Source organism: Betta splendens, chromosome 1, assembly GCF_900634795.4.
Source record: "Betta splendens chromosome 1, fBetSpl5.4, whole genome shotgun sequence".
Lineage (NCBI taxonomy): Eukaryota > Metazoa > Chordata > Actinopteri > Anabantiformes > Osphronemidae > Betta > Betta splendens.
Window position 1 is genome coordinate 18,235,514 of NC_040881.3, and position 67,867 is coordinate 18,303,380.

At 42.0% G+C, this 67,867-nt stretch overlaps 2 long non-coding RNA genes and 38 other non-coding genes across 44 annotated transcripts; all 40 read left to right on the top strand.

Annotated features, from left to right (window-relative positions):
* Positions 1–7,466: 7,466 nt before the first annotated feature.
* trnat-cgu (transfer RNA threonine (anticodon CGU)) lies at positions 7,467–7,538 on the top strand. The gene has a single exon. It is a non-coding gene; the product is annotated as a tRNA-Thr (tRNA).
* Positions 7,539–8,032: 494 nt separating this feature from the next.
* trnat-cgu (transfer RNA threonine (anticodon CGU)) lies at positions 8,033–8,104 on the top strand. The gene has a single exon. It is a non-coding gene; the product is annotated as a tRNA-Thr (tRNA).
* A 1,256-nt stretch (positions 8,105–9,360) lies between these two features.
* On the top strand, positions 9,361–9,432 carry trnat-cgu (transfer RNA threonine (anticodon CGU)). The gene has a single exon. It is a non-coding gene; the product is annotated as a tRNA-Thr (tRNA).
* Positions 9,433–10,458: 1,026 nt separating this feature from the next.
* trnat-cgu (transfer RNA threonine (anticodon CGU)) lies at positions 10,459–10,530 on the top strand. The gene has a single exon. It is a non-coding gene; the product is annotated as a tRNA-Thr (tRNA).
* A 273-nt stretch (positions 10,531–10,803) lies between these two features.
* trnac-gca (transfer RNA cysteine (anticodon GCA)) lies at positions 10,804–10,875 on the top strand. The gene has a single exon. It is a non-coding gene; the product is annotated as a tRNA-Cys (tRNA).
* A 511-nt stretch (positions 10,876–11,386) lies between these two features.
* trnat-cgu (transfer RNA threonine (anticodon CGU)) lies at positions 11,387–11,458 on the top strand. The gene has a single exon. It is a non-coding gene; the product is annotated as a tRNA-Thr (tRNA).
* A 540-nt stretch (positions 11,459–11,998) lies between these two features.
* trnat-cgu (transfer RNA threonine (anticodon CGU)) lies at positions 11,999–12,070 on the top strand. The gene has a single exon. It is a non-coding gene; the product is annotated as a tRNA-Thr (tRNA).
* Positions 12,071–13,288: 1,218 nt separating this feature from the next.
* trnat-cgu (transfer RNA threonine (anticodon CGU)) lies at positions 13,289–13,360 on the top strand. Its single transcript has one exon. It is a non-coding gene; the product is annotated as a tRNA-Thr (tRNA).
* Positions 13,361–14,216: 856 nt separating this feature from the next.
* On the top strand, positions 14,217–14,288 carry trnat-cgu (transfer RNA threonine (anticodon CGU)). Its single transcript has one exon. It is a non-coding gene; the product is annotated as a tRNA-Thr (tRNA).
* An 850-nt stretch (positions 14,289–15,138) lies between these two features.
* trnat-cgu (transfer RNA threonine (anticodon CGU)) lies at positions 15,139–15,210 on the top strand. Its single transcript has one exon. It is a non-coding gene; the product is annotated as a tRNA-Thr (tRNA).
* A 273-nt stretch (positions 15,211–15,483) lies between these two features.
* Positions 15,484–15,555, top strand: trnac-gca (transfer RNA cysteine (anticodon GCA)). Its single transcript has one exon. It is a non-coding gene; the product is annotated as a tRNA-Cys (tRNA).
* Positions 15,556–16,062: 507 nt separating this feature from the next.
* Positions 16,063–16,135, top strand: trnat-cgu (transfer RNA threonine (anticodon CGU)). The gene has a single exon. It is a non-coding gene; the product is annotated as a tRNA-Thr (tRNA).
* A 273-nt stretch (positions 16,136–16,408) lies between these two features.
* On the top strand, positions 16,409–16,480 carry trnac-gca (transfer RNA cysteine (anticodon GCA)). The gene has a single exon. It is a non-coding gene; the product is annotated as a tRNA-Cys (tRNA).
* Positions 16,481–16,986: 506 nt separating this feature from the next.
* trnat-cgu (transfer RNA threonine (anticodon CGU)) lies at positions 16,987–17,058 on the top strand. The gene has a single exon. It is a non-coding gene; the product is annotated as a tRNA-Thr (tRNA).
* Positions 17,059–17,331: 273 nt separating this feature from the next.
* trnac-gca (transfer RNA cysteine (anticodon GCA)) lies at positions 17,332–17,403 on the top strand. The gene has a single exon. It is a non-coding gene; the product is annotated as a tRNA-Cys (tRNA).
* A 506-nt stretch (positions 17,404–17,909) lies between these two features.
* Positions 17,910–17,982, top strand: trnat-cgu (transfer RNA threonine (anticodon CGU)). The gene has a single exon. It is a non-coding gene; the product is annotated as a tRNA-Thr (tRNA).
* Positions 17,983–18,255: 273 nt separating this feature from the next.
* On the top strand, positions 18,256–18,327 carry trnac-gca (transfer RNA cysteine (anticodon GCA)). The gene has a single exon. It is a non-coding gene; the product is annotated as a tRNA-Cys (tRNA).
* A 507-nt stretch (positions 18,328–18,834) lies between these two features.
* trnat-cgu (transfer RNA threonine (anticodon CGU)) lies at positions 18,835–18,907 on the top strand. Its single transcript has one exon. It is a non-coding gene; the product is annotated as a tRNA-Thr (tRNA).
* A 1,086-nt stretch (positions 18,908–19,993) lies between these two features.
* Positions 19,994–20,065, top strand: trnat-cgu (transfer RNA threonine (anticodon CGU)). The gene has a single exon. It is a non-coding gene; the product is annotated as a tRNA-Thr (tRNA).
* An 856-nt stretch (positions 20,066–20,921) lies between these two features.
* trnat-cgu (transfer RNA threonine (anticodon CGU)) lies at positions 20,922–20,993 on the top strand. Its single transcript has one exon. It is a non-coding gene; the product is annotated as a tRNA-Thr (tRNA).
* Positions 20,994–21,265: 272 nt separating this feature from the next.
* On the top strand, positions 21,266–21,337 carry trnac-gca (transfer RNA cysteine (anticodon GCA)). The gene has a single exon. It is a non-coding gene; the product is annotated as a tRNA-Cys (tRNA).
* Positions 21,338–21,848: 511 nt separating this feature from the next.
* On the top strand, positions 21,849–21,921 carry trnat-cgu (transfer RNA threonine (anticodon CGU)). Its single transcript has one exon. It is a non-coding gene; the product is annotated as a tRNA-Thr (tRNA).
* Positions 21,922–22,777: 856 nt separating this feature from the next.
* Positions 22,778–22,850, top strand: trnat-cgu (transfer RNA threonine (anticodon CGU)). Its single transcript has one exon. It is a non-coding gene; the product is annotated as a tRNA-Thr (tRNA).
* An 855-nt stretch (positions 22,851–23,705) lies between these two features.
* trnat-cgu (transfer RNA threonine (anticodon CGU)) lies at positions 23,706–23,778 on the top strand. The gene has a single exon. It is a non-coding gene; the product is annotated as a tRNA-Thr (tRNA).
* Positions 23,779–24,270: 492 nt separating this feature from the next.
* Positions 24,271–24,342, top strand: trnat-cgu (transfer RNA threonine (anticodon CGU)). The gene has a single exon. It is a non-coding gene; the product is annotated as a tRNA-Thr (tRNA).
* A 272-nt stretch (positions 24,343–24,614) lies between these two features.
* Positions 24,615–24,686, top strand: trnac-gca (transfer RNA cysteine (anticodon GCA)). Its single transcript has one exon. It is a non-coding gene; the product is annotated as a tRNA-Cys (tRNA).
* A 506-nt stretch (positions 24,687–25,192) lies between these two features.
* Positions 25,193–25,264, top strand: trnat-cgu (transfer RNA threonine (anticodon CGU)). Its single transcript has one exon. It is a non-coding gene; the product is annotated as a tRNA-Thr (tRNA).
* A 271-nt stretch (positions 25,265–25,535) lies between these two features.
* On the top strand, positions 25,536–25,607 carry trnac-gca (transfer RNA cysteine (anticodon GCA)). The gene has a single exon. It is a non-coding gene; the product is annotated as a tRNA-Cys (tRNA).
* A 511-nt stretch (positions 25,608–26,118) lies between these two features.
* Positions 26,119–26,190, top strand: trnat-cgu (transfer RNA threonine (anticodon CGU)). The gene has a single exon. It is a non-coding gene; the product is annotated as a tRNA-Thr (tRNA).
* An 854-nt stretch (positions 26,191–27,044) lies between these two features.
* On the top strand, positions 27,045–27,116 carry trnat-cgu (transfer RNA threonine (anticodon CGU)). The gene has a single exon. It is a non-coding gene; the product is annotated as a tRNA-Thr (tRNA).
* A 274-nt stretch (positions 27,117–27,390) lies between these two features.
* trnac-gca (transfer RNA cysteine (anticodon GCA)) lies at positions 27,391–27,462 on the top strand. Its single transcript has one exon. It is a non-coding gene; the product is annotated as a tRNA-Cys (tRNA).
* Positions 27,463–27,970: 508 nt separating this feature from the next.
* Positions 27,971–28,042, top strand: trnat-cgu (transfer RNA threonine (anticodon CGU)). The gene has a single exon. It is a non-coding gene; the product is annotated as a tRNA-Thr (tRNA).
* Positions 28,043–28,313: 271 nt separating this feature from the next.
* Positions 28,314–28,385, top strand: trnac-gca (transfer RNA cysteine (anticodon GCA)). Its single transcript has one exon. It is a non-coding gene; the product is annotated as a tRNA-Cys (tRNA).
* A 507-nt stretch (positions 28,386–28,892) lies between these two features.
* On the top strand, positions 28,893–28,964 carry trnat-cgu (transfer RNA threonine (anticodon CGU)). Its single transcript has one exon. It is a non-coding gene; the product is annotated as a tRNA-Thr (tRNA).
* A 906-nt stretch (positions 28,965–29,870) lies between these two features.
* Positions 29,871–29,943, top strand: trnat-cgu (transfer RNA threonine (anticodon CGU)). The gene has a single exon. It is a non-coding gene; the product is annotated as a tRNA-Thr (tRNA).
* A 272-nt stretch (positions 29,944–30,215) lies between these two features.
* On the top strand, positions 30,216–30,287 carry trnac-gca (transfer RNA cysteine (anticodon GCA)). Its single transcript has one exon. It is a non-coding gene; the product is annotated as a tRNA-Cys (tRNA).
* A 511-nt stretch (positions 30,288–30,798) lies between these two features.
* trnat-cgu (transfer RNA threonine (anticodon CGU)) lies at positions 30,799–30,870 on the top strand. The gene has a single exon. It is a non-coding gene; the product is annotated as a tRNA-Thr (tRNA).
* An 838-nt stretch (positions 30,871–31,708) lies between these two features.
* trnac-gca (transfer RNA cysteine (anticodon GCA)) lies at positions 31,709–31,780 on the top strand. The gene has a single exon. It is a non-coding gene; the product is annotated as a tRNA-Cys (tRNA).
* A 725-nt stretch (positions 31,781–32,505) lies between these two features.
* Positions 32,506–43,070, top strand: LOC114856056 (uncharacterized). 5 transcript variants are annotated; one of them, XR_008694402.1, is made up of 14 exons: positions 32,511–32,693; positions 32,869–33,566; positions 34,008–34,653; positions 34,758–34,912; positions 34,983–35,044; positions 39,389–39,502; positions 39,689–39,805; positions 39,945–40,112; positions 40,223–40,411; positions 40,789–40,896; positions 41,943–41,996; positions 42,088–42,189; positions 42,302–42,431; positions 42,713–43,070. It is a non-coding gene; the product is annotated as an uncharacterized LOC114856056 (long non-coding RNA). The 5 variants fall into 5 exon arrangements; XR_008694399.1 differs by having other exon boundaries at positions 32,506–32,693; positions 32,869–34,653; XR_008694403.1 differs by having other exon boundaries at positions 32,506–32,693; positions 32,869–34,653; positions 39,392–39,502.
* A 13,954-nt stretch (positions 43,071–57,024) lies between these two features.
* LOC129603958 (uncharacterized) lies at positions 57,025–58,332 on the top strand. The gene is made up of 4 exons (XR_008694408.1): positions 57,025–57,194; positions 57,369–57,796; positions 57,893–57,960; positions 58,045–58,332. It is a non-coding gene; the product is annotated as an uncharacterized LOC129603958 (long non-coding RNA).
* Positions 58,333–67,867: the final 9,535 nt, after the last annotated feature.

Here is a 67,867-nt window from a genome sequence, read left to right on the forward strand (position 1 = left end):
TTATTTCAAAAATCCTTGAAAAGGTTGTTGAAAGACTATGTAATCGTTAGCATAAGAGTAACCTGTATGAAGATTTTCAGTCAGCACATTACTGAGCATAATGTAATTGCTGTATTAGGTAAAGATATAGTTAATGTTAAGGACTGCAAACACATTTGTTTCTACAAGGTAACCTCAATATGTAGAAATGTTAGATATCTTAATTTCCAGAGCCATATATAAGCCTCTTAAACCATGGTGCGGCTAATTTTTACCATCTTACATGCTTCATGCTACCGTTTTTGCTACTGGTGTTAAGGTACAGCTCTTTTTTTAAGGGAGCACCCATATGTGATTGACTTGCTGACCACATCGAATGAACAGAGATAAAGAGCAAATCCTTCTTTATGCCTTAAAGGACCCTGATCATACAGCTTTTCACTTTAAAGAATATTGGACTTCAATGTCTCAATAAGGTGTCTGTTGAGTTCATTTTCTCCTCCATCTGTCATCTTTGCTCAATAAAGCACAAGTAGGATCTTGCTTAACTGTCTTTTATTTAACAAGTGCGCTGCATTGACATCTCTTGCACGTATTCCCGCTATTATTGTCCAGAAAAAAGAACAAGGGAAGTGACACCATTTTATCAAAAAACAGATTATTATGAAAATAAAGTGGCAATAGTTTCTGTCAGGCGGCACGGTAGTGCGGTGGGTAGCACCGTCGCCTCACAGCAAGAGAATGGGTTTGATTCCCGGAGGCGGCCCTGGTGCCTTTCTGTGTGGAGTTTGCACATTCTCCCCGTGCTTGCGTGGGTTCTCTCCGGGTTCTCCAGCTTCCTCCCACAGTCCAAAGACGTGCATTAATGTTAATTGGCCTCTCTCCATTGCCCGTAGGTGTGATTGTGTGTGTGAATGGTTGTATGTCTCTCTGTTGCCCTGCGATGGACTGGCAACCCATCCAGGGTGTACCCTGCCTCTCGCCCGTAGCCAGCTGGATTAGGCTCCAGCACCCCTGTGACCCTGCATATGGGAATAAGCGGCTTGGAAAATGGATGGATGGATAGTTTCTGTCAATTTCCGCATTCTAGCAGTCATAGTTACCTAGCCTTGTTACCAGTCTCGTTTGAGTCCAACCTTGTATCCGGCCTAGTTCTTGTCTGTACCTTTGCTGAGTTTGCCTGTTGCTGATTGCCGCCTGTTAAACCGATGCCGAGATTGTCTAGGCCTTGTATGTACTGTTGCCGAGTCTACATGTTGCTGACCACCGCCTGCCTATTGACACCGACCTGCCTGATCCCCCGGCACTGTACTCTGAGCTTTCTTTTGCCGATCCTCGCCTGTCTGACCACCGCCATCTGTCTGTTCCTCGTGTGGAGGATTGTGCTAGAGACTGAACCGTTTCCCATTCTGATACCTGCACAATAAAGACAGTTTGTATTAAAACCCAGTTTGACTCTAAGCTGTGCATGTGGGTCCACTTTGTCAAGACGTCTGCCGAACTTGACAGTTTCAATAAAATAGTGCAACAGAAAATGTCAACATAAAATAATAGTCAAATATTATAATAACACATATGAGAACACAAGTCTAACAGTGTCTGTAAGTTTTCATTCCATAAAATCCTATAGATTATCCACACAGCCCCTGTCAATGTGTGGTTTCCAGTTACACACTCATCATTCTTGCGCAAGATGTGTCACAATGATAATATCACATTTACAGATGCAGCGGTTCATTTTCGCTGATTCCAGTGACAAAGAGAGGCAAGGTAATCCACACAGGAGGGGTCTCACTCCCAGAAGGAACAATAGCAGACATTGAGGACAACTAAAAGTACCTTGGAATACCACAGGCGAACGGCAACCTTGAACAGGCAACAAGGAATGCGGCAACAGCCAAATACTTCCAACGTGTAAGGCAATTCCTAAGAAGCCAGCTCAATGGCAAAAACAAATCCCGGGCAATAAACAGCTACGCCCTGTCAGTGATCAGATACCCTGCGGGAATAATAAGGTGGCCAAAGGAAGAGATACAGACAACAGATGTTAAGACACAAAAGCTCCTCACCGTGCCTGGAGGGTTCCACCCTAATTCCAGCACCCTGAGACTGTACGCTAGCCGCAAGGAAAGAGGCCGAGGACTAGTGAGCGTGAGAGCCACTATCCAGGATGAAACGTCCAAGATCCATAACTACATCAAGGATAAGGCCCCGACAGATGACGTGCTGAATGAATGTCTCAGGCAGTGGGGAGAACAGAGGGTGAGATGCTGGAAGAGGGACCATCATGGGAGGACAAGCCCTTACACGGGATGCACCACGGGAACATAACCGAAGTGGCTAATCTTAACAAATCCTACCAATGGCATAAAAGAGATGGGCTGAAGGACAACACAGAGGCACTCATCCTGGCTGCACAGGAGCAGGCCCTGAGCACCAGAGCCATAGAGGCCCAGATCTACCATACCAGACAAGACCCAAGGTGTAGATTGTGCAAAGAGACCCCTGAGACGATCCAGCATAAAAAAAGCATACATGGAACGCCTTAACCAAGTGGCTGGCATAGTATACAGGAACATCTGCGCGGAGTATGGACTGGAAACCCCAAGGTCAAAATGGGAAACACCTCCCAAGGTGGTCGAGAATGAGCGAGCCAAGATTCTGTGGGACTTCCAGATACAGACAGACAGAATGGTAATGGTGAACCAACCAGACATTGTGGTGGTGGACAAAGAGCAGAGGAAAGCCATAGTGGTGGATGTGGCAATACCAAGCAATGGCAACATCAGGAAAAAGGAACACGAGAAACTAGAGAAATACCAAGGGCTCAGAGCAGAACTGGAGAAGGCTTGGAAGGTGAAAGCCACATTGGTGCCTGTGGTAATCGGAGCACTGGGGGCCGTGACCCCCAAACTGGAGGAGTGGCTACAACAGATCCCTGGAAAAACATCAGACATTTTGGTTTTTTTTGTTATTGACTTTGTGTTATGATATTTGAATGTGTACATTGTTTATTTAGCTAGCGATTAGCTTAGCATTTGTATTTCTTTGGCTCAAATCTCACCACATGTGATAGCTAGCATGCTTTGCATGTATATCCTTAGATTTCATTTGAGCCCTTGTTTATGTGTGTTGCATAAAGTATCTCAGCGGTAGACCCATAAGTGGGTTGCAAACTTGTTCAGGTCTGGCTATAATTCTAACTACATGCTAACGGTTTATTGTATTATATCTTTGTCTGTGTTTGATGTACATGAAGAACACTTATAAGTGTTGCAGCCCTCACTGTTGTGTTGATGTTAGGAATGTCTATATTTGTGCAATTGTTTATCCTGTAAAACACACCGCCCTCCATGCAGCGGTGAATGGGGCCTAAACTAACTTCACTGTTCTTTCTTTTGTAAGCTGCTTTACCTTTTACATTTTTTTCATTATTTGAGAATTAATGTATTTTACTACTTTCGAACAAAATTTACTTGATCATTTTTTCAACCAGCCAGAAATACCTAATAACTGACAAAGTCAGAGATCCTACAGTCTGAGGACAGTTTCACAAGTTAGATCAACTTCACCTGGAAAACTCTGGTTATTAGAAAACACTGCTTTAGCTTACATTTTACAAATAAATAAATGTTTGAGAACACAACTAAAATTATATAAATACATTTTGCACTGTCTTTGTTTTGCTTACTAATAAAAACTTTTCAAAAAATTGTCATAAGAGGGAACAAAGATTAAGTAAGACCACATATATTTCATTGGTTGTCTTGTGCAAACTTGTCCATTAAAGCTGATTCTGATTTTGACTCTGATAATTTTATAAAAAATTGTGCATTAATATTCAGAGCAATTACTGCATGACCTACCTGGGAACAAACAACGCACTGGTATTTTTACTACTTTTAGTAATGTTTTTAATGCGATACAATACGTATTGCCTATCATATTGCGTCACTCTCCGCTCAGGCCAATTAGCCAGGACCCTTTAGCCGGTGCTGAGCCTCCTAGTTTAGCTGCTACCAGTCCCTCGGCAGGCCCCAGGCAGCTGGGTCATAATTGCTTAGCTCGTAAGAAACGTAGCTTTAGGCGGGCGCCCACGGTTCACCACCAACCGCTTCACATTTCAAACAAATTTTCCCCTCTCAGCGACACACGCCGCCGAGAAACCCACTCTGATCATTGGTGACTCCATAGTCCGAAAAGTGAAATTAGAGAATCTACTGTAGCAGTCATATTTAAGTGTTTACCTGGGGCCAGAGCGGGTGACATTAAGTCTTATCTTAAGCTCCTGTCCAAGGATAAGAGTAAGTACAGATGGAGCGGTTCATTTTCGCTGATTTCATCCGACTGTCAGAGCACTTTCTGACGCTGATCACACACTTATCACACCCTCATGAGCCGACTGTCAGCAGCCCCCTTCCTTGGTCTGTCTGGGAAAGGTGTTAAAAATGTTAATGAGGCCACCCCCATTTTAGCAACAAAGACGCAATTCCAGGGTAAAACCAAAAGGTGGAGCTTTAGTATCTGACCTGTATATCTGTATATCTGACCTGGGTCAAATACCAAGTATAGGCACAGTTCTGAAAACAGGACATAGATCTGATAATGTCAGTTCTACACTGTTTGCTAGGGCAGACAGACAGACAGACAGACAGACAGACAGACAGACAGACAGACAGACAGACAGACAGACAGACAGACAGACAGACAGACAGACAGACAATAGTCTGTCTAAACAGTCAACTAAAAAGTTGAGAAAACTTGAAAAGTTGATTTCATGTCAGAATTGAATGTTGTACTTACTTTTTTTAATCATAGATAAGCATCAGCAGCTCACGCTGTCACAGCTGCTAAACTACCTTCTGGAGGTTTATCAGTTACTGGCTGTATTTGGTTGAATTGGACTTTACTAATGTATCCTATGAAATTCTTAAATTCTCATTCTATATATTTAGCCATATTCACTTTAAATCCTGAAATCCCATTAAATCCTGAAGCCATAAACTTAACACTTTCTTTTTAACTAGTTTTATGTGGATTTTATAAACATCCAGTTCATTTGACCATTTTCTAAACCAGGTTGTCTGAAAGTTGGGTCATTGCACCTACATTCTTTTAGATCAGAAATGTTTCTCAAGGAACTTCCACATTATATGTCCTTCATGGGGGACGTGGTCGTCACACCTTCTCACAGTCCTTTGTTCAACTGATGAGCCATTTCTTTACAGGTGTGAAGTGAAGCCTATTGTAATGGAGGATAATGTGTACTGTAAGAAAAGTCTGACTTAGCTTGAAAATTATTGAGCCGATTGTGGTAACATTTGGCAGTAAAGGTGATTGAAATGACATAGAACTGAAAGAATATCAGCTGGCGCAACTCATAACCCATATATGTATTCAGATGTCCTTTTATTACTGGATATGGTGGATGATGATGCTAAATTCTCATCCTTCTCGACTTGTCAACAGAAAATGGGGTGCACAGATCTCTGTAACATAAGACACCAGAGGCAAGTTTACACCAGGAGTCTCTAGCTGGAAGCTTCTGTGCCTTAACCACTAGTCTGTTGGTCGTCTGAGGGTGACCTACTATATGGACAGACACTAAATTCCTTCATACAGCATTACATTAACAAAGCCTTGATTTGAGCAGAACCTTTAAAGTTATGGATCCATAAAGAATTTTCTTCTTCATTCTTGTAAGCAGTTTACAAATATATCTGGTTTTCATGGCTCAGGTGAAGTTGTGTGGAAGTTGAGTCATGTCAACTCTTTCAGTCTGGTGTCCTTCTTGGGGGAGGGTTTATCACACCCACTCACTTTTGTGTCTTTTGTGTATTCTGCGAGGCAGCGGAAATTTGCCGCTCCATGTGTACGCTCAGATTGTAATACACGCAGGAGCTAATGACGCCCGGTTGCGCCAATTGGAAGTCACTAAAACTAACTTTGAGTCGGTGTGTTCGCTTGCCAAAACAATGTCGGACTCCATAGTTTTCTCTGGGCCCTTCCCTAATGTGACCAGCGATGACATGTACAGCATAAGCCAGCTGTCATTGCTGGTTGTCTAGATGGTGTCCTGCAAACAATGTGGGCTTTGTGGCTTATTGAAGCAGCAGTTTTGGGGAAAAACCTGGGCTGATTAAAAGAGACGGTGTCCATCCCACGTTGGGATGGACACCGTCTCTCTGCTCTCTAGTAACATGGCCATGGTGCTTAGTCCCCCTACTCTTTGACTGCTCAGAGTGGAGCCTAGGGCGCAGAGTCACAGTCTTACTCTCTGCATGTTCTCTACAGCCGACAACCCCTTTTAGTCTTGGTTATTGCATAGAGACTGTGTCTGCTCCCCGACCACCTAAACTATAGAAGTCACAAACAAATCAAAGAGGAGTGACTTACCAAAATTCAATAAACAAAAAAAACGGTTCCTCTTACAGAACAAAGTAACAGTAAGTTTATACAGTGTGGTTCATTAAATATCGTCTAAATCCTTTTTACTAAAGTTAGTTATTAAATCTGTTCTGTCTCACTGAAACATGTCTGCAGCAGGATGAATATTTTAGTGTAAATGTGTCGACTTCAATAAGTCAGTCAACTACCATGTTCCTAGAAGTACAGGTAGAGGTAAAGGAAGAGCAGCAATTTAAAACTCAAATTTACTAGTCACTCCTAAACCCAAACATAGTTATAACTCGTTTAAGAGCATCACTCTGAGCCTTTCTCACTCAGACTATAAAACTCAGAAGCCAGTTGTGTTTTGTATTACTTATTGTCCTCCTGCTCCATATTCAGAGTTTATAACTGAATCTTCTTACAATTTAATAGTTCTTCCCCAAAACCTTAATCCTAATGAACAGATTGACTGTTCAGGTTGACGATGCTGCAGCTTCGTACAATGTTAGACACAGCGGCGATTCTGAAAGAGAAGGCAGTGAATCAGAGGAGGTTAGCTCCGTGGTATAACTCAGAGATCCGCAGCCTAAAGCACAGGACAAAACAGGACCGACAACTAGAAAGGCAGTGGTGTTCTAACAAAATAAATGTAAACTGCATAGCATGAAAGGACAATCTAATGAAATATGTACTAATACTAATATATACTATACTATATACTAATAAATTTATCACTATTAGAGAAGACATTCATCAGCCATTTTCTTCAAATGACAGAAATCACAGTCTAGATCCAAGATCATCTATGGCTGTCAGGAATGTACACTATCTTTCTAAAAAGGGGGACATACATTTTTGTGATTTTCTACAGTTCTACAGGGTATAGCTCAGGGGTAGAGCACTTGCCTGCAGATCAAGAGGTCCCCAATTCAACTATGGGTGCTCCCTTTTGTAACGTTACTTCATCAAGTGTCATAAGAATGACATCCCTCCACCACTTGGAAAACCTTCTGCCTTGCTTTGTTCTGCATCACTCATCTTGAAACTGTATCACTTAATATTGTGACTTTCAAGAATGGTTTTATATTTCTAATAGTGGCGTGGTGGCCAAGTGGTAAGGCATTGGTCTCGTAAACCAAAGATCGTGGCATCAACCCCCATCCATGCCTTTTAGGAATGTACTCATTCTTTCTAAAAAAGGGGACATACAGTTTTGTCATTTTCTACAGTTCCCAGGGATCGTTCTGGGGTCCCATCTTAGAAAACTGTAGGGTACATTAAACCTAAGAGAAACCTTTAGTTCAGTAATGTCCAATCTTAAGGAAGAAATGTTTACTGATTTATTCTGTCTACAACAGGGGCTAGTAATATTCCATTACGCCACATTTTCATTGTTTACAACCTATGTCTGAATATATCTGAATCTATCCTATCATTACCTGGGGGGTGTAGCTCAGTGGCAGAGCATTTCACTGCAGATCAAGACATCCCCAGTTCAACTCTAGGTGCTCCCTTTTGTAAAGTTGCTTCCTCAAGTGTTATAAGAATGTAATCCCACCACCACTTGGAAAACCTTCTGCTTTGATTTTTTCTGCATCAGTCATATTGTAACTGTATCACTTATTAATGTGACTTTCAAGAATGGTTTTATAATAGTAATAGTGGCGTGGTGGCCAAGTGGTAAGGCGTTGGTCTCGTAAACCCAAGATCATGGGATCAACCCCCATCCATGCCTTTCAGGAATGTACTCAATCTTTCTAGAGAAGGAGACATACTGTTTTGTCATTTTCTACAGTTCCCAGGGATAGTACAAAGGTCCCATCTTAGAAAACTGTCAGGGACTTAAAATCTAGGAGAAACCTTTAGTTCAGTAATGTCCAATCTTAAACAAGAAATGTTTACTGATTTATTCTGTCTACAGCAGGGGCTAGTAATATTCCATTACGCCACATATTAATTGTTTACAACCACTTGGAAAACCTTCTGCTTTGCTTTGTTCTGCATCAGTCATCTTGTAACTGTATCACTTAATATTGTGACTTTCAAAAATGGTTTTATAATACTAATAGTGGTGTGGTGGCCAAGAGGTAAGGCGTTGGGCTCGTAAACCAAAGATCATCGGATCAACCCCCATCCGTCTCTTTCAGGAATGTACTCAATCTTACTAGAGAAGGGCACATACAGTTCTGTCATTTTCTACAGTTCCCAGGGATAGTACAAAGGTCCCATCTTAGAAACCTGCCAGGGACATTAAATCTAAGAGAAACCTTTAGTTCAGTAATGTCCAATCTTAAAGAAGAAATGTTTAACGATTTATTCTGTCTACAGCAGGGGCTAGTATTATTCCATTACGCCACATATTCATTGTTTACAACCTATGTCTGAATATATCTGAATCTATCCTATCATTGCGTAGGTGGTTTAGCTCAGAGGTAGAGCATTTGACTACAGATCAAGAGGTCCCCAGTTCAACTCTGGGTGCTCCCTTTAGTAAAGTTGCTTCTTCAAGTGTCATAAGAATGAAATCCCTCCACCACTTGGAAATCCTTTGCTTTCTTCTGCATCAGTCATCTTGTAAATAAAACACTAATCATTGCTTCCAAGAATGGTTTTACTTCACCTATCAGGGTGTGGTGGCCATGTCGTAAACTATCAATGTGTGGCATAATGGAATGCTACTAACCCCTGCTGTAGACAGAATAAATCAGTAAACATCTCCCTGTTAAAACTGGCCTTTACTGAACCATAGGTTTCTACCCCACCAAGTTGTGGGGGGTATAGCTCAGTGGTAGACCATTTGATTGCAGATCAAGAGGTCTCCAGTTCAACTCTGGGGTCTCTCTTTTGTAAAATTACTTCATCAAGTGTCATATAAATGACATAACTCAACAACTTGAAAACCTTCTGCCTTGCTTTGTACTGCATCAGTCATCTTGTAACTGTATCACTTAATATTGTGACTTTTAAGAATGGTTTTATAGTCCTAGTTGTGGCGTGGTGGCCAAGTGGTAAGGCGTTGGTCTCGTAAACCAAAGATCATGGGATCAACCCCCATCCATGCCTTTCAGGAATGTACTCAATCTTTCTAGAAAAAGGGACATAGAGATTTGTCATTTTCTACAGTTCCCAGGGATAATTCTGGATTTCCATCTTAGAAAACTGTCAGGTATGTTAAATCTAAGAGAAACCTTTAGTTCATTAAGGACCAATCTTAAAAGAGAAATGTTTACGGATTTTTTCTGTCTACAGCAGGCATTGGTAGTATTCCATTACGCCACACATTTATTGTTTACAACCTATGTCTGAATCTATCTGAATCTATCCTATCATTACCTGGGGGGTGTAGCTCAGTGGCAGAGCATTTCACTGCAGATCAAGACATCCCCAGTTGAACTCTGGGTGCTCCCTTTTGTAAAGTTGCTTCTTCAAGTGTCATTAAGAAAAAAAATCCCTCCACCACTTGGAAAACCTTCTGCTTTGCTTTGTTCTGCATCAGTCATCTTGTAACTGTATCACTTAATATCGTGACTTTAAAGAATGATTTTATAATAGAAATACTGGCGCCCAAGTGGTAAGGCATTGGTCTCGTAAACCCAAGATCATGGGATCAACCGCCATCCATGCCTTTCAGGATTGTACTCAATCTTTCTAGAGAAGGGGACATACTGTTTTGTCCTTTTCTACAGTTCTCAGGTATAGTACACAGGTCCCATCTTAGAAAACTGTCAGGTACATGAAATCTAAGAGAAACCTTTAGTACAGTAAGGACCAATCTTAAAGGAGAAATGTTTACTGATTTATTGTATTTACAGCAGGGGTTAGTAGTATTTCATTACGCCACATATTCTTTGTTTACAACCTATGTCTGAATATATCTGAATCTATCCTATCATTGCGTCGGAGGTGTAGCTCAGTGGTAGACCATTTGACTGCAGATCAAGAGGTCTCCAGTTCCACTCTGGGGTCTCTCTTTTGTAAAATTACATCATCAAGTGTCATATTAATGACATACCTCAACAACTTGACAACCTTCTGCATTGCTTTGTACAGCATCTGTCATCTTGAAACTGTATCACTTTATATAACAGTGGCGTGGGGGCCAAGTGGTAAGGCGTTGGTTTCGTAAACCAGAGATCATGGGATCAACCCCCATCCATGCCTTTCAGGAATGTACTCAATCTTTCTAGAGAAGGGGACATGCAGTTTTATCATTTTCTACAGTTTCCAGGGATAGTACAAAGGTCCCATCTTAGAAAACTGTCAGGGACATTAAATCTAAGAGAAACCTTTAGTTCAGTAATGTCCAGTCCTAAAGACGAAACGTTTAATGATTTATTCTGTCTACAGCAAGGGCTATTAGTATTCCATTACGCCTCATATTCATTGTTTACAACCTATGTCTGAATATATCTGAATCTATCCTGTCATTGCATGGGGAGTATAGCTCAAAGGTAGAGCATTTGACTGCAGATCAAGAGGTCCCCAGTTCAACTCTGGGTGATCCCTTTTGTAAAGTTACTTTATTAAGTGTCATAAGAATGAAATCCCTCCACCACTTGGAAATCCTTATGCTTTGCTTTCTTCTGCATCAGTCATCTTGTAACTAAAACACTAATCATTGCTTCCAAGAATGGTTTTACTTCACCTATTAGGATGTGGTGGCCATGTCGTAAACTATCAATGTGTGGCATAATGGAATGCTACTAACCCCTGCTGTAGACAGAATAAATCAGTAAACATCTCCCTGTTAAAACTGGCCTTTACTGAACCATAGGTTTCTACGCCACAAAGTTGTGGGGGGTATAGCTCAGTGGTAGATCACTTGATTGCAGCTCAAGAGGTCTCCAGTTCAACTCTCGGGTCTCTCTTTTGTAAAATTACTTCATCAAGTGTCATAAGAATGAAATCCCTCCACCACTAGGAAAACCTTCTGCTTTGCTTTGTTCTGCATCAGTCATCTTGTAAGTGTATCACTTAATATTGTGACTTTCAAGAATGGTTTTATAATACTAATAGTGGCGTGGTGGCCAAGTGGTAAGGCGTTGGTCTCGTAAACCAAAGATCATGGGATCAACCCCCATCTATGCCTTTCAGGAATGTACTCAATCTTTCTAGAAAGGGGGCATACAGTTTTGTCATTTTCTACAGTTCCCAGGGATAGTACAAAGGTCCCATCTTAGAAAACTGCCAGGGACATTAAATCTAAGAGAAACCTTTAGTTCAGTAATGTCCAATCTTAAAGAAGAAATGTTTAATGATTTATTCTGTCTACAGCAGGGGCTAGTAGTTTTCCATTACGCCACATATTCATTGTTTACAACCTATGTCTGAATATATCTGAACCTATCCTATCATTGTGTGGGGGGTATAACTCAGAGGTAGAGCATTTGACTGCAGATCAAGTTGTGGGGGGTATAGCTCAGTGGTAGATCACTTGATTGCAGCTCAAGAGGTCTCCAGTTCAACTCTGGGGTCTCTCTTTTGTAAAATTACTTCATCAAGTGTCATAAGAATGAAATCCCTCCACCACTTGGAAAACCTTCTGCTTTGCTTTGTTCTGCATCAGTCATCTTGTAACTGTATCACTTAATATTGTGACTTTCAAGAATGGTTTTATAATACTAATAGTGGCGTGGTGCCCAAGTGGTAAGGCGTTGGTCTCGTAAACCAAAGATCATGGGATCAACCCCCATCCATGCCTTTCAGGAATGTACTCAATCTTTCTAGAAAGGGGGCATACAGTTTTGTCATTTTCTACAGTTCCCAGGGATAGTAAAAAGGTCCCATCTTAGAAAACTGTCAGGGACATTAAATCTAAGAGAAACCTTTAGTTCAGTAATGTCCAATCTTAAAGAAGAAATGTTTAATGATTTATTCTGTCTACAGCAGGGGCTAGTAGTATTCCATTACGCCACATATTCATTGTTTACAACCTATGTCTGAATTTTCCTGAATCTATCCTATCATTGTGTGGGGGGTATAGCTCAGAGGTAGAGCATTTCACTGCAGATCAAGAGGTCCCCAGTTCAACTCTGGGTGCTCCCTTTAGTAAAGATACTTCATCAAGTGTCATAAGAATGAAATCCTTCCACCACTTGGAAATCCTTATGCTTTGCTTTCTTCTGCATCAGTCATCTTGTAACTAAAACACTAATCATTGCTTCCAAGAATGGTTTTACTTCACCTATCAGGGTGTGGTGGCCAAGTCGTAAACTATCAATGTGTGGCATAATGGAATGCTACTAACCCCTGCTGTAGACAGAATAAATCAGTAAACATCTCCCTGTTAAAACTGGCCTTTACTGAACCATAGGTTTCTAGCCCACCAAGTTGTGGGGGGTATAGCTCAGTGGTAGATCACTTGATTGCAGCTCAAGAGGTCTCCAGTTCAACTCTGGGGTCTCTCTTTTGTAAAATTACTTCATCAAGTGTCATAAGAATGAAATCCTTCCACCACTTGGAAATCCGTATGCTTTGCTTTCTTCTGCATCAGTCATCTTGTAACTAAAACACTAATCATTGCTTCCAAGAATGGTTTTACTTCACCTATCAGGGTGTGGTGGCCAAGTCGTAAACTATCAATGTGTGGCATAATGGAATGCTACTAACCCCTGCTGTAGACAGAATAAATCAGTAAACATCTCCCTGTTAAAACTGGCCTTTACTGAACCATAGGTTTCTACGCCACCAAGTTGTGGGGGGTATAGCTCAGTGGTAGATCACTTGATTGCAGCTCAAGAGGTCTCCAGTTCAACTCTGGGGTCTCTCTTTTGTAAAATTACTTCATCAAGTGTCATAAGAATGAAATCCCTCCACCACTTGGAAAACCTTCTGCTTTGCTTTGTTCTGCATCAGTCATCTTGTAACTGTATCACTTAATATTGTGACCATTCAAAAATGGTTTTATAATACTAATAGTGGCGTGGTGGCCAAGTGGTAAGGCGTTGGTCTCGTAAACCAAAGATCATGGGATCAACCCCCATCCATGCCTTTCAGGAATGTACTCAATCTTTCTAGAGGAGGGGGCATACAGTTTTGTCATTTTCTACAGTTCCCAGGGATAGTACAAAGGTCCCATCTTAGAAAACTGTCAGGGACATTAAATCTAAGAGAAACCTTTAGTTAAGTAATGTCCAATCTTAAAGAAGAAATGTTTAATGATTTATTCTGTCTACAGCAGGGGCTAGTAGTATTCCATTACGCCACATATTCATTGTTTACAACCTATGTCTGAATTTTCCTGAATCTATCCTATCATTGTGTGGGGGGTATAGCTCAGAGGTAGAGCATTTGAATGCAGATTAAGAGGTCCCCAGTTCAACTCTGGGTGCTCCCTTTAGTAAAGATACTTCGTCAGGTGTCATAAGAATGAAATCCCTCCACCACTTGGAAATCCTTATGCTTTGCTTTCTTCTGCATCAGTCATCTTGTAACTAAAACACTAATCATTGCTTCCAAGAATGGTTTTACTTTACCTATCAGGGTGTGGTGGCCATGTCGTAAACTATCAATGTGTGGCATAATGGAATGCTACTAACCCCTGCTGTAGACAGAATAAATCAGTAAACATCTCCCTGTTAAAACTGGCCTTTACTGAACCATAGGTTTCTACGCCACAAAGTTGTGGGGGGTATAGCTCAGTGGTAGATCACTTGATTGCAGCTCAAGAGGTCTCCAGTTCAACTCTGGGGTCTCTCTTTTGTAAAATTACTTCATCAAGTGTCATAAGAATGAAATCCCTCCACCACTAGGAAAACCTTCTGCTTTGCTTTATTCTGCATCAGTCATCTTGTAAGTGTATCACTTAATGTTGTGACTTTCAAGAATGGTCTTATAATACTAATAGTGGCGTGGTGGCCAAGTGGTAAGGCGTTGGTCTCGTAAACCAAAGATCATGGGATCAACCCCCATCTATGCCTTTCAGGAATGTACTCAATCTTTCTAGAAAGGGGGCATACAGTTTTGTCATTTTCTACAGTTCCCAGGGATAGTACAAAGGTCCCATCTTAGAAAACTGTCAGGGACATTAAATCTAAGAGAAACCTTTAGTTCAGTAATGTCCAATCTTAAAGAAGAAATGTTTAATGATTTATTCTGTCTACAGCAGGGGCTAGTAGTATTCCATTACGCCACATATTCATTGTTTACAACCTATGTCTGAATATATCTGAATCTATCCTATCATTGTGTGGGGGGTATAGCTCAGAGGTAGAGCATTTGACTGCAGATCAAGAGGTCCCCAGTTCAACTGTGGGTGCTCCCTTTAGTAAAGATACTTCATCAAGTGTCATAAGAATGAAATCCCTCCACCACTTGGAAATCCTTATGCTTTCTTTTGCATCAGTCATCTTGTAACTAAAACACTAATCATTGCTTCCAAGAATGGTTTTACTTCACCTATCAGGGTGTGGTGGCCAAGTCGTAAACTATCAATGTGTGGCATAATGGAATGCTACTAACCCCTGCTGTAGACAGAATAAATCAGTAAACATCTCCCTGTTAAAACTGGCCTTTACTGAACCATAGGTTTCTAGCCCACCAAGTTGTGGGGGGTATAGCTCAGTGGTAGATCACTTGATTGCAGCTCAAGAGGTCTCCAGTTCAACTCTGGGGTCTCTCTTTTGTAAAATTACTTCATCAAGTGTCATAAGAATGAAATCCCTCCACCACTTGGAAAACCTTCTGCTTTGCTTTGTTCTGCATCAGTCATCTTGTAACTGTATCACTTAATATTGTGACTTTCAAGAATGGTTTTATAATACTAATAGTGGCGTGGTGGCCAAGTGGTAAGGCGTTGGTCTCGTAAACCAAAGATCATGGGATCAACCCCCATCCATGCCTTTCAGGAATGTACTCAATCTTTCTAGAGAAGGGGGCATACAGTTTTGTCATTTTCTACAGTTCCCAGGGATAGTACAAAGGTCCCATCTTAGAAAACTGTCAGGGACATTAAATCTAAGAGAAACCTTTAGTTCAGTAATGTCCAATCTTAAAGAAGAAATGTTTAATGATTTATTCTGTCTACAGCAGGGGCTAGTAGTATTCCATTACGCCACATATTCATTGTTTACAACCTATGTCTGAATTTTCCTGAATCTATCCTATCATTGTGTGGGGGGTATAGCTCAGAGGTAGAGCATTTGACTGCAGATCAAGAGGTCCCCAGTTCAACTCTGGGTGCTCCCTTTAGTAAAGATACTTCATCAAGTGTCATAAGAATGAAATCCCTCCACCACTTGGAAATCCTTATGCTTTCTTTTGCATCAGTCATCTTGTAACTAAAACACTAATCATTGCTTCCAAGAATGGTTTTACTTCACCTATCAGGGTGTGGTGGCCAAGTCGTAAACTATCAATGTGTGGCATAATGGAATGCTACTAACCCCTGCTGTAGACAGAATAAATCAGTAAACATCTCCCTGTTAAAACTGGCCTTTACTGAACCATAGGTTTCTAGCCCACCAAGTTGTGGGGGGTATAGCTCAGTGGTAGATCACTTGATTGCAGCTCAAGAGGTCTCCAGTTCAACTCTGGGGTCTCTCTTTTGTAAAATTACTTCATCAAGTGTCATAAGAATGAAATCCCTCCACCACTTGGAAAACCTTCTGCTTTGCTTTGTTCTGCATCAGTCATCTTGTAAGTGTATCACTTAATATTGTGACTTTCAAGAATGGTTTTAAAAATACTAATAGTGGCGTGGTGGCCAAGTGGTAAGGCGTTGGTCTCGTAAACCAAAGATCATGGGATCAATCCCCCATCCATGCCTTTCAGGAATGTACTCAAACTTTCTAGAGAAGGGGGCATACAGTTTTGTCATTTTCTACAGTTCCCAGGGATAGTACAAAGGTCCCATCTTAGAAAACTGTCAGGGACATTAAATCTAAGAGAAACCTTTAGTTCAGTAATGTCCAATCTTAAAGAAGAAATGTTTAATGATTTATTCTGTCTACAGCAGGGGCTAGTAGTATTCCATTACGCCACATATTCATTGTTTACAACCTATGTCTGAATTTTCCTGAATCTATCCTATCATTGTGTGGGGGGTATAGCTCAGAGGTAGAGCATTTGACTGCAGATCAAGAGGTCCCCAGTTCAACTCTGGGTGCTCCCTTTAGTAAAGATACTTCATCAAGTGTCATAAGAATGAAATCCCTCCACCACTTGGAAATCCTTATGCTTTCTTTTGCATCAGTCATCTTGTAACTAAAACACTAATCATTGCTTCCAAGAATGGTTTTACTTCACCTATCAGGGTGTGGTGGCCATGTCGTAAACTATCAATGTGTGGCATAATGCAATGCTACTAACCCCTGCTGTAGACAGAATAAATCAGTAAACATCTCCCTGTTAAAACTGGCCTTTACTGAACCATAGGTTTCTACGCCACCAAGTTGTGGGGGGTATAGCTCAGTGGTAGATCACTTGATTGCAGCTCAAGAGGTCTCCAGTTCAACTCTGGGGTCTCTCTTTTGTAAAATTACTTCATCAAGTGTCATAAGAATGAAATCCCTCCACCACTTGGAAAACCTTCTGCTTTGCTTTGTTCTGCATCAGTCATCTTGTAACTGTATCACTTAATATTGTGACTTTCAAGAATGGTTTTATAATACTAATAGTGGCGTGGTGGCCAAGTGGTAAGGCGTTGGTCTCGTAAACCAAAGATCATGGGATCAACCCCCATCCATGCCTTTCAGGAATGTACTCAATCTTTCTAGAGAAGGGGACATACAGTTTTGTCATTTTCTACAGTTCCCAGGGATAGTACAAAGGTCCCATCTTAGAAAACTGTCAGGGACATTAAATCTAAGAGAAACCTTTAGTTCAGTAATGTCCAATCTTAAAGAAGAAATGTTTAATGATTTATTCTGTCTACAGCAGGGGCTAGTAGTATTCCATTACGCCACATATTCATTGTTTACAACCTATGTCTGAATTTTCCTGAATCTATCCTATCATTGTGTGGGGGGTATAGCTCAGAGGTAGAGCATTTGACTGCAGATCAAGAGGTCCCCAGTTCAACTCTGGGTGCTCCCTTTAGTAAAGATACTTCATCAAGTGTCATAAGAATGAAATCCCTCCACCACTTGGAAATCCTTATGCTTTCTTTTGCATCAGTCATCTTGTAACTAAAACACTAATCATTGCTTCCAAGAATGGTTTTACTTCACCTATCAGGGTGTGGTGGCCAAGTCGTAAACTATCAATGTGTGGCATAATGGAATGCTACTAACCCCTGCTGTAGACAGAATAAATCAGTAAACATCTCCCTGTTAAAACTGGCCTTTACTGAACCATAGGTTTCTAGCCCACCAAGTTGTGGGGGGTATAGCTCAGTGGTAGATCACTTGATTGCAGCTCAAGAGGTCTCCAGTTCAACTCTGGGGTCTCTCTTTTGTAAAATTACTTCATCAAGTGTCATAAGAATGAAATCCCTCCACCACTTGGAAAACCTTCTGCTTTGCTTTGTTCTGCATCAGTCATCTTGTAACTGTATCACTTAATATTGTGACTTTCAAGAATGGTTTTATAATACTAATAGTGGCGTGGTGGCCAAGTGGTAAGGCGTTGGTCTCGTAAACCAAAGATCATGGGATCAATCCCCCATCCATGCCTTTCAGGAATGTACTCAATCTTTCTAGAGAAGGGGGCATACAGTTTTGTCATTTTCTACAGTTCCCAGGGATAGTACAAAGGTCCCATCTTAGAAAACTGTCAGGGACATTAAATCTAAGAGAAACCTTTAGTTCAGTAATGTCCAATCTTAAAGAAGAAATGTTTAATGATTTATTCTGTCTACAGCAGGGGCTAGTAGTATTCCATTACGCCACATATTCATTGTTTACAACCTATGTCTGAATTTTCCTGAATCTATCCTATCATTGTGTGGGGGGTATAGCTCAGAGGTAGAGCATTTGACTGCAGATCAAGAGGTCCCCAGTTCAACTCTGGGTGCTCCCTTTAGTAAAGATACTTCATCAAGTGTCATAAGAATGAAATCCCTCCACCACTTGGAAATCCTTATGCTTTCTTTTGCATCAGTCATCTTGTAACTAAAACACTAATCATTGCTTCCAAGAATGGTTTTACTTCACCTATCAGGGTGTGGTGGCCATGTCGTAAACTATCAATGTGTGGCATAATGGCAATGCTACTAACCCCTGCTGTAGACAGAATAAATCAGTAAACATCTCCCTGTTAAAACTGGCCTTTACTGAACCATAGGTTTCTACGCCACCAAGTTGTGGGGGGTATAGCTCAGTGGTAGATCACTTGATTGCAGCTCAAGAGGTCTCCAGTTCAACTCTGGGGTCTCTCTTTTGTAAAATTACTTCATCAAGTGTCATAAGAATGAAATCCCTCCACCACTTGGAAAACCTTCTGCTTTGCTTTGTTCTGCATCAGTCATCTTGTAAGTGTATCACTTAATATTGTGACTTTCAAGAATGGTTTTATAATACTAATAGTGGCGTGGTGGCCAAGTGGTAAGGCGTTGGTCTCGTAAACCAAAGATCATGGGATCAATCCCCCATCCATGCCTTTCAGGAATGTACTCAATCTTTCTAGAGAAGGGGGCATACAGTTTTGTCATTTTCTACAGTTCCCAGGGATAGTACAAAGGTCCCATCTTAGAAAACTGTCAGGGACATTAAATCTAAGAGAAACCTTTAGTTCAGTAATGTCCAATCTTAAAGAAGAAATGTTTAATGATTTATTCTGTCTACAGCAGGGGCTAGTAGTATTCCATTACGCCACATATTCATTGTTTACAACCTATGTCTGAATTTTCCTGAATCTATCCTATCATTGTGTGGGGGGTATAGCTCAGAGGTAGAGCATTTGACTGCAGATCAAGAGGTCCCCAGTTCAACTGTGGGTGCTCCCTTTAGTAAAGATACTTCATCAAGTGTCATAAGAATGAAATCCCTCCACCACTTGGAAATCCTTATGCTTTCTTTTGCATCAGTCATCTTGTAACTAAAACACTAATCATTGCTTCCAAGAATGGTTTTACTTCACCTATCAGGGTGTGGTGGCCAAGTCGTAAACTATCAATGTGTGGCATAATGGAATGCTACTAACCCCTGCTGTAGACAGAATAAATCAGTAAACATCTCCCTGTTAAAACTGGCCTTTACTGAACCATAGGTTTCTAGCCCACCAAGTTGTGGGGGGTATAGCTCAGTGGTAGATCACTTGATTGCAGCTCAAGAGGTCTCCAGTTCAACTCTGGGGTCTCTCTTTTGTAAAATTACTTCATCAAGTGTCATAAGAATGAAATCCCTCCACCACTTGAAACTGTGGCAATGCTACTAACCCCTGCTGTAGACAGAATAAATCAGTAAACATCTCCCTGTTAAAACTGGCCTTTACTGAACCATAGGTTTCTACGCCACCAAGTTGTGGGGGGTATAGCTCAGTGGTAGATCACTTGATTGCAGCTCAAGAGGTCTCCAGTTCAACTCTGGGGTCTCTCTTTTGTAAAATTACTTCATCAAGTGTCATAAGAATGAAATCCCTCCACCACTTGGAAAACCTTCTGCTTTGCTTTGTTCTGCATCAGTCATCTTGTAAGTGTATCACTTAATATTGTGACTTTCAAGAATGGTTTTATAATACTAATAGTGGCGTGGTGGCCAAGTGGTAAGGCGTTGGTCTCGTAAACCAAAGATCATGGGATCAACCCCCATCCATGCCTTTCAGGAATGTACTCAATCTTTCTAGAAAGGGGGCATACAGTTTTGTCATTTTCTACAGTTCCCAGGGATAGTACAAAGGTCCCATCTTAGAAAACTGTCAGGGACATTAAATCTAAGAGAAACCTTTAGTTCAGTAATGTCCAATCTTAAAAAAGAAATGTTTAATGATTTATTCTGTCTACAGCAGGGGCTAGTAGTATTCCATTACGCCACATATTCATTGTTTACAACCTATGTCTGAATATATCCTGAATCTATCCTATCATTGCGTGGGGGGTATAGCTCAGAGGTAGAGCATTTGACTGCAGATCAAGAGGTCCCCAGTTCAACTGTGGGTGCTCCCTTTAGTAAAGATACTTCATCAAGTGTCATAAGAATGAAATCCCTCCACCACTTGGAAATCCTTATGCTTTGCTTTCTTCTGCATCAGTCATCTTGTAACTAAAACACTAATCATTGCTTCCAAGAATGGTTTTACTTCACCTATCAGGGTGTGGTGGCCATGTCGTAAACTATCAATGTGTGGCATAATGCAATGCTACTAACCCCTGCTGTAGACAGAATAAATCAGTAAACATCTCCCTGTTAAAACTGGCCTTTACTGAACCATAGGTTTCTACGCCACCAAGTTGTGGGGGGTATAGCTCAGTGGTAGATCACTTGATTGCAGCTCAAGAGGTCTCCAGTTCAACTCTGGGGTCTCTCTTTTGTAAAATTACTTCATCAAGTGTCATAAGAATGAAATCCCTCCACCACTTGGAAAACCTTCTGCTTTGCTTTGTTCTGCATCAGTCATCTTGTAAGTGTATCACTTAATATTGTGACTTTCAAGAATGGTTTTATAATACTAATAGTGGCGTGGTGGCCAAGTGGTAAGGCGTTGGTCTCGTAAACCAAAGATCATGGGATCAACCCCCATCCATGCCTTTCAGGAATGTACTCAATCTTTCTAGAAAGGGGGCATACAGTTTTGTCATTTTCTACAGTTCCCAGGGATAGTACAAAGGTCCCATCTTAGAAAACTGTCAGGGACATTAAATCTAAGAGAAACCTTTAGTTCAGTAATGTCCAATCTTAAAAAAGAAATGTTTAATGATTTATTCTGTCTACAGCAGGGGCTAGTAGTATTCCATTACGCCACATATTCATTGTTTACAACCTATGTCTGAATATATCTGAATCTATCCTATCATTGCGTGGGGGGTATAGCTCAGAGGTAGAGCATTTGACTGCAGATCAAGAGGTCCCCAGTTCAACTCTGGGTGCTCCCTTTAGTAAAGATACTTCATCAAGTGTCATAAGAATGAAATCCCTCCACCACTTGGAAATCCTTATGCTTTGCTTTCTTCTGCATCAGTCATCTTGTAACTAAAACACTAATCATTGCTTCCAAGAATGGTTTTACTTCACCTATCAGGGTGTGGTGGCCATGTCGTAAACTATCAATGTGTGGCATAATGCAATGCTACTAACCCCTGCTGTAGACAGAATAAATCAGTAAACATCTCCCTGTTAAAACTGGCCTTTACTGAACCATAGGTTTCTACGCCACCAAGTTGTGGGGGGTATAGCTCAGTGGTAGATCACTTGATTGCAGCTCAAGAGGTCTCCAGTTCAACTCTGGGGTCTCTCTTTTGTAAAATTACTTCATCAAGTGTCATAAGAATGAAATCCCTCCACCACTTGGAAAACCTTCTGCTTTGCTTTGTTCTGCATCAGTCATCTTGTAACTGTATCACTTAATATTGTGACTTTCAAGAATGGTTTTATAATACTAATAGTGGCGTGGTGGCCAAGTGGTAAGGCGTTGGTCTCGTAAACCAAAGATCATGGGATCAATCCCCCATCCATGCCTTTCAGGAATGTACTCAATCTTTCTAGAGAAGGGGGCATACAGTTTTGTCATTTTCTACAGTTCCCAGGGATAGTACAAAGGTCCCATCTTAGAAAACTGTCAGGGACATTAAATCTAAGAGAAACCTTTAGTTCAGTAATGTCCAATCTTAAAAAAGAAATGTTTAATGATTTATTCTGTCTACAGCAGGGGCTAGTAGTATTCCATTACGCCACATATTCATTGTTTACAACCTATGTCTGAATATATCTGAATCTATCCTATCATTGTGTGGGGGGTATAGCTCAGAGGTAGAGCATTTGACTGCAGATCAAGAGGTCCCCAGTTCAACTGTGGGTGCTCCCTTTAGTAAAGATACTTCATCAAGTGTCATAAGAATGAAATCCCTCCACCACTTGGAAATCCTTATGCTTTGCTTTCTTCTGCATCAGTCATCTTGTAACTAAAACACTAATCATTGCTTCCAAGAATGGTTTTACTTCACCTATCAGGGTGTGGTGGCCAAGTCGTAAACTATCAATGTGTGGCATAATGGAATGCTACTAACCCCTGCTGTAGACAGAATAAATCAGTAAACATCTCCCTGTTAAAACTGGCCTTTACTGAACCATAGGTTTCTAGCCCACCAAGTTGTGGGGGGTATAGCTCAGTGGTAGATCACTTGATTGCAGCTCAAGAGGTCTCCAGTTCAACTCTGGGGTCTCTCTTTTGTAAAATTACTTCATCAAGTGTCATAAGAATGAAATCCCTCCACCACTTGGAAAACCTTCTGCTTTGCTTTGTTCTGCATCAGTCATCTTGTAAGTGTATCACTTAATATTGTGACTTTCAAGAATGGTTTTATAATACTAATAGTGGCGTGGTGGCCAAGTGGTAAGGCGTTGGTCTCGTAAACCAAAGATCATGGGATCAATCCCCCATCCATGCCTTTCAGGAATGTACTCAATCTTTCTAGAAAGGGGGCATACAGTTTTGTCATTTTCTACAGTTCCCAGGGATAGTACAAAGGTCCCATCTTAGAAAACTGTCAGGGACATTAAATCTAAGAGAAACCTTTAGTTCAGTAATGTCCAATCTTAAAGAAGAAATGTTTAATGATTTATTCTGTCTACAGCAGGGGCTAGTAGTATTCCATTACGCCACATATTCATTGTTTACAACCTATGTCTGAATATATCTGAATCTATCCTATCATTGTGTGGGGGGTATAACTCAGAGGTAGAGCATTTGACTGCAGATCAAGAGGTCCCCAGTTCAACTGTGGGTGCTCCCTTTAGTAAAGATACTTCATCAAGTGTCATAAGAATGAAATCCCTCCACCACTTGGAAATCCTTATGCTTTGCTTTCTTCTGCATCAGTCATCTTGTAACTAAAACACTAATCATTGCTTCCAAGAATGGTTTTACTTCACCTATCAGGGTGTGGTGGCCATGTCGTAAACTATCAATGTGTGGCATAATGCAATGCTACTAACCCCTGCTGTAGACAGAATAAATCAGTAAACATCTCCCTGTTAAAACTGGCCTTTACTGAACCATAGGTTTCTACGCCACCAAGTTGTGGGGGGTATAGCTCAGTGGTAGATCACTTGATTGCAGCTCAAGAGGTCTCCAGTTCAACTCTGGGTGCTCCCTTTTGTAAAGATACTTCATCAAGTGTCATAAGAATGAAATCCCTCCACCACTTGGAAAACCTTCTGCTTTGCTTTGTTCTGCATCAGTCATCTTGTAACTGTATCACTTAATATTGTGACTTTCAAGAATGGTTTTATAATACTAATAGTGGCGTGGTGGCCAAGTGGTAAGGCGTTGGTCTCGTAAACCAAAGATCATGGGATCAATCCCCCATCCATGCCTTTCAGGAATGTACTCAATCTTTCTAGAGAAGGGGGCATACAGTTTTGTCATTTTCTACAGTTCCCAGGGATAGTACAAAGGTCCCATCTTAGAAACTGTCAGGGACATTAAATCTAGAGAAACCTTTAGTTCAGTAATGTCCAATCTTAAAGAAGAAATGTTTAATGATTATTCTGTCTACAGCAGGGGCTAGTAGTATTCCATTACGCCACATATTCATTGTTTACAACCTATGTCTGAATATATCCTGAATCTATCCTATCATTGTGTGGGGGGTATAGCTCAGAGGTAGAGCATTTGACTGCAGATCAAGAGGTCCCCAGTTCAACTGTGGGTGCTCCCTTTAGTAAAGATACTTCATCAAGTGTCATAAGAATGAAATCCCTCCACCACTTGGAAAACCTTCTGCTTTGCTTTGTTCTGCATCAGTCATCTTGTAACTGTATCACTTAATATTGTGACTTTCAAGAATGGTTTTATAATACTAATAGTGGCGTGGTGGCCAAGTGGTAAGGCGTTGGTCTCGTAAACCAAAGATCATGGGATCAACCCCCATCCATGCCTTTCAGGAATGTACTCAATCTTTCTAGAAAGGGGGCATACAGTTTTGTCATTTTCTACAGTTCCCAGGGATAGTACAAAGGTCCCATCTTAGAAAACTGTCAGGGACATTAAATCTAAGAGAAACCTTTAGTTCAGTAATGTCCAATCTTAAAGAAGAAATGTTTAATGATTTATTCTGTCTACAGCAGGGGCTAGTAGTATTCCATTACGCCACATATTCATTGTTTACAACCTATGTCTGAATTTTCCTGAATCTATCCTATCATTGCGTGGGGGGTATAGCTCAGAGGTAGAGCATTTGACTGCAGATCAAGAGGTCCCCAGTTCAACTCTGGGTGCTCCCTTTAGTAAAGATACTTCATCAAGTGTCATAAGAATGAAATCCCTCCACCACTTGGAAATCCTTATGCTTTCTTTTGCATCAGTCATCTTGTAACTAAAACACTAATCATTGCTTCCAAGAATGGTTTTACTTCACCTATCAGGGTGTGGTGGCCAAGTCGTAAACTATCAATGTGTGGCATAATGGAATGCTACTAACCCCTGCTGTAGACAGAATAAATCAGTAAACATCTCCCTGTTAAAACTGGCCTTTACTGAACCATAGGTTTCTAGCCCACCAAGTTGTGGGGGGTATAGCTCAGTGGTAGATCACTTGATTGCAGCTCAAGAGGTCTCCAGTTCAACTCTGGGGTCTCTCTTTTGTAAAATTACTTCATCAAGTGTCATAAGAATGAAATCCCTCCACCACTTGGAAAACCTTCTGCTTTGCTTTGTTCTGCATCAGTCATCTTGTAACTGTATCACTTAATATTGTGACTTTCAAGAATGGTTTTATAATACTAATAGTGGCGTGGTGGCCAAGTGGTAAGGCGTTGGTCTCGTAAACCAAAGATCATGGGATCAACCCCCATCCATGCCTTTCAGGAATGTACTCAATCTTTCTAGAAAGGGGGCATACAGTTTTGTCATTTTCTACAGTTCCCAGGGATAGTACAAAGGTCCCATCTTAGAAAACTGTCAGGGACATTAAATCTAAGAGAAACCTTTAGTTCAGTAATGTCCAATCTTAAAGAAGAAATGTTTAATGATTTATTCTGTCTACAGCAGGGGCTAGTAGTATTCCATTACGCCACATATTCATTGTTTACAACCTATGTCTGAATTTCCTGAATCTATCCTATCATTGTGTGGGGGGTATAGCTCAGAGGTAGAGCATTTGACTGCAGATCAAGAGGTCCCCAGTTCAACTGTGGGTGCTCCCTTTAGTAAAGATACTTCATCAAGTGTCATAAGAATGAAATCCCTCCACCACTTGGAAATCCTTATGCTTTGCTTTCTTCTGCATCAGTCATCTTGTAACTAAAACACTAATCATTGCTTCCAAGAATGGTTTTACTTCACCTATCAGGGTGTGGTGGCCATGTCGTAAACTATCAATGTGTGGCATAATGCAATGCTACTAACCCCTGCTGTAGACAGAATAAATCAGTAAACATCTCCCTGTTAAAACTGGCCTTTACTGAACCATAGGTTTCTACGCCACCAAGTTGTGGGGGGTATAGCTCAGTGGTAGATCACTTGATTGCAGCTCAAGAGGTCTCCAGTTCAACTCTGGGGTCTCTCTTTTGTAAAATTACTTCATCAAGTGTCATAAGAATGAAATCCCTCCACCACTTGGAAAACCTTCTGCTTTGCTTTGTTCTGCATCAGTCATCTTGTAACTGTATCACTTAATATTGTGACTTTCAAGAATGGTTTTATAATACTAATAGTGGCGTGGTGGCCAAGTGGTAAGGCGTTGGTCTCGTAAACCAAAGATCATGGGATCAACCCCCATCCATGCCTTTCAGGAATGTACTCAATCTTTCTAGAAAGGGGGCATACAGTTTTGTCATTTTCTACAGTTCCCAGGGATAGTACAAAGGTCCCATCTTAGAAAACTGTCAGGGACATTAAATCTAAGAGAAACCTTTAGTTCAGTAATGTCCAATCTTAAAGAAGAAATGTTTAATGATTTATTCTGTCTACAGCAGGGGCTAGTAGTATTCCATTACGCCACATATTCATTGTTTACAACCTATGTCTGAATATATCTGAATCTATCCTATCATTGCGTGGGGGGTATAGCTCAGAGGTAGAGCATTTGACTGCAGATCAAGAGGTCCCCAGTTCAACTGTGGTGCTCCCTTTAGTAAAGATACTTCATCAAGTGTCATAAGAATGAAATCCCTCCACCACTTGGAAATCCTTATGCTTTGCTTTCTTCTGCATCAGTCATCTTGTAACTAAAACACTAATCATTGCTTCCAAGAATGGTTTTACTTCACCTATCAGGGTGTGGTGGCCATGTCGTAAACTATCAATGTGTGGCATAATGCAATGCTACTAACCCCTGCTGTAGACAGAATAAATCAGTAAACATCTCCCTGTTAAAACTGGCCTTTACTGAACCATAGGTTTCTACGCCACCAAGTTGTGGGGGGTATAGCTCAGTGGTAGATCACTTGATTGCAGCTCAAGAGGTCTCCAGTTCAACTCTGGGGTCTCTCTTTTGTAAAATTACTTCATCAAGTGTCATAAGAATGAAATCCCTCCACCACTTGGAAAACCTTCTGCTTTGCTTTGTTCTGCATCAGTCATCTTGTAAGTGTATCACTTAATATTGTGACTTTCAAGAATGGTTTTATAATACTAATAGTGGCGTGGTGGCCAAGTGGTAAGGCGTTGGTCTCGTAAACCAAAGATCATGGGATCAACCCCCATCCATGCCTTTCAGGAATGTACTCAATCTTTCTAGAGAAGGGGGCATACAGTTTTGTCATTTTCTACAGTTCCCAGGGATAGTACAAAGGTCCCATCTTAGAAAACTGTCAGGGACATTAAATCTAAGAGAAACCTTTAGTTCAGTAATGTCCAATCTTAAAGAAGAAATGTTTAATGATTTATTCTGTCTACAGCAGGGGCTAGTAGTATTCCATTACGCCACATATTCATTGTTTACAACCTATGTCTGAATTATCCTGAATCTATCCTATCATTGCTGTGGGGGGTATAGCTCAGAGGTAGAGCATTTGACTGCAGATCAAGAGGTCCCCAGTTCAACTGTGGGTGCTCCCTTTAGTAAAGATACTTCATCAAGTGTCATAAGAATGAAATCCCTCCACCACTTGGAAATCCTTATGCTTTGCTTTCTGCATCAGTCATCTTGTAACTAAAACACTAATCATTGCTTCCAAGAATGGTTTTACTTCACCTATCAGGGTGTGGTGGCCAAGTCGTAAACTATCAATGTGTGGCATAATGGAATGCTACTAACCCCTGCTGTAGACAGAATAAATCAGTAAACATCTCCCTGTTAAAACTGGCCTTTACTGAACCATAGGTTTCTAGCCCACCAAGTTGTGGGGGGTATAGCTCAGTGGTAGATCACTTGATTGCAGCTCAAGAGGTCTCCAGTTCAACTCTGGGGTCTCTCTTTTGTAAAATTACTTCATCAAGTGTCATAAGAATGAAATCCCTCCACCACTTGGAAAACCTTCTGCTTTGCTTTGTTCTGCATCAGTCATCTTGTAACTGTATCACTTAATATTGTGACTTTCAAGAATGGTTTTATAATACTAATAGTGGCGTGGTGGCCAAGTGGTAAGGCGTTGGTCTCGTAAACCAAAGATCATGGGATCAACCCCCATCCATGCCTTTCAGGAATGTACTCAATCTTTCTAGAAAGGGGGCATACAGTTTTGTCATTTTCTACAGTTCCCAGGGATAGTACAAAGGTCCCATCTTAGAAAACTGTCAGGGACATTAAATCTAAGAGAAACCTTTAGTTCAGTAATGTCCAATCTTAAAAAAGAAATGTTTAATGATTTATTCTGTCTACAGCAGGGGCTAGTAGTATTCCATTACGCCACATATTCATTGTTTACAACCTATGTCTGAATTTCCTGAATCTATCCTATCATTGTGTGGGGGGTATAGCTCAGAGGTAGAGCATTTGACTGCAGATCAAGAGGTCCCCAGTTCAACTGTGGGTGCTCCCTTTAGTAAAGATACTTCATCAAGTGTCATAAGAATGAAATCCCTCCACCACTTGGAAATCCTTATGCTTTCTTTTGCATCAGTCATCTTGTAACTAAAACACTAATCATTGCTTCCAAGAATGGTTTTACTTCACCTATCAGGGTGTGGTGGCCATGTCGTAAACTATCAATGTGTGGCATAATGCAATGCTACTAACCCCTGCTGTAGACAGAATAAATCAGTAAACATCTCCCTGTTAAAACTTGGCCTTTACTGAACCATAGGTTTCTACGCCACCAAGTTGTGGGGGGTATAGCTCAGTGGTAGATCACTTGATTGCAGCTCAAGAGGTCTCCAGTTCAACTCTGGGGTCTCTCTTTTGTAAAATTACTTCATCAAGTGTCATAAGAATGAAATCCCTCCACCACTTGGAAAACCTTCTGCTTTGCTTTGTTCTGCATCAGTCATCTTGTAACTGTATCACTTAATATTGTGACTTTCAAGAATGGTTTTATAATACTAATAGTGGCGTGGTGGCCAAGTGGTAAGGCGTTGGTCTCGTAAACCAAAGATCATGGGATCAACCCCCATCCATGCCTTTCAGGAATGTACTCAATCTTTCTAGAAAGGGGGCATACAGTTTTGTCATTTTCTACAGTTCCCAGGGATAGTACAAAGGTCCCATCTTAGAAAACTGTCAGGGACATTAAATCTAAGAGAAACCTTTAGTTCAGTAATGTCCAATCTTAAAAAAGAAATGTTTAATGATTTATTCTGTCTACAGCAGGGGCTAGTAGTATTCCATTACGCCACATATTCATTGTTTACAACCTATGTCTGAATTTCCTGAATCTATCCTATCATTGAGCTCAGAGGTAGAGCATTTGACTGCAGATCAAGAGGTCCCCATTGCGTGGGGTGTATAGCTCAGAGGTAGAGCATTTGACTGCAAGATCAAGAGGTCCCCCAGTTCAAACTTTGGGTGCTCCCTTTAGTAAAGATACTTCATCAAGTGTCATAAGAATGAAATCCCTCCACCACTTGGAAATCCTTATGCTTTGCTTTCTTCTGCATCAGTCATCTTGTAACTAAAACACTAATCATTGCTTCCAAGAATGGTTTTACTTCACCTATCAGGGTGTGGTGGCCATGTCGTAAACTATCAATGTGTGGCATAATGCCAATGCTACTAACCCCTGCTGTAGACAGAATAAATCAGTAAACATCTCCCTGTTAAAACTGGCCTTACTGAACCATAGTTTTCTACGCCACCAAGTTGTGGGGGGTATAGCTCAGTGGTAGATCACTTGATTGCAGCTCAAGAGGTCTCCAGTTCAACTCTGGGGGTCTCTCTTTTGTAAAATTACTTCATCAAGTGTCATAAGAATGAAATCCCTCCACCACTTAGGAAAACCTTCTGCTTTGCTTTGTTCTGCATCAGTCATCTTGTAACTGTATCACTTAATATTGTGGACTTTCAAGAATGGTTTTATAATACTAATAGTGGCGTGGTGGCCAAGTGGTTAAGGCGTTGGTCTCGTAAACCAAAGATCATGGGATCAACCCCCATCCATGCCTTTCAGGAATGTACCTCAATCTTTCTAGAAAGGGGCATACAGTTTTGTCATTTTCTACAGTTCCCAGGGATAGTACAAAGGTCCCATCTTAGAAAACTGTCAGGGACATTAATCTAAGAGAAACCTTTAGTTCAGTAATGTCCAATCTTAAAAAAGAAATGTTTAATGATTTATTCTGTCTACAGCAGGGGCTAGTAGTATTCCATTACGCCACATATTCATTGTTTACAACCTATGTCTGAATATATTCTGAATCTATCCTATCATTGCGTGGGGGGTATAGCTCAGAGGTAGAGCATTTGACTGCAGATCAAGAGGTCCCCAGTTCAACTGTGGGTGCTCCCTTTAGTAAAGATACTTCATCAAGTGTCATAAGAATGAAATCCCTCCACCACTTGGAAATCCTTATGCTTTGCTTTCTTCTGCATCAGTCATCTTGTAACTAAAACACTAATCATTGTTTCCAAGAATTGTTTTACTTCACCTATCAGGGTGTGGTGGCCATGTCGTAAACTATCAATGTGTGGCATAATGGAATGCTACTAACCCCTGCTGTAGACAGAATAAATCAGTAAATATCTCCCTGTTAAAACTGGCCTTTACTGAACCATAGGTTTCTACCCCACCAAGTTGTGGGGGGTATAGCTCAGTGGTAGATCACTTGATTGCAGCTCAAGAGGTCTCCAGTTCAACTCTGGGGTCTCTCTTTTGTAAAATTACTTCATCAAGTGTCATAAGAATGAAATCCCTCCACCACTTGGAAAACCTTCTGCCTTGCTTTGTTCTGCATCAGTCATCTTGTAACTGTATCACTTAATATTGTGACTTTCAAGAATGGTTTTATAATACTAATAGTGGCGTGGTGGCCAAGTGGCAAGGCGTTGGTCTCGTAAACCAAAGATCATGGGATCAACCCCCATCTATGCCTTTCAGGAATGTACTCAATCTTTCTAGAAAAAGGTAAATAGAGTTTTGTCATTTCTACAGTTCCCAGGGATAGTACAAAAGGTCCCATCTTAGAAAACTTCAGGTACATTAAATCTAAGAGAAACATTTAGTTCAGTAAGGTCCAATCTTAAAAGAAATGTTTACATGATTTATTCTGTCTACAGCAGGGGCTAGTAGTATTCCATTACGCCACACATTCATTGTTTACAACCTATGTCTGAATCTATCTGAATCTATCCTATCATTACCTGGGGAGGTGTAGCTCAGTGGCAGAGCGTTTCACTGCAAATCAAGAGATCCCCAGTTTAACTCTGGGTGCTCCCTTTTGTAAAGTTGCTTCTTCAAGTGTCATAAGAATGAAATCCCTCCACCACTTGGAAAACCTTCTGCTTTGCTTTGTTCTGCATCAGTCATCTTGTAACTGTATCACCTAATATTGTGACTTTCAAGAATGGTTTTATAATACTAATAGTGGAGTCGTGGCCAAGTGGTAATGCTTAGGTCTTGTAAACCAAAGATCATAGGATCAACCCCCATCCATGCCTTTCAGGAATGTACTCAATCTTTCTAGAGAAGGGGACATAGAGTTTTGTCATTTTCTACAGTTCCCAGGGATAGTACAAAGGTCCCATCTTAGAAAACTGTCAGGGACAATAAATCTAAGAGAAACCTTTAGTTCAGTAATGTCCAAAATTAAAGAAGAAATGTTTAATGATTTATTCTGTCTACAGCAGGGGCTAGTAGTATTCCATTACGCCACACATTCATTGTTTACAACCTATGTCTGAATCTATCTGAATCTATCCTATCATTAACTGGGGGGTGTAGCTCAGTGGCAGAGCATTTGACTGCAGATCAAGAGGTCCCCAGTTCAACTCTGGGTGCTCCCTTTAGTAAAGATACTTCATCAAGTGTCATAAGAATGAAATCCCTCCACCACTTGGAAATCCTTATGCTTTCTTTTGCATCAGTCATCTTGTAACTAAAACACTAATCATTGCTTCCAAGAATGGTTTTACTTCACCTATCAGGGTGTGGTGGCCATGTTGTAAACTATCAATGTGTGGCATAATGCAATGCTACTAACCCCTGCTGTAGACAGAATAAATCAGTAAACATCTCCCTGTTAAAACTGGCCTTTACTGAACCATAGGTTTCTACGCCACCAAGTTGTGGGGGGTATAGCTCAGTGGTAGATCACTTGATTGCAGCTCAAGAGGTCTCCAGTTCAATTCTGGGGTCTCTCTTTTGTAAAATTACTTCATCAAGTGTCATAAGAATGAAATCCCTCCACCACTTGGAAAACCTTCTGCTTTGCTTTGTTCTGCATCAGTCATCTTGTAACTGTATCACTTAATATTGTGACTTTCAAGAATGATTTTACTTCACCTATCAGGTTGTGGTGGCCATGTCGTAAACTATGAATGTGTGGCATAATGGAATGCAACGAACCCCTGCTGTAGACAGAATAAATCAGTAAACATCTCCCCCATTAAAACTACACTTTAACCAAAACCAAAAAGCAAAGGTTTCTATTCCACCAAGATGTTAGTCGCTAGCGCGATGGTAGCGCAGGGCTAGCGGCTAGCATTAGCGGCTAGCTAACATGTATGTTGTTGCTGTCTTCTTGTATGTGTTGCTTATCTAGTCAGCTAACTATAAACGTGACTGTTGTTTTTCTATACAGGCAGACGCATCCTAGCTACCGAAAGGCAAGGAGGTTGTTTCTCAAACTGATGCCACTGCAGGCTGTGGACACATGGCTACCTTGTAGAAGAGTTGTTGCTCACCTCAGGAGCAAAGGTATGTACACTTACTAGCAGTACAATAATTTGATGGCCAGTAGGCAGTTTTATTTGACAGAGATTTTCGATTTCACATTTCAGTAGTTGTAGTAATCATAATCTGATCTATATTTTTGTCTATACATTTACTCTGTATTTCACTAATCTACTATTCTATTCTCTATACCTTCTAGAGGGGTGTCAAGGAAAACAGCTGCATCCTCCATCTGTACAGCAGCTGCACTGCTTCCGATGTCTTCCAAAACGTGATAAGCACAACAAGATCCTCAGGCTGCAGAGTTGATTGCGTAGACTGAAGCTAGTAAACTAGCAGAAGGAAAGCATGTGTTGGTGATATGTGAGGAGCACAAATTATAATAATTATCAATTACTGATACCTTAAGAGTTCCACTCTGCTCAGACTTAAAAGAATGCCTCTGCCTTACTTCTCAATCCTGGTGAGAAGATCCGGCGTTGCGTGCGTGCTTGCACTGTTGCGTTGCGGTGATCGCGTCGTTTTCAGCTGAGGCAGCAGCGGGTGAGACGATTAACCCTGCCGGGTGGCTTGGGGTGAATGGGTGATCAGGTCCGTTCTCTGTGACGATGTCCGCGTTGGTTCAGCTGCTGGCTGCGGTGGAGGCTCCAAGCGTGCCAGGGGCAGAGGGGAGCTCCAGGTGGACGGAGGTGACGGAGAGAAGAAGGGTCTACAGAGGACTCGAGGTGGAGAGAACAAGGGACAGAAAGAACAAGGGGCGTGTCTTTGGTCACGGTAGCTTTTTATAACTGTGTTTTCGGTCATGCCCTTCCCATTGTGTGATCCAATCAGGATGTCTGATGTCCAAGTTCCAAGTTGTATCAGCGGGGAGTCCTGACGTCTCGGCGGGGGAGCCAGGTATGGTTCCCCAGCCTGGCGCATGGTTTTTGCGCTCGGATTTGAAATCTCTGTTTCCACTCACTACTATCAGGATGAAGACGTTACACGTAGGCCGCAGTATTTTCTTTGTTTGGGCACGTGGGACCTCAATAATGATTCTGTTAATAACCGTTTATACACGAGGTCCGCCAACATCTTTTACCATGTACACAGAGTCGAGAGATGCTTTTGCGGTCACACTTGACTTTGGTGTTCTTTGGAAGCATAGTTAGCAAGTTTTTGAAGTCTCATTGCATAACTCAAAATCTTACATCATGATAAGGTTCCTGCTTTTCTGTATGCTGTTCTGCTACCTGCAGCTATTGCTGTTTGTAAATGTCCGACACTGTCACTCTCCAACTCTCCTTACCCTCTCCTTCCTCATCTCTCCCTGTGCTTCAAACATTTTCTACCTCACAGGAACACAGACTCTGGCAGACGAATGGTCGACCTGTAGCCATGGAGTCTGGTTTGGGCCTGATGGAAAAAATGTGCCTGCCCAAACACTTTTTCCTTACAATTTAGAGTTGAAAATAGGTGAAAACAGGCAACAGGATCATTACACACCATCCAACCAGAGGACTGGGCAGCGCTGGACCTCCAAACGGGGCAAGGCCCCATCCAGGTCCTTCTGATAACCCCGTGGGGGTCGTGGAGAGAGCAACTTGGATCCACTCTATTCACTGCAGGAAGGTCTCAGATCCGACAGACGACCCTCCAACTACACCGCACAGGAAACCAACCAGAAGTGAGGAGACGTGAGAAGGATGACCCTCGCTTTGCACACACACGCACTGAGGCGAGGCTGGGTTGACCGTTCAGCTGAAGGTGTGAGCCAAGCGCTGAGTCCATATATCTACAAACACGTTCCTGAGACAACCTTCCCACAAGCAGCCTTGAGTTTCCGCCGCTGGATGACGTGTAGACTCTTGACATCACAGGAGTGACAGTGACTCAGGCGGCATTGGGAGGGAAACCTGGCGGTGATAACAAATCCCAAGTGTCTCTGTGATCAGCTGATCACAACCTGAGGACTCCAATGAACTGTCAACGTGTCAACACACAGGTTGGAAACAATCTAACACTGTTCACAGGACGAAGCTGATTTTTACGAGACATTAATTGTGACCCTGCTGTATTCGACTTAGACATTTAATGTTACTCTTTTAGTTCTTTGCTCTTCTTCTTCCTGACCACCACAACCATCTTACACACCATCATGCAGTGCTGACTGGCTACACTCTCTTCTATCACCACGTGGTAGTCACTAACCTCTCAAATGATGAGGTGTGCTTTGCTGGCCTTCGGTATGAGGTATTAAATTCGTAAGTACAATTCGCATGGTTGTTTTCATGCTGGCTGCCCTTCCTGACACAACCCTCTCTATTTATCCAGATTTGGGACCGGTACAGAAGTTACTGGCTTGCAACCCTTGTGGCTAGATTAAAAAAAATTAGGTAAGCCCTTTTTGCTCATCCCATCAGGGGCAACCACAGCAAAAATTTACATGATAGTTTAATAGCGAAATGCACTAACCACTGCACCACAGCAGGGGTTACAACATTTCTCAAAGTATATCAAGCATACATTTTTGAATTTGGGCAAATATAAAACAATGATTATGCTGTGTGCAGTACTGTGAAACAATAGTGACAAAACGGATACCTGTTTTGAGCCTTGTGTAAGATTTAGGAAGCAATTTTTACAATTTTTATTATTAATTAATTACTATTTTGTAATTTTACAGCTTTATGTGCAGATAAAATGGTACACTGAATAATAATGTCCAGCAAGTGAAGTTTTTTCCCTCATCATTCAACCAACAACATAAAATGGCAACAGCTTGTCATTTGTGATATAATCAGGAGGTGTCATATTTTGCCTTCTAAATTAATTTAGGAGACACAATAGAAAGAGCCTCCTAGAAGTGCAACACATAACCCATATTTTCTGATGCCTCATTATAGCTCATGGGCCAACTTTGAGATGGTTTTGCCTTAGAACAAGTATCTTCTTTTTTCATCATAAAATACTGTCATCCCAGTTCCTGTATTGCAAATACAGCTACTTTTATCATCTCAACAAAGCTCTGTCACATGTTTATGGCCAACTCCCAATTCCCACGAAAGGAGAGGATTCAAACTGCTCTAACAAAATATTTGCCGCAAACTGAACAAGCCCTCTGGTGGAAAGAGCTGTTTTAGAGGTGTGTTCCTTAGTATGCAAATGAAATTGATCGCCACACTTTTTTGCGGAAGCAGGTATGATGCCAGACTGTAGGTGTCACACGTAATGCCGTCATGGTCAATTTCACATTATAGTTTCAATTCTGTCATCTCTTTAATCACCTGCTCTTGTATCTCTTACCTCTTGCAAACATTTAGGGTCATTTCACAGCTGTTTTACATGCGCAGGTTGTCATTTGGCACAGAAAATGCCTTGGTTATAAATCATACTTCATTATTACTCAGATTATAATCACACTGGCTTCTGCAAAAGACTTCTTCATTCTTCATACTGTAACTTTCAGGCCTTAATCGCTTAATCGGACACAAAGAAAGCATTTGGTCTGACAATGATATGTGAATTTCCTTCTCTTAATGATACAAGCAGGTGCTACTGTATGCAAGTACATCCAGCTGCTTATCATTGCCAAAAGAATTCTATTATAATTATAAATTCTAAGACTTACAAACAACCCTGGCATGGTAAAATATATTTTGATATTTTGTTTATAACCACCACTGGAGCACATTCTGTCCCTGAATGTCCCTTGGAGGTATGATGTTAATGGTTGTGTGGTCCTTGTTTGACCATATCAAGAATTTCGTCCAGTAATTCAGGCTTGTTCCCAGTGCAATCAGGTGCCAAGTGGGTCTGGTCTTTCTGAGTGCCCATATAATATATGACATGAGCTTCCATGTCGTGGAGAGACAGGTTATTGGCCGGTAGTTGGATGGGACTGTACCCTTTGACGGATCCTTCATTATCAGGATATATATATATACAATATATACACACACACACACACACACACACACACTCTATTCTCACTCTCCGCGGGTGGTCTCATCCACTTTCCAAGCTCGAGGCCAGGGTGCTTGAGGGTTCTGCGCAGTATCCTTGCTGTTCCTAGGACTGCACTTTTTTGGACTGAGATTTCGGAGGTTTTTCCAGGGATCTGTTGTAGCCACTCCTCCAGTTTGGGGGTCACAGCCCCCAGTGCTCCGATCACCACAGGTACCACTGTGGCCTTCACCTTCCAAACCTTCTCCAGTTCTTCTCTGAGCCCTTGGTATTTCTCTAGTTTCTCATGGTCCTTTTTCCTGATGTTGCCATCGCTTGGTATTGCCACATCCACCACTACGGCTTTCCTCTGCTCTTTATCCACCACCACAATGTCTGGTTGGTTCGCCATTACCATTCTGTCAGTCTGTATCTGGAAGTCCCACAGGATCTTGGCTCGCTCGTTCTCTACCACCTTGGGAGGTGTTTCCCATTTTGACCTTGGGGTTTCCAGTCCAGGGTCCACGGTGGTGCGGTGGGTAGCACTGTCGCCTCACAGCAAGAAGGTTCTGGGTTCGATTCCCGGAGGCGGCCCTGGTGCCTTTCTGTGTAGAGTTTGCACGTTCTCCCCGTAGGTGTGAGTGTGTGAGTGAATGGTTGTCTGTCCTGTGATGGACAGACAACCATGTGTACCCTGCCTCTCGCCCATAGCCAGCTGGGATAGGCTCCAGCACCCCCGTGACCCCGCACTAAGGAGTAAGCGGTTAAGAAAATGGATGGATGGGTTTCCAGTCCATACTCTGCGCAGATGTTCCTGTATACTATGCCAGCCACTTGGTTATGGCGTTCCATGTATGCTTTCCCTGCCAGCATCTTACACCCTGCAGTTATGTGCTGGACCGTCTCTGGGGCCTCTTTGCACAGTCTACACCTTGGGTCTTGTCTGGTGTGGTAGATCTGGGCCTCTATGGCTCTGGTGCTCAGGGCCTGCTCCTGTGCGGCCAGGATGAGTGCCTCTGTGCTGTCCTTCAGCCCAGCCCTTTCAAGCCATTGGTAGGATTTGTTGAGATCAGCCACTTCAGTTATGTTCCGGTGGTACATCCCGTGTAAGGGCTTGTCCTCCCATGATGGTTCCTCTTCCAGCATCTCATCCTCTGTTCTCCACTGCCTGAGACGTTCACTCCATGTAGAGGAGGTGACTTATGGTGACCCCGTTCCGGAGTCGGTATCCATAGCCAGTCTTGTTTATTATTTGGCTGAGGGGGTTCAGACCTATGCAGAACAGCAGTGGGGACAATGCATCTCCTTGGTATATGCCACATTTGATGGATACTTGGGCGAGTGGCTTTCCATTGGCTTCAAGGGTGGTTCTCCACAACCTCATCGAGTTTGCAATGAAGGCCTTTAGAGTTCTGTTGATGTTGTACAACTCCAAGCATTCAGTGATCCATGTGTGTGGCATTAAGTCATAGGCTTTCTTGTAGTCGATCCAGGCTGTGCACAGGTTGGTGTGTCGCACTCTGCAGTCTTGGGCGACTGTTCTGTCAACCAGAAGTTGGTGTTTGGCTCCTCTGGTGTACTTACCAATGCCCTTCTGTGCTTCGCTCATGTATTGACCCATGTGCCCACTTATCTTAGCTGTGATGATGCCTGACATGAGCTTCCATGTCGTGGAGAGACAGGTTATTGGCCGGTAGTTGGATGGGACTGTACCCTTTGACGGATCCTTCATTGTCAGGATCGTTCGCCCTTCGGTTAGCCATTCAGGGTGAGTCCCATCCCTTAGCAGCTGGTTCATTTGTGCTGCAAGGTGCTCATGGATTGCAGTGAGCTTCTTTAGCCAGTAGGCGTTGGATCATGTCAGGGCCAGGTGCTGTCCAGTTTATCATACCTGAGACTCTTGGTGGGTCTGCTCTGTTGTTATTACCCTGCCATTGAGAGTACACTTTTGCAGGTTGTGTTGCGAACAGCCGGTTTATTCGTCTGGCTTCGTTATCTCTGGTGTATCTCTTTAGGCGGCTGGCCAAGGCTTGTAGCCTTTGCTTGGCAGTTTCGAGTGCTTCAGGTATGGTCATCTGGCTGTACCTCTTGGGCAACGGTCTTTTCATTGCACCTCTCTGGGCCTCTGTCATTTGGCTAACTTCCCTCCGAGCTGCCGTGATTTTTGCCTCCAACCTTCGTTTCCATGGTGGGTATTGTTTCTCATGGCTCCCATGGTTGCTCTTATAGCCAAGCACCTCTAGGATATATCAGCTCATTGGTTTCTGTGATTGTTGTGGTAGGGATCGCTCTCAATGCTGCATTCACATCTTCCATGAGACTTTCTGATGGTACTTCACTTAGCCGTTGTAGTGGGGTTCGGGGTTGCCTGTTCAATCTCGCCATGATCTTATCTTTCAGGTCAGTTGCTGCCTCGCTCAGCGTATCTGTGCTTATTGGGGCTTCGTACCCAATTTCCGGTTGGGGAGATGGTGAAACCTCCCCTCTGACCTGGTGTCCTGGCTCCCCCTTGCCGTAGCATTTGTGTTGTATCTCGTCAATCTCAAGTTGTGATAGCAGTTGCCGTTTGTGGATGTTGGAACACTGAGCTACTAGTTGCTTCGCCGTCAGCCTTGAATGTGGGTTTCTCCGTTCCCATTCACCGCACAGACAGAGTCTCCGTTCCCATTCACCGCACAGACACAGACCGCAAAGACAGAGTCTTTGCATGTAGCCCCTCTGACTAGGGTTACTTGAGTAGTAGCATTCCAACAGAGCCTTGTTCTCGCATCTCAGCCATTTCTTTCTTGTTCCAGTAGCCCACTTCTCGCCAAGGTGCTCTGGTTCCCCAACACCTGACGCAGACCTTGTTAGACCGGGCGACGTCTGAGCCGGTATCTCATGTGATTCATTGTCTCTCATGATATGAGGTAGGTGGTAGCTTGAAGGGTCTTGCCCAAGGACCCACACTGGATGCTTATTCGCCTTAACGGGGATTCGAACCAGGAACCCCCTGCATGCAAAGCCTGTGATTCTTGAAAGATTTAAATATATGATGTTGTTTTGATCTTGCCTTTTTACAATTACAATTTGATCTTGCCTTTTTACAATTTCAGTTACAATGCCACCAAGGATAACACCTTGCCATTCATTCAAAGATGCCATTCATCATATTATAACAGAAACTGACAAAACGTCTAAACAGGAGGTGAAATACATAAACCCCATCAAAGGTAAAATATGAAATATATTATGCACAAAAATAAAATGCAATAGGTCACTGTCTCTCTAATATTTGTATTTGTGTCTGTCAGATTATGTTACCAAACAGATTTGTTTCTAGTTTCATTGAACATTCCTCTTTATTCGCAGTGCGTGTGAAGGTGTATTTGCACTCCAACCATTTTGCAAAGGGGAATTTGTGGTTGAATATCGAGGCAATTGTATAACTGATGCTGAAGCTGAGAGACGAAAAAATATTTACAATGAATCTTGCTGTGGATTCTTTTTTTACTTTAACTGGAGAGGACAAACATTGTGGTGAGATGAAAGTTTTTTGTTGGTAAACCTATACAACGTTAAATTATGAAATCAAAAAGATCTTTTAAAGATTCTAAATTTCTTATTCATTTTTATTTTTGTACCACAAGTATTGATGCTTCTGAGGAGGATGGATCATTTGGGCGGTTGGTGAATGATGAACACAAAAAACCAAACTGCAAAATGAAAAAGGTTGATAACAAGGAAAGCCAGATCTTTCTCTGTTTGCCTGTATGGACATACAAGCAAATGAAGAAATATCCTAGGATTATGGGGGAGACGACTGCCCATGGAGGAAGGTTCGTCACTCTTTCACCTCCGTTTTAGATTAATTCACTCCTGAAAATCTTGGCTATATGGAAAAATAGCAAACAATTACAGTAGGATCATTTTCTACATGTAACACATTTGAAAAATTGAGGTGGTATACCCTTATAATGGACTCCAGGTCATTGTTTAACAAAAATCAAGAAGTGTAAAGTACTAGTAAAGTAAGTAATCAGAGGTAGGCTTGTATTCAGCAAATGACACTGACACTGACAACCGATTAAGACATGCTCTGATGATAATAAATTATTTTTCAGGATATTTGATTTAATGTGAATATTTTAACTCTCAGTTGTCTGCCTTTCACAGTATACTTTTAATGTAATATTCGGTTTTGAATTATTTGCAGATGTTTGCAAGTAAAGAGGACTTCCAGCCTGCACAAGTGTCCCATGATGCTTTGAATCCAGATGCTGAAATGAGTGAGCCTGCAAGTGCACCCAGCAATACATCAGAGGTACGTTTTTATTCAGCACATGATACATTGCACTGATATTATCTTCTACGTAGTTTAGAAGAAGCATACTTGATATAATATACTGTCAATCAGCATTGTTTTACAATTTGATGTGATGCTTCTTGAAAGTCAGTCATCATGCAGTACTGACAACAGATTAAAACCTCAGTTTTGACTTCAATTTGAGTAAAATTATCCTGTATTGTTGGTCATGTACGATGTCCCCACAAGTGACCTTAGCTCATAGTTTGATTAAAATACTTGTGTAAGGTAGACACAGAACCAGTGGTGTGTGTGTGTGTGTGTGTGTGTGTGTGTGTGTGTGTGTGTGTGTGTGTGTGTGTGTGTGTGTGTGTGTGTGTGTGTGTAATGTCCCCGTTAGTATGTGGGATAGGCAAAATGTTTGAAATGTCCCCAGTAAGCATGTTTGCGTTAGTATGTGGGATAGGCAAAATGTTTGAAATGTCCCCAGTAAGCATGTTTGTGTTAGTATGTGGGATAGGCAAAATGTTTGAACTGTCCCCAATATGTATGTTTGCTTATTAGGGACATATTTGTGTGCGGGGAATTGCTGTGATATTTTTAATTTTTTGACATGCCAATGTTTGTTTTTAATTGGTGTCATGAGTTTGTCACATGTTTGCAAGGCCTGCAGCAAGGACCCATTTCCGTGGTTCAGACTGCATTCGTGTTTTTGCAAACTCATGTGGTGCAGAGTACCCCCAGGCACTTACATCAACCAAGCTCAGAAAACATGCTGCCACACTTTCAACTGTGCTTAACATGACTGAGACGGAGATGGACCAGTTGGCAGATTTTCTTGGTCATGATATTAGAATCCATCGAGATTCTATCGCCTGCCTAACAAGACCTTGCAACTTGCCAAGATCAGCAAACTTCTGATGGCACTTGAACAGGGATCAATTGCAAAGTTTCAGGGAAAAAATTACTGTCAAATTACTGTCGATCCAGATGGTATGTATTAACTAAATTTTCCACACATTTATGTTTTTTGTTTCTGACCCCTCCCATGATGTCTTTTACAGAAAAGGTTGTAGAAAATTCAACAGAAGATGTAATGGAAGAACTCGATATTCCTTGTAAGTAATTACTCTAACAATTTGCCTTTAACTCATCAAGTTTAGGCATTCAAAATATGGTATCTTATTATGGTACTCTGTGATATTCTAGCTTCACCAGCAAAGGCAACCGACAGTGTGGAGGGTGAAAATGCCCCAACAACAGCTGAGCATTGGTCTTCTGGCTTCTGTTCTAATAGAACTTCATGTGAAAGTATGTTCTAAGTTCATTTATCTAAAATTGTTGCTCCTTTATATTTTATTAAAAGAAGTAAATTTTTGTTTCTCTATTTGAACAAATTAATGTATTTTTTTTCTTTCTATAGCATTACCAGCAGTGGAGACAGTTTCATCTAGTGAGGATAACGAGATCCCTCAAACGCACAAAAAACAGGTCACCACCCACACAGCATGGGGAGTCCTCTGGAATCTGTTCCGGTAGGGGCCCTACAAAAGGTGAATTGTAAAACTTGTTACACTAACTTGTAACACCGTTTTTGCATATTAAATTTAAAAGTGTGCTTTCACCAGAAGATGATCTAACTGTATACACTCCTAGTTAGGATAACACAAAGTTATGGATTGGAAACAAGGATTTCTTTGTCATACATAAGTTGCTTTTACAGTAGATAGCAATTTTCTGCTTACATTATTTTAATGGTAAAATTTTTGTGCTTAGATTTGTTCATAGCATTAATGAATTTGTTTTTATATACTATTTACTATTCTTGAAACAGGCAAAGCAAAAAGAATGCCATGGACGCAATCAGAGGTTGAGGCTGTGGAGAAACACATGATCCGCTTCATCCATTCTTGCGTGGTACCATCAAAGCTGGATTGTGAGAAATGCATCAGAGCTGAACAAGAGGCTCTTAACAACCGGACTTGGCAGAATGTTAAATTCTTTGTGCATAATCGCATTACAGCGTACAAAAAAAAGTTCTTAGTAAATGTTGAGTAAATGTTGAATGTATACTGGCACTATAGGTTCATGCAAAAATGTAAAGTTTGAGTCTGTCCTGTCACTTTTTTTGTTGTTTGCTGCTGTTGTAAGTAATTGTCAGCTGTTTTATTAAAACGTTCAGTTAAACAATTCATAGGAGTTTAAAACTTATATTTCATGTAAAAATGTCCACTCTGTTAGGTTAGGTTACTAATATTTTGAAATCTTTTTATACACTAATCTTTCAGGTGAGTTATCTAATAATCTAAGCTATAGTTATTAGGTCCCCAGAACTCATGATGAAGTGTTAACTATGCAAATTCTATGCAAATTGGGTTCCCACAACACATGTTTAATGTTTTTTCCGGATGTCCCCAAAAAGCATGATTAGAAAGTCTACATTCAGAAATTTCAGAATTGTGAGTATCTGAATGTGTGTATGAGCTCCCTGCGTAATGGCCAATTTACCTGATTTTTTTTCAAACCTGTAGCCCTTCGGGAAAGGGTAGTCCCCGAAAGGGATGCTTAAACAAGTCGTCCCCACAACCCGTGAAAACCTGTGTGTGTGTGTGTGTGTGTGTGTGTGTGTATTTAAGACAATTGCTTCTGTCTTAAATCCCACACAATCGTGTTGCTTGAAACCTTGTGCGGAGATGTGCAATAAATAAAAAATGAGATCCGGGAATGGTGGAACTCTTGCATAAGGAAGGAGTCCAGGATGTCCTGAGCTGGGATCCATGAGCATTCCTCTGGACCGTAACCAAAAGTGAAGACCTGTTTGGACTCAAGAACACATCCTTCGGAATGCGTGATCAAGAACTGATCTATAGGTGCCTGCAGCTTTAAAAGTATTAGGGGTTGGAAGACAAGGCGGGAAAGGAGGAGTAGAGAAGGAGAGACAGGAAGGCCAAGCGAAAAATTAGAATGCGCAGTGTGATTCGGCGAAATACATGTTGGAGCTCTTAATAAAGAAGCAAGTCGAGACCACTAACTCTGTGAGTTGTAATCTTTCCCATAAACGCCAGAGAACCCACGATCGACAAACACTTAAAGTCACTGATTTGGTATTTCATTTTTCATGAACCTTTCTTGGGGCAGCTGGAAACCCTTTTGATAACTGGCCTGCAATTGACAAAATCCTACAGCTTGTAAAACTCAATGTAGTTCTGCACGACTTGAGATCTGGTAGGCTAATTTTGTTTATCAATAAAGCATAAAATACATGTTTTATTTTTCAGTTTTACACAGGATTACAAACTGCTATACATTTATTAGTAGTACTGCAAATGCTATTCACTGTGGTCAAATTGTTTGGTCTTGCTGCAATAATGGACAGTGCATGACTACGACTAAGACGCACCGTTCCTTGTGGCTGCTCGTCTTTCGCATGCATTACTATTTATATTTATCTGGTTTCTGGCCTTTGAAACTTAGGCTGAGTCTCTGCTGGTGTACGATCAGTTTCTGTTAGGTATTCGGCAAATGTTGAGGATCTATGCATGTTCGATCCTTGTGGTCATAAAACTTTGTCAGGAATTCCGACTCACCTGTTACAGGCCTCTTGTCCTCAGCAAAAAGGAGCAGCGGTCAGCTGGTGAAGCTGAAGACCCCCCTTGCTTCCCCCAAGCAGGGCACAGATTTGCTGTGCCACGGCATTTCCTGGATCCCATCTGAGTCTGCCTGACACCTGTGATGAGCAATTCCAGCCCCGCTGCCCCTGCTCTCCTCTCTGCCAATGCAGAGTGAACCCCAGGAACCTGAGGGCACTTCCTCCTGCTCTAAACCCCGGTTTCAAGCTCCAGTCAGGATTGACCTGGTGAACGCCAGAATGCTGACCAACAAAATGTTTATCCTGAAGGACATCTTAAGCTCCAATGGCCTGGATTTTCTGTTTGTGACAGAAACTCGGGCCAGTACTGGTGAGCGCAGCCCTCTTGTTGAACTTATACTGGCTGGTTGTTCTTACTTTAACTCCCTGTGGACGTCAGGCTGCGAAGGAGTGACAGGGCCTGTTTTTAAAAATGATTTTAAAGGTAAACAGTGCACTTTGTGTGCGTCATTCTCTAGCTTTGAGGCAACTTTATTTGAGGAGGGTTGCTCCGATCCAGTATACACTGTCATCTACCGACCTCCAAAATCTAACAAGAATTTTGAGTATTTTTCTGACTTTCTGGCTGAAATTTTGCCCAACTATGATTGTCATTATCAAGATTTTAATAGCCATGTATGTTGCCCGGAAACACCTTCTGTGAGAGAATTGTGAGCTATTTTTGACTCTTGTCCTACACACAAACAGGGACATACATTAGATCTTGTGCGGAGATGTGCAATAAATAAAAAATGTGATCCGGGAATAGTGGAAATCCTGCATAAGGAAGGAGTCCAGGATGTCCTGAGCTGGGATCCATGAGCATTCCTCTGGACCGTAACCAAAAGTGAAGAGCTGTTTGGACACAAGACCACATCCTTCGGAATGCGTGATCAAGAACTGCCTGGGCCGTTTGCTTGGCCGAAGGAAGCCTGGGTAGTGGAAGGAAGTGGGTTAAACCCTTGGACGGAGGGAGACCAGTCCAAGTCCAATGCGATGTGGGACCAGGGTCGGTGTGGGACCAGCAGAGGCTGGAGGAACCCTGGAGGGTGCTGGTGAGAGCTCTTGTGAGCCGAGCTTGTGAGGCGAGCAGGTAGGCCAGGCCGCTACGTTCTCAGACCTCTACCAGAAGCAGCTGCTGATGACAAAGGCTGTTTGCTGAACCCCAGGTGACAGCTGAATGTAGACTTGTGGGCCCAGTGGATCACCTCCCCCCAAAGCTCCGGGGGCACAAACAGCCAATTGGGGGGGTCAGGCCAGATTTCGGGGCAGACCACAAGTTGCCTCCGCCATGCGGTTCTCAACCAACAACGTCACTGCCACCACCAGGCAGAATGTGGGCAGAAAGGTAGGAGAAGGTAGGAGAAAGGTCTCCTCTGCTTGCTCAGACTTATGGACATGGAAGAAAGCATCGGATTTGGCATTCTTCTCTCCTGGTCGGTAAGAAAAATTAAAGTTGAAACGAGAGAAGAACAGCGAAGTTGAAACGAGAGAAGAACAGCAACCAACGGGCTTGGCAGGAGTTCAAGCACTTGGCCAAGTTGAGGTACTTGAGATTTTTGTGGTCGGTAAGAAAACGTAAGAAACAGTTGCTCAGCACCCTCGAGCTAGTGACGCCTTTCTTCGAGAGAAATCTTGAAGGCGCAAGTTGATGGCACAGTCGTCATCAACTTGCGGTGCGGTGCGGAGGAAGCAAAGTATCCTTAGCCTTGCTGAACACTGCCACAAGGTCATGGCCCAGGGACACCAGATAAGTCTGGCTTCTCCGATGCCTGTGCCGCTTAAGAGGCACAGTGACGTTAACTGCTTCGGCCAGGAAACATGTCTCTTGGCAGCGGTCTCTCTGGGCTCGATATCGGCTGTTGATCCACCCTCCAGCTCCTCCAGGTTTGTTGCAATTCAGTGGCCACCAAATCATTCTTGACTCAACGAGACAATCCTTTGAGGAAAACGTATCAGGTGGGGCTTTGGGGGGACAGCATTTGTTGCTGGACAACTGCTGGGGGGGGTTAGGACTGTCAACTGCCTGGTCAAAACAGCAGTAGAATGTATTCAGGTCGTTGGCCAGACGCAGGTCGTTCAGACAGTGGAGGCTCTGGGCTTGTAGTTGTAGGTGATTGTCTTGAGCCCTTTCCAGACAGAGGCAGAGTTGTTGGCTGATAACTGGTGTTCCATTCTCTTACCGTGGGCTGATTTAGCTTTTCTGACCTCCTTGATCGTCTGGTATGAGGTCGCACACCTACGTGTCCATAAAAAACACAAAACACAGGAAGTAGAAAAGTCTATGTTTTTGTTGAGCAGCACGGTCAGTTCGTCTGTATTGTTGCAAAGTGAGCGCACGTTGGAGAGGGATACTCCGGGCAGCGCAGTGCGTACTGCGAATCTGAGATTCTAAACTCTCATTTTGATTGAAGTCAGTACACCAGAGGTGGCACAACTTCACACAGCCCACAGCAGCACAAGCCTCACTCTCGAGGTACATCAGGTTTGGAGGACATTGCGGACTGTCAATCCGAGGAAGGTGGCTGGTCCTGATGGCATCCCAAGATGTGTACTAAAGGCCTGTTCAGACCAGCTGACTGGAGTCTTCACAAAGATCTTCAACCAATCCCTGGCACAGTAACTGTACCACCTTGCCTGAAGTCCTCCATCATACTTTCCCTGCCCAAGAAATCACATCTTCAGCAAAAGATTACAGACCAGTGATACTCACCCCAGTAATCCACAGTTACATCACAGCAGCCCTGCCCCAAAAACTTGGGCCCCCACCAGTTTGCCTATGGAGCAAATCAATCCACAGAGGACGCCATAGCAGCAGCATTCCATGCGTCACTATCATGCCTGGAGCAGCGAGGGAGCTATGTCCGGATGCTGTTTGCAGACTATAGCTCTGCATTTAACACCATCCTCCCACCAGGATGAGGGACCTGGGGCTCCCGCATTCAATCTGCAGTTGGATCAGCAGGCTTCCTCTCTTGTCACAGGCAGAGAGCCTGTGTGCTGAGTCCTCTGCTCTACTCTCTCTAGACACGTGACTGTACCCCTGTACCTGTCACAGCAACACCATTGTAAAGATTGCAGACGACACTACAGTGGTGGGAGTCATCTCAGGCGGGAATGAGACTGCCTACAGAGATGAGTTGGCACTGCTGTCAACATAGTGCTTGATCAATAACCTTCTCCTGAACACTTCAAAGATCAAAGAACTCATAATATACTACAGGGGTAAAAAGACAATGGGGGACGAAAATGCACTACCTTTGACAAGGAGTTTTTCGCGTCTGCCTTTTCAGCACGTTCCGCAACGTTCTCAGCATGGACAAAAGTGTTTTATTAAAACGTTCCACTTGTCCATTGTCTTGAGGATGATAGGGCGTGGTGTGGGAGCCACGGATACCACCGATATGTTTCAGCTGGGCAAACATCTGGTTCTCAACTTCATGGCCCATGTCATGATAGATTCTTGAGGGAAAGCCAAAATGGAAGGAAAGGGATTGAACACCTTGTCCAACACTGTTCTTGCTGACTTATTTTTTGTTGCATATGCTTGTGCAAAGCACGTGAAGTGGTCCATCACTACCAAATATATTCATACCCTTGATTACAAGTCTCTAGATGGAGGAAGTTTATGGAGACAAGTTCAAATGGGTGAGCAGTGGTGATAGGGGTCAGTGGGGCTCTGGTGGCCTTGCATGGTCTTCTCCTTTTGAGACATTCACATGCGCCCATCACAAAATGCTCCACATCACTCTGCATACGAGGCCAGTAGAACCTGTCTCTTATGTCAGAGTTCTTTCTACCCCCAAATGCCCCATGTATTTATGCAGCTTTTGGAATACAGTGGCATGGTGTTCCTCGGGGAGAAGGTGGCAGTGTGGTGTCTTGTAAGAAGCAGATGGTATTCTGATCAACAACCGTGGGTTTATGGCATCCTCATCCAATTCTCCCACCCATCGGTGACCTGCTGCATTTAGCTTTGCTGTTGTGAGGATATATGTTAGAGGGTTATCATCAGTGTAGACAAAGTGTGGGGCATAATGGAGGTAGTCCCGGAACCGTTCACAGATAAATTACTTCAGAGCAAAAAATTCTAGTTTACCAGAATGCATGTAATAATTCTTCTGAGGGGATGTCAATGTTCGTGACCCATATGCTATTACCTTTATCTTGCCTACTTGTTTTTGATATAACACCGTCCCCAGTCCCTCTTGTGAAGCATCACAGTGGAGTATGAATGGCTCTGTAAAGTCAGGATAACCTAAAATAGGTGGCTCTGTCAGGCTGTCAATCAGCATACCTAAGATGCTTTGATGGCTCTGTGTCCAGTTGATGGGTGTGCTTGGTTGTTGTCATCCATCTTGTTTCGCACTAGCCTTCCTCCTTCTAGCTGCTGGCCGCAGTGGGGTTGTGCAATCTGCAGGCAGGGTCAGCAGCTGGTATAATGGTCTGGCTGGAAAAGTATGGTATGTAGGCCCTGTAATAGGATAAGAACCCCAGGATCCTACTCAACTCTCATACTGTTGCTGGTGGTCTTTCTTTGAGTGCTTGGACAGGTGCTATCTCGGCTGGATCCGTGGTGTACCCTCCAAAACCATCCGCCCAAGGAAGCGCACCTTTCGCTTAACGACATCACAGTTCCGCGGACTGAGTTTGACACCATGTTTCTGGTATCTCTGCAGGATGTATCTAATGTGCTTCACATGAGTCTCAAAGGAGGAGGAGTAACCCAGGTTGTCGTCCAAGAATGGCTGACAGAAGACGTCACGGAGGCCTCTTAGACAGTCCTCTATACAATTTTGAAACTCTGCTGGAGCTGCACTCAGCCCAAAAGGGATGCGGTTCCATTGATACAGCCCCCATGGTGTTATAAAAGCTGTGAGGGGACAGCTTTTTGGATCTAAGAAACCTTGGTGGTAAGCTTTCCCCTGATCGAGGACGGAGGACCAGGAGCTGCCATGCAGGGGGTCAATCATATCCTGGATTCTGGGAATTGGGTGTCTATCAGGTACGGACTTTCTGTTGAGCTCCCTGTAATCACAGCATAGCCTCAACTCACCAGACTTCTTTCAGACACAGACGATTAGTGAGGAATAAGGTGACCTTGACTCTGATATCCACCCACGGTTCAACAGGTTTTGCAAATAATGCTTGACCTCTTGATGTAAGGGCTTTCGCACCGACATGTAGGTTTCCAAACAGGCGTGGTGTCATGCAAAGTACTGTGCATTTTCAAAGTGGGAATGCATCCAACATCCTGGTGATCATAAGTAAAAGCATGACATTCTTCTCAACAACAGCCATACAACCAGCTGTTGGTCTTCACTTGGATGGTCCAGTTTGACAGGTGGATCCCATGCAGAATGGTGTGGGGGGTAATGGCGATGCCATGCTTTCTGGTGTTGGCAATTAAGACGAGTATGTATACTGACATTTCCAACCAACACTGACCAGACCTTCTTGGATGACCAAACCCTCAGGCAGCTGTGATGTTTCATCAGGGACAAACAGCAGGTCCCATCCAGCATACTGAGCTCCAAGGTGTGCTTGCACATATGTAGTGGTGATTTTCTCCGCAGGTAGGCGTATTACCTTCCTCCCTGTCTGCACTGATCCCACGATTTGCCCTGAATCAGGAATCCGTAATAACATCAGCATAGACTTTGCAGATCTTAATGACACTGAGAAAATTCTGCTGATTTGTCATTATTCTGTGTGTTTGGTTGTTGCTTTTCCCACTTACTCACTACTTCTTCAATAACATTGTAGCCAATAATGGGTTGCTCTGCAACACTGTAGTCACTTGCTAGTAGAATGGGGGCCAGCAGTTATCGTCTGAGTGTTTGTCACAGTCCAAATAAAACTCTTCCTCCACCCACCACTCATAAGGTACTTCTGTCCCATTAGCGGCCAGTGCTACCAATGGTTCTGTCCCCAGAAGTACTGTAAGTGGTTTCACAGTGCTATGTGGAAAGTATTGCTTCTGCTAATTTTGAAGGATGTTGGCATTAGATCTAACCTTTGCTGCTTCTCGAGACTCTGTGAACATTTTCTTCACTTCGAGAACATCAGCCCTCAGGCCTTCAATGAGCTTGGCAGTTTCTGTATCAGGGTCTTTATTTTGTTCAGGCTTCTTTGCAGTCATTAACATACCTCCCCTAGCTTGTATTTCATCAGGGGTGTCAGATGATTTGCTCAGCGGTGCCTGACTGTTAATGACCTGCTGCTCTGTGTATATCTCATTCACTCGAAGTGGCTTGGCTGCAACATTCTCCTCAGCTTACTCTGTCATTCACCTTCAAGACTAGCAGCCTCATTTATCTTCTCTATAAGCACTTCATCTGTGACTCTAGGGTTTCAAAGGTATGGTTTCAACTGAAACTTCACTGCTTCATTAAGTAGACCTGTCTCTAGTGACCGCAGAACCTTACGTTTGATTAAATCTGCACTGAACACTGAACTGAGGAACCGCATCTTCCTCATCACCCATCTTCCACAGTAGCTTCTCTCTGAGTTCCAACGCTCTGAATAAGAAGTTCTGGGCATGATCTTTCGGTTCCTGGAATACATTCATGAGCCTTTGTAGCAGGTCTGATGATGAGTCCACTTTATAGTGTCCTTTTAAGATGGTCTTCAACGTGGTAAGCGTTCATTTAGCCCAGATTCAATCTGATTGGTCAATAAAAGAGAGTTTGTCGTTCTGTCCCGCCTCCCCTATCTGACCCCCATTTACGAGCTGTATGTACTCCTGCCTTTCAATTTTACTAACCTCTGTTCGTTGGAGTTCTGTTTTGTCAGCACTCAATGCTTGGATGTATGAATGGAGATTATTGATAACTTGCTGGAACACCTGAGATTCCTTGTCATCCTCGATATCATCCAAAGTGCTCTCTGCCAGCCGGATCAGAGCGCAACGGGACTGGCCTCCAAAACCCTCGCTTGCTGGATCACTACACTTGAAATACTGACACACCTCGATAAGCTTTGGCTTCCCCAGTGTCCGCAACTGTGCACTGATCCCGTTCTGAAGTTGCTCTGTTCTCATTTGTTTTTGTTTTTTTGTCAAGGTTCGCCTCTTGAGGAAGACTGTTTTTTTTTTCCACCATCTAATCACCATCACCTCTCCTGGCTGTTCACAAAAACAGTTCACAAAATTTGTTCACACGTTGCAAGAAAAAAATGAGATTTGTCTTCCACTCTCAAATGTAACTTTATTCCAACTTGCTATGTCGAAGTACACAAAAAAAAACATTGATCCATTTCGCAACAACCGAATGCCGTGTTCTTCCGCTGCTGCTCTTACAATGTTTTTCTTTTTTCGGCCTCTTCTTCTCTTATTTCCCACCACCAAAACTTGCATAGCTTCTACCGCCAACTACTGGTGAACATGAATAGTGCACCACCGAACCGCTGGCCTAACATCCAGGGCGCCACATTAGGACCCTGAGTGAAGTATCTCCACAAGATCAACAGTATCTGTTACTGTATCTGGCAGATGAAAATCTGTTTGTGTGTGATAGAAAACACCACTTTAATACTCACCTTGTCCTCTGTAATCCATGCTCGGTCTTATTAAATCCACCCCCACCAGTGTTGCCAGACATATGATTACCATCGTATTTATAAGATAGTTTAGGGGTCTTTATGATCTACGATATCGTAGAGCCAATATACGATAGTTTTGACACTGATGTTAGTCATGTTTTGATTTCGTTTTCATTGACACACACATTGCCAGAAACTGTTTTCACGTGTAGCTGATTAGTTCATCCCCTCTGTCAATCACATCAGAAGCGCTGCTGATTGGATTGATGATCTGTTTGTCACAAACACTGGAATCTAAAGTGGCGAACCCAAAAGCACAGCACAGCAGCAACGGGTGGAATTAAAAGGGGTTTAATGCAAACTCGAAGTCCAGGAACAGTCAGAGGGTTGGTACAAAAAGGCAGCAGGCAGAATGTCCAGGTACAGGCAGGCGATCGATACACAAGACAGGCAGCAAGTGATAAGGAACAGGCTAAAGGCGACGTCAGAAACAAGGCAGGTCGATAACAGATAACGGGAGGCTATGTTACAGATAAGGGTAATCCAAGAGACTTTGAAACGGTTACTGAGCACTAGCCAACCCACTGACGGGTCCAGAGATCTTTTTTTGAGGACTTTCCACCTACGGGTCCAGAGACCGACACACTTCAACCATCATCCTGTGAACAGCTTCTATTGTTCCATAAATGGAGCCATTCCCCCCACGGCGAGGGGGTGTTCACGCTGAGCCACTTCAACAAAACCTGTGTTTTCTGTCACAAGCTGTGCTGTGGTCATCCATACTGCCTCTCATGGAGACATAAAAATGTACAGTACCAACATTCCTTACTGTACTATACAATCTTACTGATTGTCACGGCACCTGTTTTCGTTTCCTGTTTTAGTTTGAGAGTTTCCGGTTTGTCACTCCATCCTATTCACGCTAACCTTACTTCCGGTTTTTAGTTCACGCACCTGTTTCCCATTCACCATTACTCCCCGGACTTTTAAGCACCACCTGTCACCATCGTCATTTGCCAGATCGTTGATTCCTCTGTGTTCACGTATCCAGCAATTCCTTGTTCTGTGTATTCCGTATTCCGACCGATTTCTGTACCTTTGACCATCGACCTCGCCTTACCCTTGCCGGCATTGTAAGTCTCCGTTGTTACCGACTCTCGCCTGTTATAGACCCGTCTGAAGCCTGCTGATTTAAGTACCTAGATCTGAGCCTTTCCGGTTATTGCCTTCTGCTTGTTCTGGACCCAAGTAAGCTGACCCCTGGTTTGTGCCAAAGGACTGTCGTTATCTGTGTATGACCCCGGACCGTTGTGACTTGAATTTGGAATTAAATATCATTCTTATCGCACCTTCTTGTCTCACGTCTCATCGCTGTGCATGTGGGCCCGATCATTGCCATAGCCTGACACTGATGTATCAGACAGGCGCAATTGTCTGCTTCGGCCAGAGGTGATACAATGAGGAAGGTGTCAGATAGAAAATCTGACTGTTGTCTTGCACTTTTCCATTTCAGCTTATCAACACACAAGTTTTTTTCTTTTAGATTTATTGACAAAATGCAAATAAAAAAACATTGTACACACCATCTCAAAAGGTGAGGTGAGGTCTCAGGCCCGTAGCTCCTAAAACATTGTTTTTTTTCATTGCATGCTTCCTAAATGTGCATTTTTCCTACAACTTACCAGAAGGGCCCATAGCACCAAGCATGTCCTGCACGCTTGAGAGAAGCAGCATCCCCCGCTTTGCGCCGAGCGTCTGGTAATCGTCTGGTGGGGAAAAAGAACACGGCTCCAAACAAAAGATCCCACCCGTCTGACTCACCTGAGTCACCTGGAGCTAGCTCGGTGGACAAAAACATCACGGACATCCTGGAGTCCATAGAGAAAAAAAATATCAAGCTTCGACGCGCGTCTGGCGCTAGTGGAACTCCTCCACAAAGAGTTTATGGCCCTCCGCGACTCCCTGAAATTTAGCCAGCAGCAGGTGCTTTCTCTCGCCACCGAGAACGAGGCCCTGAAGGGAATGGTGCAGTCCCTGACAGAGGATGGGGCTCAGCTAGCAACCAAAAACAAAAAAATAAAAGAAGGCATCATTGATCTGCAGGTCCGCAGCATGAGGGACAACCTGGTGTCCAGCTTACTTTGGGGTAAAGATAAGGAGAGTATTTGCAACTAAATGAGATAGAGACAGATATTGACAGACAGACACAAGATATATAGTTATAGAGATAGAGAAATAGATAAATAGATTTAGATTAGATTTAGATCAAAAACAGAAGTCAAAATGGATCCTGGACGTGTAAAGGAAATCTTGGATTTCAAGATAAACAACCAGCTTCCTGAGGGCTTGACAAAGCATCAGCGGTATAGCATCAAAAGAAGATCCACCAATTTTGTCCTGCAGGGTAAGTGATACTGCTGGATTGCATACATACATATATAGTCAAAGTTCAATTTGTCCTATTATAGCAACATATAAATTGATGTGCTGTATGTCTAGATGGTGTTCTACATTATATATGTTGAAGAAGACAGGACAAATTGGAACATCTGGCAAAAGTTGTGCTTACAGCCAAGGAGGCAAATGATATATTTGTAGAGTTTCACTGCAGTGCAATTGGTGGCCATTGTGTTATGGATAAAACGCACAATACAGTGATCCAATGCTACTACTGGCCTGGGATGGAAGGAGACATTCGCAAATGGGTAATTTAGCAAAAAAGACTTACTTTCCTAGTCTCTTAAGCCATTTGCATACATGACATACTTTGATTATATAAATATGTTGCTGTTTTAATCTACCCAGGCCAGGCTAAAGTAAAAGACACAGCCCAATACAAGTAAGTACCAGTTAATACTTTTAACCAAAATTTAATTAAAAGTTTAAATACTAAATGAGAAAATAAACTGTTTAGGTTAACAAGCCCTTTGAGCTGGTTGGCATGGACCTAATGAAGCTCACCAATAGAGGGTGGTAATCAATACATTGTGTCATGGTTGATTAATTCACAAAGTGGGCAGAAGCCTACCCTCTGAAAAGTAAGTCAGCAGAAGAGGTGACCACTTGTATTCTTGATTTTGTATACAAATTTGATGTAACCAAACGACTGCTAACAGACCAGGGGACTGAATTTAAAAACCAGGTAAAACCATACATTCAACATTGCATGGGTCAACTAAACTGCAAACATTTATACTAATTCCCAAAGTTATATTATAAGATCAATTCCAGACTATGTGAAGCTCTGGGCATTCAGAGAAGCTTCTGTGCTCCCTATCACCCTCAAACTAATGGACTTGTAGAAAAACTTAATGGCACCATCCAGAGGTATGTGAAATACTTTTACATTTGCCAACAGAAAAAAAGTAGACAAATGACTTCAGTAACTTCTTTTACTGCTTTTTGTAATGACACTGTCGCTTAAAAAGCTTGCCAGAAATAACCCCAAGAAATGGGACCACCATCTGCAGATCACAATGTTTGCCTTAAGGACCAAGAAACAATTGACAACACAACACAGTCCCTATTATTTGATGTTTAGCAGGGAAGCACGATATCCATCGGAGGTTGCAGAGGAGTATGCGGTAAGAAGCTCAATTTGTCTGTTGTCCAGAAGCTCTAACTTGCTTAATGGAGCCCAAACCGGCAAAGTTAGTTTCAATGTTTTACTGTTGCAGGTGACCACAGAAAAGGTTGAGTGCTTGGTGCAGGAGGAGCGCCTGTTTTAAGGGCTGCTCTCTCAAAGCTTAACCTATGAGAATGTGAAGAGAAATGTAAAGAAATCACAGGACAAAATAGTCAAAAAGGACCTGGTCACAGGTTCTGAAGACCACTTCAAGATTGGAGATATGGTCCTCAAGAAAAACGAAAAAAAAAGAGAAGAACAGCGCAAAAGGTGGCAAAATGGAGAGTGACATGCTGGGTCCTTTCAAAATAACTGTGAAAGAAGGGAAAATAGTCAGGCTCAGTACAGACACATTCAAATGCATCGCGAATGTGGACCAAATAGTTCACTTTACAGAGCCAGAGGAAAGAATCCCAGCAAAATCCCTCAGACTGCCCCTCTGCACAATTGACCAACAATTGTGCACCTGCTGGCAATAGCCCAGACGTGCAGCCTAAACTGTCAACAGCACAAACCGGAACCATCGACAGTAAGTTTATCCACATTTTAATTACTGTTACAAAACTATCTGTGGTCTATTAACAGAATATATATTGCAAATGCAATACATTTCCAGTGGTGAAAAAACTGTGGCAGTCTAACAAAGGAGAGATTTTGTGGGCTACACTGGGACCCTATAAAATCTTCACAGAAGATCTCCGTAGCCTGGCACCACATAATGAATTGGAGAGTGAGGTAAGTTTGGTTGGACCTTGACCTTATTTGAATTACAATGTACGTTTTAATTACCATTTTATTAATGTGAATTTGTTTTCTAGATTGTCAATGCTTACCTTTGGTTGGTGGCCCACACAAGACCAAAAGTAAAGGTCATTGACACATTTCAAATGACCGCAATTTGGAATGACACTTCAACAGAAATGAGGAAGGTAGGGATTATTGTCAAAGATTGTTCGTACAGAGGTTACACTTTGCTACAATGAAATATTCATCTGCAGCTTAATGTCAGAACGTCATAGATGGGGGACCCAAATGCACGGCACAAACAAGCTTGGATGTTACAAAAAGGGATTTATTCCAGAAATGCAGAGTCAGAGTCAGGTAGGGTCATTGACGGGTAAGCAGGAATGTTCAATACAAATATTCAGGCAGGCTCAGTTCCGTGGACAGACAGGGTTCGTTAAACGTATTGGCAAATATAACAGTACCGTTCAGGGAGAGGCAGAATCGTGGTCAGAAAAACAAGATCAGAATCACAGGTCGGGACAAGAACAAAACGCTGAATGATGGTAAATGCACACAAACAATCTGGCAACTAGAGAGTGTGTGTGGTGGAGACTATATACAGACGCGGATTACTGATGATTGTCAGGTGTGTCTAATGAGGACCGGTGGTGACAGGAAAAACACAGCTGTGGTGTGAGTGTGGCAGGAAGTCCTTTAAAATAAAACCAGAGATCAGAACCAAAACATGACAGACAGGAAGGTCTTCAAAATAAAACCGGAGCAGGACCAGAAACTGTGACACTTAATGTGTCTGAGTGGGACATTCTGATTGGGGCTGTCTGCAAGGACAGACACTGGGCTCTCATGGTAAGTAATGTATTTTAATGCAGTTCAGTCATATATATATTTGCTATTAAGACATGTCCATTTTAAACATGTAATCTATAAAGTCCATGTATCCAAGTCAAGGCGAAGTTGTGTTGGTTGATCCCTTTGGAGCCACAGAAACAAAAATAAAACACTGCAAAGACAAAACAAGGTAGGACTAATTCGTTTATCTGTAAAAAACTTCTGACATTGTAAAAGAAATAAACACTGTAAAACAATGTATTAGGGCCTTTTTATGAAAAAAAACCTTCCACATATCAAGATGGACATGTCGCACCGTCTCCCATCCACGTCAGCAAGACTCAACATCGTGTAGAGTGTTTGTGTGCAAAGTAAGATAATAAACTTCTCTATATGCTGTATTGAAAACTGGAATGTGATTGCAGTGACGTTTGAATTTAAGATTGCAGAGCAATTGCTGTTGGGTCAGCAGATTGACTTTGAAGTCAATAAATATGCTGTTGATCAACTGCGACTGGAAATGGCAACAAAGTTAATTGAGAGCTCAGGTAGGAAATTCTGTATGAGTGCTGTATGTAATACTTACTAAAATTGTTGGTTTAGCTTGAGCTACTCTTACTTTACTTTTAATTACTTATATTTAGACAACCTCATGGATCTCTGCCATGCCTGTGGGAAAAGACACACCTCTTACGCTGTTGTGGACAATTAAGTAAAAAAAAGCTATCAAAATGTTGTTTCTGTGGAATGTGCTTCCATTTATTAATTGTATTATCTATTTCTTTTCCATCTTTAGATTGAATGCACAACCTGCTTCAACTGGTTTCACTTACTCTGTGTTGGGAAGCCCAACACAGAAGAAGATTATTTCTGTCCAGCCTGCACAGAATAAAATTCTCCTTGCACACTCTCGATGGTTGAAGCCTTATGGCTCCATTGATTACAAATGGATGTGAATGAGTCTGTATTATGTGAATTGTTGGGCAACATACAGGTATCATCGGACTCAGCTATGTATCTGTGATGGGCAGCTGCAGATCCAACCATCGTGCCTGTGTCCAGTCCCTGGTCCAACCATCCTGCCTGTGTCCATTCCCTGGTCCAACCATCCTGCCTGTGTCCAGTCTCTTGTCCAACCATCCTGCCTGTGCTCTGTTAGTGTAGCTGTGCTTGTCTCTCTCTCTCTCTCTCTGGCGCCATGTAAATAAAATTGAATTGAGTTATCAGTGTAAGTAAATTCTCAATACCCCTTTCAATGGTGGCCGAATCAGACGTGATATCAACACTGCACGCAAGACATTGTGATAGAAAAGAGTCTTCCTGTAAATGTAAAACTGATTGAGTAGTATGTCAGCCTGCGACCGTCAGCCTGCGACCGTTTATGTTGTGTTGTGGGGATTTGCAAATCGCTGGGTTTCATGTACTAACTGACATTGTACCATTAGTTCAATGCAATAATTTAAGACCACATCTAAAATATCATCAGTGTGTTATATTTACTAGTGACATTTCAAAGAAGACCTGGGGGTGCTTTCATGCAAATATTTTACAGCCTCATTTGCTTTTTGTCCATTATAACGTGTCTTCACACTTTTATGGCTCAAGTTCTGTCATGTGAAGTAGATGGTCTGGTCACAGACAGATTGTTTACTATGCATCTTTATAACTCACGCTCTGGTTGCTGCTCATTAACGTTTTAGTTCTCGTCCTGTTTTTGCCACCAAATAGTTTGATGTCATATAGAAATTATCAGGAACAAGAAAATCAATAGCGAGCACGCACTGCTTATATGTAGAACTAGAGCAAACGTATGAATGAGAAGCCGCTCCGCTTCCGCACAACGTTGAAGTGACCGTGACTGTTTGTCACAAACACAACACAAAAGACGAGTTAAATGTAATATCTGACAACACAGTGACAACAGGCACACAAAAACAGTTGATGGCACCAACATAGCAAAGGAAAACACTTTATGAAACAAGGGGATTTATCGTAAGATTGAGTCAAAGTGGTCGCAAGTTAACTTGTCTGCTGTCAGTTAGCGAGGCGACCTCTTACATGTTAGAAACATTCAATGCCGAGTGAAAAGTGGTCGCGAGATGGAATCCCATAAAAAAATGTTTATTTCACAAAGTGTTTGTGAATGTTTTTTGTTTAATTTCTATTTGATGAATATTAAACTCAGTCAAGGCTCCGATGACAAAACTCAGAGGTTTGACATTTGATCCTTTATTGAAAGCAGAGCGCAGCAATTCAGGAGCGGACTCACTCAGTCCTCACTTTTTTTAGCTACTTAGGTAATAGTAAAACATGCAGTGTTCAAACTGCGTCAGATTGTTTCTTTTAAAACTCTACTTAAATCGTGTACAGATGACAAAACTTTATAAAAACATTGGGACACGGCATCGGCGTGGACAGCTAAGATGCCTCCCTCCTGCTACAAATAGCTGCCGTAACTAAGAGCAACCGGCATTCGTAAGTCGGTCGCCAGTTAACGTGGTTGCGACTTAATACGGAACACCGGGAAGCGACTCTGTGGCTGTACTAGCAGGTGGTATGTAACAAAAATGGTTTAATATAAAAGGTTTGTTGAAAAATAATAGATGAAATGCAACTAAGTGTTATAACTTTACATCCCATATTCAAACTCGTTCCCTCGCAGATGTTTCATGTAAATGTTTTTTTTGTCATTCTGATGTCACTCACCCACTCACTTTGCAAAGCGCTCATCATGCTTAATCACTCAATTTCGTTTCACTTTAATTTTCCTTCCCTTTAGTCTTTTTCCTTCACCTACTTTCACTCCACACTGTAAATCTTTCTTTTCTCTATTCTTCTACCATGTAGTCAGCCAGCTATGTAACCCTCCAACAGCCACACACAAACATCTACTGCACAGGGGAAACACGTGCACATACATAGATAACACAACTCAGAATACACAGGTACTTAAGGTTAGCCACACACCTAAAGTCTGACACGCTACATAAACACAAGACTAGTAATCCACAGCAGTCAGGTAAAATATGACACCACTGAAGATTGTCACTTGGAATGTACGTGGAATCAATAAGAAGGAGAAACGATTTAAAATATTTAATCATTTGAAAACCCTACAAGCAGACATTCCTTTACTACAGGAAACTCATATTCCCAAAACTATAGATTACACTCTGGCATCAACAGAGTTCCCACATGCTTACTTAGCCAGTTGCAATTCTAAACAAAGAGGGGTCGCCATCCTGATAAAAAAAAAGATTAACTTTACTCATAACGATACCATTGTAGAGCCAGAAGCGAGATATATAATCATTAATATGTTGACAGGAAACATTGAAGATTGCATAGCTAATGTGTATGGTCCTTCTTTCACAGCTTCTTCATGTCACTGTCTGCTCACTCTGGTTCCAAACCTATAGTAGGAGGGAACTCTAATTTAGTATTTAACCCAGAGTTGGACAGGCTAAGCAAAACTGTGAGCAACAGGAACTGGCAATCAGTACAGACCTTAAAACAGTACATGGATGACTTCGGTCTCTGTGACACATGGCGTTCTCTTCATCCTACATCCAGGGAATATACCTTTTTCTCGCCAGTTCACCACTCTCACTCCCGTATAGATTATATTTTAGTAAATAACTCAGTCTTACAAGATGTCTCTGACACCAATATTCACTCTATCACAATCAGTGATCATGCACCAATGTCCATTTCGTTGATTAAGACAGTCACACCATCAACCAGGAATTGGAGGTTTAATACATCATTACTCAATGATCAAGACTTCATCAGTTAGGTCAGGAGAGAATGGGCAACCTTTATAGAAATCAATGATACACCGGGAACCTCACCCTGTGTTCTTTGGGAGACTGGGAAGGCAGTTATGCGTGGTAAAATAATTTCATATTCATCGCACAAGAAAAAAAGGACATGCTACTTGAATTAGAATTGGAGCAAAAACTAAAATCTCTAGAGATTAAACATGTTGCCTCACCAACCAATGATAGGATCCTAGAAGATCTAAAGAATCTAAAGCTGAAATTAAATAATATAATTGATTGCAAAACTCAGTTTCAGATAGATCAATTACGCTGGGAGAACTTTGACCATGCCAAAAAATGTGGTAAATTTTTAGCTAACCAATTAAAAAATAATAAAAAGACACAAATCATCCATTCAATAACTAATAAGAAAGGGAATATTACTCGTGAGCCCCAATGAAATAAATTATACCTTTAAAAACTTTTACCAAGAGTTATATACATCCCAAATAGATCCATCCACCTCAGCCATAGAGGAGTTTCTGAATAAACTAGAACTGCCAAAGCTAAAGGAAGAACAATCCACAACTCTAGACTCATTGTTATCTTTGTAGCAGAACTACATGAAGCTCTGCAGGAGATGCCCAATAAAAAAGCTCCAGGACCAGATGGAATCCCAACTGAATTTTGGTCCATGCTGGCACCCAGCTTTTACAAAATGGTAGTTGAAATTAAACAACAGCATTCATTACCCACAAATCTAAATTCTGCCTTCATAAGCCTCTTCCAAAAACCAGGAAAAGACCCTACACTCGCATCAAGTTATAGACCAATTTCACTAATAAATGTAGGTCTAAAAATAGTTTGTAAAGCACTTGCTAGAAAATTAGAAAAAAACACTTTATATATAATTCACTCTGATCAAACAGGCTTCATTAAAGGTAGACAGCCAACAAACAATATGAACAGAATAATCAACTTAATTGATTATATCACCACCCATAAACTAGAGTCAGCCATCGTCTCCTTAGATGCAGAAAAAGCTTTCGATAGAGTAAACTGGAAGTTTCTTTTAGCCACTCTGCACAAATTCGGCATTGGGAAATCATTCATAGACTGGATCCAAATATTATACAGCTCAGCAAACGCCAAACAACCAGATCTCACCAAGGTTTAATCTGCATAGAGGGACAATACAGGGCTGCCCACTTTCCCCATCACAATTTGCAATATTTATTGAACCTCCAGCCACAACAATAAGACAGAAAGAAGGAATTACTGGAATATCGACCGAATCAGTAAATCATAAAATAAGTTTGTATGCTGACGATGTATTACTGTTTCTCCTGGAGCCACAGACGTCTCTTCCTACAACTATCAGCCTCATAGATGAATTCTCAGGACTTTCAGAATACTCTATTAACTGGACCAAATCTATAGTGCTACCACCTAACCTTAAGGTGTCTAACATCTCTTCTACCACACTCCATTCAGGGAACATTAAATATTTGGGCATTGAATTGTCGTCTAGGCTATCAGAGCTTATTGATCTAAACTACAATTCATTATTAAAACAAATAGAAGCCAACCTCAAAAGATGGCAGTCCTTACCCGTTTCACTTATGGGAAGAATTGCCACCATAAAAATGATGATCCTGCCAAAAATGAATTACATATTCTCAATGATTCCAACTCAGCCAGCCCAGGTGTGGTTTAAAACATTAGACTCCTACATCTCACAGTTTTTGTGGAAAACCAAGCCACCACGAATTAGTTTAAAAACTCTCAAAAATCCAGACGCTGCGGCGGCCTAGAACTACCTAACTTCCACCACTATTTTCTTGCCAATAGACTCAACCATGTCCACACATGGATAAAACCCATGCCAGCAGACTCCTCCTGGATAGACATTGAACAAACTTTTTGTGAAAATATTAAAGTTGCAGATCTGCCCTTTATCAGCACCAAAATCAAACATCATAGTTGTTACCAGAGCATTAGCATAAAAGCATCTCTGACAGCCTGGTGGGATTACTTACTCGCGCTTACTCTTTGCCAAAACAAACCTCTCTGGAACAATCCAGACATCATACAAAACAAAAAGGCAATACACTTTCTAACTTGGCATATCAAAGGGATAACACATCTGAAACTTGTTTTCACAAGCGACAAGTTTACCTCTTTTGAAGAACTAGTGTCCCACTATGAAATCACTAGTGCCAATTTCTTAGAATACCAACAACTAAAGTCAATACTTAATGCAAAAAGTAAGAATACTGCCATCCACATGCAACCACCACCAGTAATAGAGCGATTTATTGATATATCAGGGAAAAGGACAGTATCCAAAATCTATATCTTACTTTCCAATGTAGATCAGACAGTGAGCCTTCCGATCTCTAAATGGGAAGCTGATCCCAACATCACCACTAATTACATGTTCTGGAATAATATATGTTCCAATTTATTTAGAATGACAAAACAATACAAATTTACAACTAATACAATATAAAATTCTTCATAGAACTCACTATACAGGACAAAGGATGTTCCAAATGGGTCTCACAAACTCAAATATTTGCCCTCTCTGTACAGATAACACAGCAGATAGATTCCTAAATGCATTCTGGTCATGTTCACCTGTGAAGCAATTTTGGCAAAGAGTATGTGAACACCTGTCAACCCAGTTAAGGTGTCCAATCCCAGCGGCCCATGCGCTTTGTCTTCTAGGAGATCTAAGTGGGCTTGATCTAGAGACAAACTCATCACACACACTTCTTTCTGCTCTCTGTGTCGCAAAGAAGATCATCCTTATGAACTGGAAAACTAAAAAAAAATTAAGCATTACTTAGTACCTGAACAGCTTGTTAGATTACACCACCTTAGACACATTGTCTGCTTCATCAAATTGATGACCAAAACTATACTGTGATTGATTCCATTTCCTACCTACCCTCCGACGAAAGAGATCAAACGAATGGTGTGGGTGCGAGAATGTATCTGAGAGTGCATTGCTTCACATATAATTGACTAGTTTGTTGTGAGAGAGTTTATGGTGTATGTGTGTTGATGTGATGATGTGTGTTGTACGTGTGGGTGGGTGTATGCGTCTGTGTTTGTGTGAGTTTGTATGCGTGTGGTGCAGTTGGAGTGTGGGAGGTCTGGTTTTCCGCCCGGGGTACGTTGATCGTCTGCCTGGGTGGTCTCTTTTCTGCTGACCCCCACCAATTGATGGGCTTGTGCTGCAGGCCCTGTGTGGTGCCAGGGGATGAGGTCGGGTCGATGGGGTAGGCCCCGCTCCGCTCGTGTAGGGGTGGTGGACTGGGGGGGGGCCCACTCTGGGCGCGGTGGCATCTTCTAGCGGGCTCCCTACAAACCATGGGTCCTCGGGCTCCACTTTTTCAAGCCGACCCTCCCACTGGGGGGAGTGTTTGCCCCTGGTTCTCATGAGGCGGACAGCGTTGACCCAAGGTGGCCCACTCTGACCTTGGGTGCTGTCTCTGTGGCTGCTGCAGCTCTGCTTGGGGGGCTCTGTGTGGGCGGCTTGGGTCGCAACACCTGCCCTCCTGGAACTGAAGGTGTGTGGGCTCCCTGGCTGCTATCCTAGCGGCTAGGGAGTTGTGTTGTATGTCATGACTTTTATTAAGTAGTATGGGATATGTGTAACTATGCATATGTGTATGTATATGATATGTATATGTTTGTATGAGTATGTGCACATACCTTAACACTATTATTGGTATTAGTATTAATCTCCAAGGTAAACCATAGTACAACAGTTGTTTAGTTATGAATGTATTAGCCTAAGGTACATCCCTGCTTATTTATTTTGCACTGATTGTTTACTTAACAGATTTGCTTGGTTTTAGCAGCTGGTTGCACCTGCACCGCACACACACCCTAAAGCAGAAACTTAACCTGTCCACCAACACAGCAACATCACACATATTTGGGACTACTAAATAAACCATAAATCAAGAAGCGTATATATATATATATATATATATATATATATATATATATATATATTATATATACCCCTCTTGTTAAAGTAAAGCTGTCTCTCACAATATGGCATTCAGCGTAATATATGCTGCTTGTTAAACTGCTGGACAGAACAAAAACAAAATTTACTGTATGTTTCACTGTCAAAAAACATGACATAAAAGCAGTAAAGTCCCTGGTTTATCAGATTGACAAGCAGCACAAAATCAATTGTCAAGTTTTTCCCACACATGGCCAAGGAGGGTGATTGAACTAAAAACCTCTGCTTTCTGAGATCGTCAGTCTACCAACTGCATCACTGTGGAAAAAACAGACATCCAAACCCAAATCCAAACCCCCTTTCATGGAGACATAAAACCTCAAATGTAGCCCATTCTACCGCTTGAGAGAAGCAGCTTCCCCCGCTCTGTGGCCGAGCACATTCATTTAAATGCATTGAATACAAGCAGGCACGCCCTCCATTCTGTCACAGAGACACAGAAACACTCAAGATTCTGTGCTGCCTTTTGACAGACCTAGGACGTTTTTTTACTTTTATGTCTGCTTTTTTCCACAGTGAAACATACAATGATTTTTACAGACAGAGTCAGAACTCCAAATTAGCCGTCCATCGCTTGAGAGAAGCAGCTTCCCCAGCTCTGTGGCTGAGCACATTCATTTACATGGAGACATGGCTGGAACACATGTGGAACACAAACACTTTTCTAGAAGTGGCTACAGTATGTGGGGGAATGGGCCACACTTGAGTACTGAATCTATCTGTAAAATTCTCAGTTGGTGGACTGACAGTCTCAGAAAGCAAAGGTTTGCAGTTCAATCCCCCTCCTTGGCCAGGTGTGGGAAAAACACGACAATTGATTCTGTGCCGCTTGTCAATCTGATAAACCAGGGACTTCTTTTTTTGCTTTTATGTCATGTTTTTCGACAGTGAAATACAATAAATTTAAAGATAAAGTCAATACTGAAGTGGCGACCAACTGAGCTACCAGGCTAACCAGGTTCAAGCCCACCATAGCACCAAGTGACAGAAAGGAGGGCGCACTTGCTTGTATTCAATGCATGTAAATAAATGTGCTCGGCGCAGAGTGGGGGATGCTGCTTCTCCCAAGCGTGCAGGACACTTGGTGCTATGGGCCCTTCTGGTAACTCCCTTCCGCATGTACCAAATAATAAGACCAGTGTTTCACTTGTATTCATAAAATGCAAAAACAACCTTTTTTATGTTTGTAAATAAAAATAAAAGGTGATTTTTATTTTCATTTGGGGGATTTATAGGTAAAATCACATCTTCACATCTTTGTGAATGACAATAAAAGGTAAGTTGTAGGAAAAATGCACATTTAGAAGCATGAAAATGAAAAAAACAATGTTTTAAGAGCAACAGTCCGGACAGTGCCACAGCACCTTCCTACTACAAAACAAAACTTACCTATTATTGTAATTTACAAAGATGCGTGTACGTTGTTTTTTTTATTTGCATTTTATCAATAAATCTCCCAAAAGAAAAAAAACTTTTGTGTTGATGAGCTAACATGGAAAAGTGCAAGACAACAGTCAGATTTTCTATCTGACACCTTCTTCATTGTACCGCCTCTGGCCGAAGCAGGCTAACTGCACCTGTCTGATACAACAGTAGGATTGTATAGTACAGTAAGAAATGTTGGTACTGTGCATTTTCATGTCTCCATGAGAGGCAGTTTGGATGACCACAGCACAGCCTGTGACAGAAAATACAGGTTTTGTTGAAGTGGCTCAGCATGAACACCCCCTCACCGTGGGGGGAACTGCCACATTTATAGAACAATAGAAGCCGATCATAGCTTATTTAGGATGTTAGCTAAAGTGTTTTAGGTCTCTTGACCCATCCTAGTGTTAGGCAGACAGAAACAATGCTGGAACGAGGTACGAGACGCTACGAACTGGCAAAGGACTAAGGCGAATCCTGGAGACTAAATACACAAATGAAAATGGCTAATGCACACCAGCTGAGTAATCAAATAACCGGAAGTAAACCATGAGATAAACATGGAGAATGAAAACCGAACATGACAACAAAATAAAACAGCAAATACTACCCCAGACCCCCGATCATGACACTGTTCGTGTTTAGACAGTCTGACCAATTCAAGCTGCCTCTAGGGATGAAAGATTATAGATATTTGAGGGGAAGATATTTGGCCACTGGAAGCAGAAACATCATAGGTTTAAGGGAAATAATAATTTTAAATGATAATATGAATTTTATGTCATGGCTATTGACATTTTGGTGTTAACATATAAACGTCAACAGAGAATGTCTGGGGAACAAGAATGAGCACTTCCATGAAATGATAAAGGTGGAGGAAAGGTCTGAGGCATGTAAGAACAGTAGTAATCCTTCAGGGATAAGAAATATCAAACTGGATAGTACTTTTAAGCTGCAGTATTCTGCTATAGCTGTGGTGTTACTGAATCATTTAAGCAGAACTTCAATATGATAAGCAGTTTCATCTGCAAGACCTTTCTAGTAATTAATTCAACTGCCTACTAAGCTCCTGTGAGACACATTTTGCTCTGAGTCTATGTGACGATCAGGCTTAATTAACCTTTAAACTGATATTTAATCTTTGCCAGACTGTAACATAGGCATTTGAGTAGTACTAATCCTGTTGCTTGCTGTCAATTTAAATCACTATAAATAACCAACACAGGTGATAAAAAACTGGCATCCGTTCTTGAACGCATGCTCCAGACAGTTGTTGAGGCCTCATTCCATGCGGCTGTCAGGACTCGGGCAGGCGGCGGACCCACATGCACAGCACGGAGGCAGGATAGTGGTTAAACAGAGGTTTATTTCCCACGGCAGGGTCAGAC